The sequence below is a fragment of the Elgaria multicarinata genome, chromosome 5, assembly GCF_023053635.1.
Source record: "Elgaria multicarinata webbii isolate HBS135686 ecotype San Diego chromosome 5, rElgMul1.1.pri, whole genome shotgun sequence".
In the NCBI taxonomy this organism is placed as follows: Eukaryota; Metazoa; Chordata; class Lepidosauria; order Squamata; family Anguidae; genus Elgaria; species Elgaria multicarinata.
Window position 1 is genome coordinate 23,699,380 of NC_086175.1, and position 64,593 is coordinate 23,763,972.

The window sequence follows — 64,593 nt, forward strand, 5'->3', positions numbered from 1 at the left end:
GTATACTGGCACTGAAAGATAATTAGGGTTAAAAAAAATATCTGACATCAAACTTCACATTTTCAATATAATTTCTCTCTCTTTCTCTCTCAATGTAACTGGACCTCTAAGGATATGACAGTGTTTTCTTGAAACTAGAGATGGATCCATCTAGTTTACTATGTATCTATAGCCCTGTCTACATGGGATGTAATAATAATAATAATAATAATAATAATAATAATAATAATAATAACAATAATAATAATTTTACAGAGGCTCTTCAAACAGCATCAACATCATATCTTACTCCTGTGGTCATTATAATGTACAGTAGTGACTCTCTTCACATGATTCTTCCATGCCAAGATGGCCCAGTCTTGTGGTAGTTGTGGAGACTCTTCATAGTAGTTGAAGAATTACAGTGGAGATGGTACAACATGTTATGGTAGTGGCATGGGTAAGATACCACATGGAGGCTATTACTGTATGATAAAAGAAAGAAAGAAAGAAAGAAAGAAAGAAAGAAATTCAATGTGTAGATGAAGCCCAATGGAGAGGATAGGGAATATGGGTTAAACATGGCTATACAAACATTTTGGTTTTCATAATGCCTTGAAATTTGAAACACCAAATATTCTGCTATGAAATGTCAAAATAAAGCAATGTAACTGTGACATATGCATGCCATATACCCAGGTAAATCCTCACACACTCCAATAAATCCAGAAATACCAAGGCTCAAATGCAGAATAATCACCCATATGTACTCGCTTACCAACGTAAAATAAACTGCCTAGAGATTTTATTATATTAAGCAGTATACAAGTAGTGTGTATGTATGTATAAATACATTTGATAATCATGCATATAACTGTGTTTTTTCTCTCTTACACATCTTCAACTCTAGGTCCAGAGGTACTCATTTGTAAGCAAATACTTACACTCAAACAGGGACATTTATATAAACGACACCCATTCCATATTCAGACAGATCTCCTGACACACAAACACACATCCTGCACATGAAGAAATAAAAGTTGCACCCAATGTTGCACAAATAGTTGCACTTGTCCTCTTATCCTCTGAAAAATGCATAGAATCAGTTTCCTCATAAACAAGAGTATTCTCATGTAATGACTAATAATATATACCTGCATCAATAACTTGTTCTTCACATTTTTCTCCAACCATACTCATACACTAACTGCTTGATGCTTGGGGCAACTCAAATATAAATATTGATCTTCTTGCTTTTCTCAAAATATACATATTAATCTTATGGGGGAAATGTATGTACTTGTGCTATACCTACATACACCACAAATATGGTCTTGCCTCCTCCAGCTATATCCACACTTGTCCTTTACATAAACATGAACACAGTCAAGTCATACCTCTTCAGGTACATAAATGCTTTTACCTCTCATTTTCTGCAGGAGTACATGTAAACACAAATCCTTCACACAGGCACCTAGTATCCACCCACACAAGTACTCTCACCTTTCCAGGTCCCTCAAGATACACACATTTACATGCTTATCCCACACTCAAATTGGAGCACACTCATATCACCTCACACCTAACACACATGCCTTTCACACTTCTCAGAAAGACACCTACACAAATCTCCTCAGGAAGACACATACTCACTCTACACATTAAATATATCAATGCATTCATGCAGTGCCTAATATACACCCACATGAACACTGGCGTCTCACGTCTTCTGTTCCCTCAAGGGGCACACTTCCAACGTGAAATTGGCACTCGTTGGTGCCACATCACACATGATAAGGCACCCACACAAATATCCTCATCTTCACCCCACCATCTCCTGGCATTGACCCACACCCCAAAATATACACTTATCCAACAAAAGAAGAACAAGAATAACGGGCTCAAGTTAAAGGAAGCCAGATTCCAGCTGGACATCAGGAAAAACTTCCTGACTGTTAGAGCAGTGCGACAATGGAATCAGTTGCCTAGGGAGGTTGTGGGCTCTCCCACACTAGAGGCCTTCAAGAGGCAGCTGGACAAGCATCTGTCAGGGATGCTTTAGGGTGGATTCCTGCATTGAGCAGGGGGTTGGACTCGATGGCCTTGTAGGCCCCTTCCAACTCTGCTATTCTATGATTCTAATGTCAATAGGATGATACCCTATACCCTGACATCTCTCACATGCTCCTCTCTTCCCATTGCTAAGAATACACCCCCGCACAAAATACACACTTTCCCCTCACAGAAATACACAAGCACACAACCCAACTGGGTCAAAAAGAAAAAAAAAGAAGAGAGAACTAATCATAGTCAAGTAGGATTGTTGGTCCTCTCGCTAAAGTCAATGTGGTGTTGCCTGTCAGCTGAGGGGGCCCTTCAGTGGAAGGACCCCCAGAGCAGACTGGGACGAGTTGCCTCGCTTTTGCCAGGGGAGGCCAGGCGTCCCTCCTCACTTTTCCTCCCTTGCTCGCCCACATTCCCCTCACACCTAGGTACAAGCTAGCCCAGGTGTGTGTGTGTGTGTGTGTGTGTGTGTGAGAGAGAGAGAGAGAGAGATTCTTTCCTTACTCTGCTCTCCATCCCCCAAGAGCAGAGCTGATGGGAAAGGGGAGCAAATTGGGCAACATGGCGAGCGTTTCCCCCCCACATCTAACCCTGTTGCTCGTGGGGGGGGGGAGCTGCTGAGGTGCCTGGAGTACAACACACACAGCCAAAGAAAGATACATTGTTGGATAAACACCTTCTCCTGAGGTGTTTTTTTTTTTTTTTTTTTTTAAAGAAAACTGAACGCCCCCAATAGATGAACAAAGTCCCCACAATTGGGGAGGGGGGTAGGTAAAAAAAAAGAAAAAAAAATAGCAATGAGTGCAGGGCAGTGTGAAGGGGAGGGAGAAGGTAAAAGTGAACTGAGGAGGGAAGGGGGGGGAGAAGCAAATGGAAATGAGTGAGACAAAAAAAAAAACCAAGAGAAAAAGAAAGGAGAACAAGAGGGGGGAAAGAAGTAATATTTTCCTTGATAAAAATGCACAAAAGGGAAGATGAACTTTGTTCTTTTTCTCTTTCTACTCTCCTCTCTTTTTCTGCTTTTCGCCTCGCAGCACGCCAGCCTAAGCTGAGAGCTGTAATGTCATTAAATTGCAAATGCTTTTTCATTTCCGACACACACTGTTTACTTATCTGGCAAAAACATATGTTGGAAGGAATCCGTTAAATTCTGCCCATTGCCTTGGGTAAAAGTGCAATGGAAACGGACCCAGTGAGCGTCTTCTTTCTTCTTCTTTTAGCACTTCCCTTATCTACAAGACTGCTTCGCAGCAAACTGGCTAGTTCAATGAAAAATGAAGATACAGCAGGAGATTAGAGAAGAACAGTGAGCAAAAAATTCCTGGAGAGAGGGTCACTTCATTGCAAATGATTTCACTTCTCTAGATCTGCATAAATTACTATTTTTAAGGCATCTCCAAAGTCTGTATATTTTTCTCACTCTGTCAAACATTTAATTTCACGCCCCGTGTTCTGAATATGCTAAAATGCATATCTCTGATGCACCTTTAAGCCAGAAAAACGAATGCAAAATTGAAGATAAAATGATGTGATTTGCACTACAAGCCTATTACTTGAGGTATTTACATATAGTTTACCTCTGCAGTTCTGAGAATGATTTATTAAAAAAAAAAATCATCGGGATTAAGCTCATATAAATATGTATAAATCTTTGTTTAGAAAATAGATTTTGCAGCTGTTGTGTCAAAAAGTTCTTTAAGATTCTGTGAAGAATTTTCCTTTTAGCGTGCCTTTAAAAAAAGAAAGACAGAAAGAAAGAAAGAAAAGAATTTGACATCCCTCTTTGGCAGGAAAACACGCATGTTTTCCCTAATACCCAGGGGCTTCCCCCCCTCAAGATTCACTTGGGTTTCCCCCCCCCCCCGCCACCCTCACCTATCTTCCTAAAGCCACTTGGGTCCTTTCTATTCGTTGATCTTATTGCTTTGGATCCTGAAAATAATCGCTGTGGATTTCCTCGAATTCAAAGGGAATATTAGCGATTTATAAAACTAGATCAAACGACTGTGGATTTTTCTTGATGATTCCCACTGAACTATTGTCGTTGTGCAAACCCCCGCAATGGGAAAGAGAGCCCTTCAGATTTGTCTAAGGGATTCTTGAAACAGAAGCGGCTCATTTAAATGGGAAAGGGTTGCCCACATGTTCTCTCTTATTATTATTTTTTTTGAAAATGATGCTCCTTTAATTGCCTCTGTTAGAGGAACAATGCGTTCTAGATCTGAGGTTCTTTCTTCTGTTCTTTTAAAATAAATAAAAAATAAATGTTTTCATGACGTTTTCCTCCTCCCCATAATCAGTTCCCCCCCACCCCACCACTCTCCTCTCCAGCTATTGCCTAAAGGTATCAAAGCGATGGAAGATGGAAAAGGAAAACTGAGCCAACAACATGCTGCCTTCTCCAAACTGAAATCAGGGAGACGCTTCCAGGTTTCCTCGGCTCTGGTGTTGCAAACTCTGGAAAACAAGTACTGAAGGAAAAGCTGGCACTTCAAAGGTTACGTTAATGCAATTAAAAAAGACGAAAGGGCTTTGGCCACAGACAGATTTTACTGGAGAAAGTGAGAGATAGAGAGAGAGAGAGAAAGAGAGAGGAGTTTGCTTACAAAAGCTGCGTTTGAGGGCTCTTAGGATGCGCTTGCTTGGAGTTGGCTAATGACCGATGCGAAGAAGAGGGGTGGAAAAAACTTTAACAATCACTTCCAGAAATTCAATTCAATCCCCCCCCCCCATACACACACGCACAAAAACGGTTTCATAATCCCCCTAGTGGTATTTCCAGCGCTACTGTAGGTACAATACTTACATACCACAAATTTTCGAGCTGCATTGATAGCACCTTTGAAAGATGGAGACTATATAGTGTGTGAGAGAAAGTGAGAATCTCACATTTCATGTAAAATTTGTGTGCATATATGTGTGTGTGAAAAGAGCTATAAAATCTGATGTTTTAAATATCCTTTTGAACTGCACGTCTCGCATCAAATGTATTGATATAAACTCATTTGCTCAACAGAATTTTTGAAAAGGAGATGAAAATAAATTTTAGCATCCTTTGTATGATGTAATTAAATTGTTCACCTTTTGTGCCAGTCCTTATGCTGTTAATCACCCTGAGATAGACTGAATATACCACCCCCCCTATACACACAAAAGCAAATATTAGAGGTATGCACCACTGTAAGATTTGTCTCTGATGTGTTTCACAAGTGGCCTGATTTGTCCTAAACAAATTTAGAGTCCTTCCCCTTTGACTCCCCAAGTTAAAATTCAGAAATCTGAAGATTCATATCTGCCATTGACTATTATAGGAAGTTTTTTTTAAAACACACACACAAAACAATCAGCTATAGTGTAGGAATAGTAGACCCTTAGGATGGGATTACACCTGCCAAATTTCAGAAAAATAAATGCAGGAGTTCTGGCGCTGTGCTTATTTATTTATTTATTTATTTATATTTCTTGGCAGAATTGGGTAAAAAATGCAGGGAGAGTTGTCTCTTAGAGGATCAAGCCTTAGGATGATAGCTGCAGAGGATTTTTGTGCAAGAGCAGCTTAGAAATTTTGAGGGCATCCTAAAGAGGATGTGCATATCCCCTCATGTTCCTTGTGGACCATTGTCCTGAAAATGACAGACAGCTTAGAGTTTTCCATAAGTAAGAAATCTGCAAAGTTTCAGAAAGATCGGTGCAGCAGTTCATGTGGAAGGGAAGTCCCCACATTTTGGTAGTGGAGGGAAGTGATTTACTGCTCCACCCCTTCACTGTTTATTTGTTTGTTTGTTTTTGTTTTTTGTTTTTAGCAATTGTATGAAAATGACATATATCAATGATCATGGAGATGTCCCTAGGCAATAAACCTGCAATGGTTCAGAAGGGTAGATGCAGAGATTAGGGAGGTATGATGCCTGGAACCCAGTTTAAGGCTTCTTCATAAGTGTGGTAGCCTCAGAAGAATGGTCATCTCATGGTCCCATTCTTGTTTTGAGGGTACACTTCACAAGTTTTAATACTGTTAGGGGGACTGAAGGTGCAGCAAAGAAAAGGCATAGAGGCTCCAAAGTCATACTGGAGCTAAAAGCTGAGGAAAAGGCATGTAGGACCCCATGTTCATAATTTGAAACTAAACACTCTTTTTGAACTGGCAATGGCAGATCATATACTGTTATGGAATCAGAAATGGCTAGCTCATGAAGTCCATGGCTGGCCCTACTCACATCTCAGTGTCAGAAAAACTGTCAAACCATTTTTATTTGGGGGTGGGTGAGTTGAAGGTGCACAAAGGAAAAAGGTGTGCAGAACCCCACGATCATACTTTGAAAACCACTTTTGGAACTGTTTATGGCAAATGAATTAGGAAGGTATCAGAAATGGTTAGTTCATGAAATCCATGGCTACTGGCTGGTGCTAATGATATCCTACAATCGCTGAGGTGGCAACTGAAGGACCATCAGATGAACCTGGAAAACATAATCCAGAAACAAAATGAGTTCACCTGTAGCTCTAGAAGCATGTTTCCTAACTCTCTGGCATTGGCAGGAGAGTCCCTCAACAGAGAGCCAATGAAGTGCAAGGCTACGTGAAAGTTTACCACTTACTTACTTAACTTTTGTTTGTTTCATGAAGGTGCATCAAGGAAGATGTGGAGAACCCTACAGGCACACAGAAGCAGGACAGTTGAGTATGTTACCAAAGTAGTAATGTGCTGTGCATATCCAACATTTCTTGTGCAGGAACAGCTTGGGTAGGCCTTTGACTCTACAAAAAGAGTAGTCTTTGCAGTAGAACTGAGTGACGCAGCATAAGCTCACAAACTGAAATGGCACATTTGAAGGATTAAATACAGCCAGACAAGAAATGTTTCTACTTCCTTTACCTCTACAAAAAGGCAAAGGAAGGACAAAGGAGTCATCATGACAGGAATCTGTGAAAATCCGTGAGTGCCCAGTAACAAGCGTGAAATAAAATGCTCATCTGATGGAGCTCCAAGAATGGGGCATGCTTTCACTGAAAGGGCACACTGTCATATTTGTGCTTTGAGCCAGAAAGGGACATGCTGTCACTTTTTTTTTTTTTTGTAGCCAGAAAGGGGCATGCTGTCCTTTAAAAAAAAAAAAAACTAGAAAGGGGTACAATGTCACATTCACATTTTTTTTAGAGCCACAAAGAGGCATGCTGTCACAGTTTTGAGTGAAAAAATGCTTATGCTGTAACATTTCTTTTTTGAACCAGCAGGAGCATGCATTTGAGCAAGAATGAGGCATGCTGTCACAGTTTTTGACAGAAAAAGGTGCACATAGTCACTTTTTTTTTGAGCCAGAATGGGCCATGCTGTCACATTTTGTGAGCCAGAGAGAGGCACACATTGACATAGAGGTTTTAAGCAAGGAGCGGGCACGCTGGCACTGTTTTTGAGCCAGATAGGGGCATGCTGCCACTTTTTTTATTTGAGCCAGAAGGGTGCATGCCATTACATTTTTATTTCGAACCAGAAAGCGACACACTTGCTATAGCTAGACTGGGTGATATCCTGGGCTCGTCCCCATGCATCCACATGACGCATAGGGTTTCCCAGGAGCAAGGAGGGATGATCCCTCCCTTTCCCGGGGATCTCGCCCTACCCTTTGAGCCCACTTTTTCCACGGTCTCAGACTGATCCCAAGACCATGGAATGTGTGGGCAGGCATCATGGTTTGTCCCAGCTCCTCGTGGATACTCGCGAGGAGCTGGGACCTGCGCATGGGGCGCAGAGCTCTGTGCCCATCAGGGTGGGTGGGGAGAGCGGGGAAAATGGTTAAATATAAAAACCCTTACCTTTTGTGCATGAGCGCTCGTGCGCTCATCTCCTTTAAAAAACACACAACCCAAAATGGCGGGCATGATGTCCTCGCCCTCCGAGGTCGTCGTGCGCCACGTGTAAACAGAGGGGGAGATCTCGCAATAAAAACATTGCAAGATCCTCACTCCTCTGCCGTACTAGACCCAGTAGGTCTAGCTGAAGCCACTGTCACATTTCTTTTGTTAACTAAAACATTCTTTCAGACCAAAAGGGCCATGGTGTTACTTTTTTTTTTTTTTTGAGCCAGAAAAGGGCACACCATACCATTTTTGAGCCAGAAAGGGGCATACTTCACTTGTTGTTGTTCAATAGAAAGGGAGCACACTGTCACATATTTTGAGCCAGAAAGGGGCACACTCTTCAAGGCATGCCAACCATTCCGTGTCCTGTTGAATCAGGTGTGCCGGTGGTGGAATTTAACAAATACAGTACATGGAATAGCTGGGGTGCCTTGAGGAGAGGTTTGGGAAACAAACCTGTGTTCTTCTAGCCATCTCACGAGATATCAATAACTCTTTGGGAAACACAAGGAATTCTTGTTACTTTTTAATTGTATTAATATTCATTTGTATTTATTCTAATGTTATATAGTGTTTTTCCAAGCAAATAAATATTTAAATCCCAGGTAAATAACTTTAAGCATAATTTTCTTGGGTGGCCTAAGACTTTTGTGTGCACACAAATAAACAAAGAGATAGATAGATGGATAGATAGATAGAGATATAATGGGACACACAATAAAAAAGACTCTTTTTTATTTTGGGAACCAGAAAGGGGTGGGTAGGCAGGGTGTGGCCTCCTTCTCACCAACGTCATGGATCAGTCCATACAGTGACAGAAAAAAGAATATGAAAGCAGTGCAGGAGATTGAGTTTGTGCACATTTTCTGTATCACTTAGAAATGCCACTTCAGTGTGAGGACACTCTGGGTTTGTGAGGGAGAAAGAGCATTGCAACACAGTGTGCCACCATCTGCTACCTCATTGAGAACAATACATGTCAGAAGAAACTACTTGCACCATAAGCTGTGGGACAATAATTGGGCTCCCTCAACAGTGCACAGTATCTGCAAGGATGTGGGGAGAATACAGAATGTTGGCGGTACATGGCAGAGTAAGAGAGATGTGGTGCATGAGTTGGTGAAGCTGGATGTTTTTGTGTGCCAGGGCCACTGTTGAGGCATTGGTCAGATGCTGTATCACCACTGGTGATGGTCCTGAAGCCCTGTCTGGAGGCCACCAACATGCTCAGCTCCAGTACTCACCACCTCAATCAGGTGATCTCCGTAGTCAAGCATCTTGGATGTACATGTTCTGGGGATCTCAGGACAAGCTGCCTACTTCAAACCAGAAGTGTGTGCCATGATCCAGCAGTTGTGCACCTGGCATAATGGTTCAGTTTGTTTGTTTGTTTGTTTATCTGATTGGATTTATACCCTGCCTTTCTACCAAAATATGACATTCAATGTGGCTAGTTGGAGCTGTGGCATCATAAAAGGATGGTCATGGTGGGCACCATGTTGGGCACCACTGCATGGGACAAAATAGCAATGTATATTATTCAATATAATTTTAATTCTAAGGAGGAGAATACTGTGAAGCACGGAAGGAAAGATAGAGCAAGAATTGGGTTCCAAATAACCAGTTTTCCTAAGGGGAATGGTATATTAGATAGAACTGCTTGCCTCCCATAACTAGAGAAAGCAGGGCACAAGAACCCAAATTGGCAAATAAAGCCAATGCTGGGAGTTGTAGTCGGAAACATATTTTTGGCACCAGGTTGGGGAAGAATGACCTACGAAATGGTAAGAACAATTGGGCTATGGAATGTTGCCAGTTGGAAGGGGAGGGACATGCTGAAGCTCCTAACAGTTTAGAGTGAGTATCCTGGAAGTATGGATTAAGGTCTGTAATGTGCAAGAAAAGAGTGTGCAATTTCGCTTTATATGGATACAATGCATTTACCAGGTATAAATGTCTTTGTATCAATAGGAAGATGATATCATTAGGAAAATGACTACATCCAATTTGGACAATAACTGCGTAAAATATAGGGACGTGGTATTAGCCTATCTAGTCCAGCATTTTGTTCCTACAGTGACCAACCACGTGCCAATGGGAAGCCCACAAGCAGCACATGAGTGCAATAGCACCCTCCCACTCATGTTCCCCAGCAAGTGGGAGGCATACCTCTGGCACTGGAGGTTATATATACAGCCATCATGACTAGTACCCATTCATAGCCTTATCCTCCATGAATTTGTATGATCCCATTTTAAAACATTCCAAGTTCATGGCCTAAGTGGAAATATCACAAAATTAGGCTGGGCAAAAACAATCACTCATTATTCGTTCTATACTGCCTATGTCTGATTCTCTTACAGAATTACAGACTTCAGGAACAGAGCAACAGGTAAAGACCCGAGTGGTTACCAGATTCACATGCCACCCTCCCAGCCACATGTGATTAGGTCACGGGGGGGGGGGGGGAAATCAGCTATGACATGGCTGTCATGGTGTCTGAAAGGCATCTGTGTGAAGACATGGAAGGTGACAGGAGATGAAGGTTAGGAGGTATACTTTCCTAAGCTGCTGCAGGCAAATTGAAGAAAAACAATGGCATGCTTACTTCATAATGAGCATGTGCTACCGAAGCTGAATGACATGTTCTATCAGGAAAAAGTACACAAAGAGTGGGTGGGTGCGACAGTTAAATGTTCCTCAAATTTGAAGCTGTAGTGTGCCTTTCTACAGATTGATGGCTTCTGTGTTTCACACAGGACACAAGCCAGGTGTATAAGAAAGGGGTGACTGAGACTGTGGTTGGTTGAGGGGGGAGAGAGAAAGTGTGTGTGTGTGTGTGAGAGAGAGAGAGGGGGGGGAGAGAGGGAGGGAGGCAGGCAGGCAAGCAGGCATCCATCCAAAAATTCCCCTCCTTGCACTATTTGGGAAGGTTTCAGGAGGGAGGAAAATAAAGAAGTAGTAGGCAGCCTAAAAGAGACAGCCATAGGTACAATTAATTGGACAATTTACAATATAAAGTTTTTTAAATAAAAATGCCCACTGAGTAGAATAGGATTTGAGGATGTTTAATGTTCCTTAGATTCTACCCTTTTGGCCCAATCCTGAAATCTATGCAAGCTTGGATGTGCTTGTAAATATTTGCCATATGTGGGTTGCACCCATTCATTCCAATGGGTGGGTGGGTTCTGTGTGCACAAAGGAACGGGCATATAGATGGGCCTGCCACTTTGAAATTAACAGGAAAGCCATGGTAAACAGGAGGTCTCCATAAAAGTGTCTATTACGTGATGAAGAACCAGCACTGAAGCCTTCTACTGAAATATTTCTTGATGCAATAAGAAATGCTGATGATGCAATAAGAAATTTAGTGTGCTGGTATCTGTGGAGAAAGAGTTTGGGGAGTGCAGCCCTTAGTGACTTGGTAAATGCCATCAACTCAAATTAGTGTACCATAAAGCCTCAGAGCAGGCCTAGTGATTCTCTCTCTCTCTCTCTCTCTCTCTCTCTCTCTCTCTCTCTCTCTGTGTGTGTGTGTGTGTGTACATACACACATGGAAGAGATACACATAAAGTGTATTATATATCTAGATTTACCTAAAATTCTTGAGAAACTCACTAACTTAAGAGTTACAGCATTTCCTGTTCTCTAAGCCACACCAGACTTCCCATAGCTGCTCTCAATTCTCTACCATTTTATATTAAATCCGGTCTCTCTCATACCCTTATCTCACTGCCATTTTATCTGAATATGTTTATTTAAAAGTCACCCACTGACCTCCACTACTCTTGTGCAGCTCTTGCAGCCTATCACTCAAATACATATTTGAGCTTTGAGCAGCACCTTCAGTGTATGCTTGGTAGAAAGCCTTCTATGTTTCAGAAAAGTGGTTGCTGTGTGTGTGCAGAAGGCAGCATTCAAAGTGAAAGATATCTTTTCCATTTTTGTTAATTTCAAAATACCCAAAGCAGTAAAATCATGTAACTGACTAATCATTTGCCAATTTTTCTTTTTTAATCTAATCTATTTTAATTTATTACAGTGCCAAAATGCAAATGAAACTGGTAGGCTTCCAAGCAGCTTTCCCCCATCTCTTTTACAACACAATTTAAGGTATTCATAATTTGGGGAAAACATTCCCCCCCCGCCCCCCCCAAATAAAGCATTCCCTCTTGTATGCTTGAATGTCGTTTGCAAGTTCCAGCCTGAAGCAAAGGTTCATGCTGAAGGAACGGAACAGAGCCGTTTGTAAATATTGATCCATTTTTTACTCCAATGTATGTTTTCAGCTTATGGATTTAAATTCATCACTCAATTGTCTTAAAGAGGATCACATGCCAAAGAGGTGTTTGTCAAATGACTTACTAGCCTGATTGCCCTTTCAGCTCTACCTACCACATCAAACAAGCCCATGGCTGGCCTTCTGAGACTGCCTGTTTGCACAGTTTTCCCTGGTGAGCTTTTTAGTGTACCGTGAAATACTCATTAGCCAGCCTAAACATACTCTTCAGTGCTTTATCCTGAAGTGGGAAAGTACAATTGGAAGGAGGCTGTTAAGACTAAACTTGCCACCATTTTGTTTGCATTATGTAGTGTACGCTGTATATATTTCAGATCAGTTAGCTTAGTGCTTCAGAGTAGTCTTGTTCATAGATTTAAATACAAGTATCCTGTCAATTCCTGGAATATATGAGAGAGAGAGAGAGAGAGAGAGAGAGAGAGAGAGAGAGAGAGAGAGAGAGAGAGAGAGAGAGAGAGAGAGAGGTGTTATATGGCTTCCATTTTCTTTCATTACCAAAATGTTTCTTGTTTCCCACAAAGAGAAGGAAACCATGTTACTCTTGTACCTAAAAAGACAACTGAAAACTAGAGGTGGATTCTAGAGGTGGATAAAAAGACGAATACCTTATTAAGTAAATGAATTGTTCGTTATTTTCCTAGATATTTCCTGAGTGTCTGTTTTGTTAAATGGCTAGATCAAAATATTTGTAGACTGGAGATGACTCCATTTACCCACTTTCTAGGTCTGGCCCTCCAAGGTTTTTTTTGTCATTGCCACTACTGCCAATGCATGGATGGCAGCAGCAGGATGTCCAGCATTGTTAAGTTCAGGCCTGACGTTCCAATATAAGTAAATGATGTCATCGGAACACACTGGTGGAGGTGGTTCCATTGCAAGCCTAAGGAAGACCAATATGTCAGTAAGTAGGGGCTTACTGACCACTTTTCAAACTAGCAGATTCCAGGGAATCCCTTGTCCAAGGATGTCTGGGAGAAGCAAGGTGTTCTCCCCTTCATTAATCCAACCACCTGCTTAGTACGCCTATATGAAACCTGTTAAACAATACGTACACATACAGACACCACACCATGACCAGGAAATGGCATGTCCCAAATGAACACACTGTCACCATGAGACATTTGGAGTTGTTTTACTTTGTTCACAAGAGTAGCTTGTGAAAGAATAGCTACCTAATCAGTTAGGATGGAACCCCCCCCCTCCCCCAAGCATTCACTGCTGAAATAAGAGTACTCCTGCAATTCATCAGCAGTTCTACTCAGGACGGAACTGTATGCACAGAATGCGAGTAGGAAATATAGTCTATAGAGGTGAATGCAACATCATGCGTGGTTAATGAAGCATGTGTGCACACAGTGAGGGATAAAATCTGCATTCAAGTGGAACAGTAGCATAATTAGGTTTGGGTTGATACAGGTACCTGGTGCACAAACAATGTGAACAGTGATGCAAAATGGTTCTCGAGAGGTCATGTAATATACTTACATTATTAAAATAACATTAAATGATGTGATGTTTTGAGTTTGGAACAATTAGACAGCTTTTGCTAGTAGGCACAGCAAAGGCAGCAGGCCAGGGAGAGTGGCACTTTTGAGCCTGTCGTAAGGACCAAAGTAGTCATGATATTCACCATATGCTTTGCCCTTGCATAGCTGAGTTTTGAAAAATAGCCAATGCTTTGGAGGGCAGGGGTGGGATTCTGATCAGGGGCACAGGCACATGGCTAAAGCCAAGCCATTGGCCAGATATGGCTGCCCCCCCCCCCAGCTACTGTATATATGTACATTGTGCAACGAAGATCACATCTAGTTTGGCCCATACACTTTTTGTTTGCAGCTTAACATAGTAATTGAATAGTGCAGGATGGGAAAGCAGGGAATTGGAAACATAGGTGTTTGTACTAGGGTCCTGAATCCAGAATCAAATTGGACTGATCAGACAGATTCGGGCAATGTCTGAATTTAAGCTGGTGTCCTCAAAAGCATACCAAATCTGAATCTGAACCTCAAAACACTTCTGTAGAGTCATTAACAATATGGATTGAGAAAGACTCAAATGGTGTGTATCTAGAAATTTATATATTTCCTCCCTGAGCTCTCCTTATAAGGAATACACCAGGGTGGAAGGAAAGGAGGTTGTGTAGTAGCTCTACCTTCTAATCAGAGTGAATGGTTTTTCTAGGGCTCTGCAATCCCAATGCCTTTTTGTGGGTGGGGTGGGAAAGATGAAGCAATATGTTGCAGGACTGTTCAGTTCTCTTTGCTAGTTCTCTTTCCAGGAACAGGAATGTTCAAAGAGTTTTGCTGGTGTCTGTAGGGGCTAGGAGGTGTAGCACTGGGTGCTTGCTTGGAAAATGCTGAATGCCCAAGTCCTTTTGCCTCTGCTACTGTATGTTTCAGATCCATCATCCATCTATTGAACTTTCTGTGACATTGGTGCTAAATGATCAGAAAAGAAAGAAGTCTTAGCTGTTTTTTATTCATCATACTTCCCTAGCTCCAGCACCTATCCTTATGATATTTTGAAGGTTTCGTGCCGAGCAACACCTGTATGATGCATGTCATTTTCAGGGGTGGTGGAGTAAAGGGGGAAGCGAATCACTCCTCCCCACACATTTGAGCATTCCACTCCTACAATTTGTAATTGTTATTTGTAATTTTCATAACAACTGCCTTCAAAAACTGCCTCTGTTGCTGTTGAAGTTATTATATGGCTCTATCTGGATTCTTATTGCCACTTTTAGTTTAATTTTTTAAAAGTTTATACTAGCTTTTTATTGGATGTATATTGTTTATAACATATTGGTATGGTTTTTATATCTTGCAAGTTGCTTTGTAAAAGCCAAGACTTTGGTTTCCTCAAGACTTCCTCAACCAGTGGCCATGCTGGTGGTGGGTGATGGATGTTGTAATCCAATACATCTGGAGGGCACCTGGTTGGGAAAACCTGACCTAGATAAATAAAATGCACTTGTAAAAAGACAATTCCCAAGATTCTCCACATGGCATGCAAATATACAGGGGTATTCAGAGCTCCAATCTTGTCTTCTAGGTTGATCGTCATCTTGATGGTGCCAAAATACTATGGCAGAGTACATGAACACACACACACACACACACACACACACACACACACACACACACACACCTCAAGTGCTTTGATACTCAAAAAATGCTGGCACTACACAACTACTTCAAGCCTGCTGTCTTCTTGTGCACCATATGAATTGGGTTACATGTGGAAATTCGTCTTAAGTTAATATGCAGATCGGGGCAGTCAACAGGGGTACCTACTATACAAGTGATGCAAAATAGGCATTCAGGGTTCATATTTACAGCTATTCAATTTTTCCTGAAGGCAACATGGTGAATTTCTTCTTTCTATATTTTAAAAAGAAATGTTTTGTAGTTTTTGCACAAGCTTAACCAAATTGAATCAAGGAAAACGAGCAAATATGCATATATTTATTTGCTTTATATACTTTATTCCTCCCCTCTTAGTCCAGGGAAGAGCTAAGGAGCTGTGCAGAGTCCTTCAGCTGTACCTCGGTTGACTACAAATCCTACAGAATCTTACTTTGGATTTGAACTTCCTATTCAACTTTTAAACTTGACTTTGAAGCCTTAAGTACTAGGAACTTTGAAAAACAAGCATGAAAGCTGGGACTCTGTTCTTATGCAGAATCATGGAGTACATATTGTTCTGGCCCCTTCCTGGCCTATGATTTTACAAATACTGAAAGCACACAAATCATAGCTAAAGGTAGGATGTATGTGTGGCTGAGAGTAGATCAGAGGCTGGAAGAGACCAGACAGAGCATCAGTGATGTAAAAAGGCTATTGAAAGTGCCCGACATCTTTGTGGATTTGGAGAACTGTGAAGAGCACCAAATGATGCCCTGTAATAGCCATTTAATTGGAGGGAGATGTGTGACCTAGTAACTGCAAAAACATAGAAAAGAAGGAAACGCTAAAGATATAAGGCGAATGAAAATAAAGTTAAGCTCAGCCAAAAAATATCACAAATCAAGACAAGAAACTGCTCTCAATGCTGCTTCTGCTGCTATCGTGGTCTCTGGAAGCTAAGACGGAAGGCAGGAACGAGTTGCCTCTATGAGTGCCCTCAATAGAGTGGGGCAGGTTTCCTGCCTAAATTGCTCAACTTTAGAAGATTCCTAACTAAACTTCTACCCCAGCACATAACCCATATGTATGATGCAGAGACCGCAAAGAAGAACGGTTTAGTCTGAAGAAGTATGACCTAGTAATAGCAAAATATAGGAAAAGAATCAGAGAAGCTGGCTGCAATTTCAAGTCTACTTCTAATGCTATAATAGTTAGCCTGTTCAGTTAGAAAAGCAGAGTTTCTATTATATCAACATCACTGGGAAGTACGTGTATACCAGTAGGAGTTTGGATTCCCCCTTTCATTGCATTTATAAGGCTATAAAAACAAAAACTAAAAGAATCCCCACTCCGCTAGCATAATATATAGCAAGGATATTTATTACTCTTGAATCAAAATGTGTGAACTATAATTCAGTTTGTTGACGGCCTGTGTGGCTGTATCCTCTCCCTATCCTGTGCCCCAAAACCTTTTTGATTATTCACTATATTGGCTAAATATTTGCACAGGGTTCTATGACTCCACAAACACAGATTGGATGCAGTTCGAAGGAAACAGGTTTACATATACCCATTTCCCAGCACAATTGGGTCATACAGAGAGAACTCATGCAGAAGGATGGTGCTGGGTTCTTTAGGTTGTGCTTTTGTACTGCTACTGTAAGGCCATAGCTAGACTAAGGTTTATCCCTGGATCATCCAGGGGTCAAACCTGTTCATCTAGGTGACACACATGGGATCCAGTGCTCAGGCAGGGGCAAACCCTGGATGATCCCAGGATAAACCTTAGGTATAGCTGTGGCCTAAGACTCAGTGGATGGTGTTCAGTGCTGAATCAATACGTGAAAAGCCTTAGAACTTGGTGGGGCATACTTATTTTAAGGATCATACTACCAAGAACCAAACTTCTGCAGAGTAAAACTGGGCTAGGTAGCTAACTAAGGTAAGTAGCTGAAGCAACTAACTAGAATTAATAACTGGCAAGATCTTCTTAATTAGAAGTCGGGTTGTTCAAGCAAAAACCCTCTCAGGTGGATATGCTCCCCCTATCGAACACATGCAGGGCTTTATTCCTCAATAATCCCGCTCTTTCCCCTCACTAAGAAGGAAAGGGCTGTCTGTCCATATAAGGGAAGGAAGGAGGAGCCAATGAACCCAGCAGCCTAATTGTAGGTTTGACATTGGGTTGTTGAACCCAAAATTAATCCCTAGTGTCTGGGTTCAGATGTCAAAGAGCAACCTCTGATTGGGCCGATCGAAAGTTGCATATTTAAAGAGGCAGCAGCATGCACCCATTCTAGTGCCATGGCAAATCGACTTGCCCCCATTATATACAAACTGGTGATAGCCTGACTTGTTTAATTAATATACCTTCTATATTCTTATGACCAAAGACAAGGTCCCTTCATGAGGTTATTCACTGGCGCTAGAATGGGACCTCTATGCTCATTCTTATTAGACATGTCTCACTGCAGTGACTCAGGACCATCAAAAGAAGTTGCACTTTATTCTTTTAACAAATAGAAGCATAACCCATATAAAACTATCTGGTAAAGAGAACATTAAAGGCAGATATACCTGTGGAACATGGTTGCTGTGTTTGAATAGTAAGGTATGTCAGTGGTAACATTTCAAAAGGCCACACAAAAGAGACAGGTAACAGTTTACTTCCCATGGCAGCATCACAAGCCACTAGGGAGGTACGGTGCTCATGTAGGAATTGTTATCTGCACATCTCTCATGACAACCCTGTTATAAGTTAATGATGCAGTGTGGAATTCAACCACACGAAAGCAGAAACCACACTACACAGGTAACATAAGAACTGGTTCCATGTGTCAGTTTTATATAACTTTTCTGAATAAACACAACTTTTATCATACAAGATCATAACTGGCACAATTCCCAAATCTCTGTACAACCTTCGTACGCAAGTGTTTTGCACGAGAGGAAACCTAGATTTATGTCTGCTCTAGTATTAAAAGTTTGAGCCAAAAAGCACCTTTTCTCTTCTTGAATGAGCACAGAGATAAACACATTAGCAAACATTTTGATGTGGTTAATGGAGAAATGCAAAAATTAATTTTGCAATCAATCTGCTGATGGCATGAAATTATGTCAGTCTTTCCAGCCCCAACCTGCTATTCTTGTCCTGAGTTACAAAGTATAACCAGTGAGCTTATTTAATGAACGACTCTTGTCATGCTGCCATTTTTCTTAGTCAGAGGCAAGTACCTGTAGTACCTATAAACTGAAGTGAAATACTGGGGCAATTTGCAAACACTCCATAACTGCAAGAACTATTAGGTTTAGTAGGGCTTGTGCTGAAGTAGTGCTTTTGAAGCCTAGACTGTCTGTGATTTTCAAGGCTGCATTCCTAAAATTATGTTCAAGCTTGTACAGTTTCAGGACTGAAGCCTCCGGCTCCCTCGGCAATTCTTTTTTCTAGAGCAAGTTCTTTGAGGGTATATCTACAATACTTGTTTTCCCACTGGTGATTGTCCTGGTGTGAAAGTGGGGAGGGAGGAAGAATGTGAAGGTAGGATAAATGGGTAGCATTAGTTCTTGTATGCCCTCTTTCTCTGCTTTCTTCTGGCAATTGGATCAACACAGTGTGAGTGACTACTGCCTTGGGGCAAGCAGGAAGAGCAAATAAGCATGAATCAATCAGCTTTCATGCCTGCTTCTGATGATGGTACAAACACAGCAGAAGCACAATATTGGGTCTGTAACAGAGCAAACGTGAACAAACTGAAGTATATCGTAAAACTAAAACCATCTTCACATTTCCTCTAAGGCAACTATAATTTAAAAAAGTATATGTGAAAGCACTGAAATAAATAAAAGCCAGTTACTTCAGAGGGATATTTATTTATATACCAATTTCTTCCTCCGTATGATTTCAATCCTGGACAATAAATAGGCACTTGAATACAAGCATTTGTTTACAATGGCAGTCTGAATGCTAGTCATCATTTAAAAGTGTGGTTCTACTACAATGGGAGATGGCAACTACTTAGAACCCAATGCCAACATGGATTATAACAAATCCAGTGAGTATTTTGTTTTTCAATTATTCAGAGAAAATTTAATCCTGATTAAGTATCCTTGGGCAGGAATTCATGGGTAGTTGATGACTGAAACTAACAATTATTTGAAATGCTTCTGTTAATTTAATCTGTGAATATGGCTTAATTATGATTGAATCCTCAATGTTAGAGTAATGAATATCAGGATTAAAATTCTAGTACTCACACATTCCATTTCACCCCCTTGGTTTAGGAGACACAAAACTGTGGTTTTTATAATTTTAATATTGCTGTGTTTGGGTTTTAAACTCTGCAGTTATGCTCTTGTAACACTTGCCACAAATATAGAATGTAAAAAGAAACTGGCGATCAAGCTAAAATTTAAACTCCATCCAAAAATCAAGGCAAGAAAGTGCTCTTTTATTTAAAAACAACAACAAATAAATGAGAACTACAGTTTACTGTAAACATTTTACACTGGTTTTCTTGGATCTATTACAGTTTTCAAGCCCTTTTAACTTTATGCACAAACATTTTGTTTCAAATTTTAAACCATTATTTTAACTGCAGACCTGTTCAATGCAATCAGTTTAAGCTTCTTGTTATTGAAATGTGGCTCTCGCTCTAATATCAAATGAGGCAGTGTTGGAGTGAAAGTACTGTGGGTCAGAATTTGCTTTGTCTTTGTCCCAAATAGTACAATCATATTTGCTTGTCACTATTTTAAATCCAATTCACCTCATTTCTATACTTGTTGTGGTCCAGTGACAGTGAAATGCTGCATTTTAATTATTTAGCTCTTTCAGGAAAACCTCTGTAGATTTACTTCTGAAAATAGCTGCACAGTTTCCAAGTCTTTATTATTGCACCTTTATCAATGAATCTCCCAAACACATCTCAAAAATGATGCCGACTTTTATGGCCAGATGCTACGGTTAGTGGCAATGTAACCGAGGAGAAGGAGGACACTTCCCAATAAAGACTGTGGGAAACAAAGAGTCGATACAGAAGGACCATGGAGAACAACTGGCAGAGGATGACGCCTATGGTAATAATCTAAAAGACACAAATAAGGAAAGAAAGAGAAAAAAGGTGCTTTATATAAAGAACAAAATTTTAATGTAGCATATATGAAAAAATTACAGGACATAGTCAGGAATGAAAGTTTAGAAGTTCGCCATGGATTACCAGGTCTCTTAACCCACAGCTTCAGTGCTCCATGTAGTTTAAAAGGTATTTTTATCACATAGTACCCCACAGAAAAGACACAATGGTTTAGATACCAACTAGTCATGTTTTAGCCAATTATCCCTGTAACAAACCCCTACTTCTGATGTAGCTCAACAGTGCCCCCTAGAGCATCTTGAAAATTGGCACCAAGCCAGGACACCTGAACTGGATAAATCTTGCTTTTTGTTCTGGAATACGCATCTAAAACTTAAGCTCTTCCACACAATAGTTTGTCCAGTTAAAGCTGGTTTATAATTCAAGAAAGACCGAGGGGACAGGAGCAGGCAGAAGTAACATCGGGGCCTGCTCCTGCTGGACTCTTCCCCCACCCCCACAGGGCAAACTGCCATCTTGGCCCTGTGGGGAAGAAGAAAGACCGAGGGGACAGGAGCAGGCAGAAGTAACATCGGGGCCTGCTCCTCTTGGACTCTTCCCCCACCCCCACAGGGCAAACTGCCATCTTGGCCCTGTGGGGAAGAAGAAAGACCGAGGGGACAGGAGCAGGCAGAAGTAACATCGGGGCCTGCTCCTGCTGGACTCTTCCCCCACCCCCACAGGGCAAACTGCCATCTTGGCCCTGTGAGGAAGAAGAAAGACCGAGGGGACAGGAGCAGGCAGAAGTAACATCAGGGCCTGCTCCTCTTGGACTCTCTCTCTCTCTCTCTCTTTCTTTCTCTCTCCTCCCTCCCTCCCTCCTGGACTCCTTTTCCTTGTGTGTCATGTCTTTATTAGACTGTAAGCTTGAGGGCAGGGACTGTCTTTTTTGCTAAGTGTAAGCCGCTCCGAGAGCCTTTTTTGGCTGAGGAGCGGGGTATAAGTATGATAAATAAAATAAATAATAATAAATAAGTGTACAATTGCTATGAAGAGAAGTCCAGCCACCAAATAATGTTCTGATTTACTGGCTATCACTAATGTAAAAAAGAAGAAGAGAGTATCACACCATTGGATGAAGTAAGAATTTGATAACTCTGATTCCTAATACCACCTAACCGTAGGTCATGAAATTCTCTCTCTGATCACCCACTCTGCAATGAACTCTGCACTTGCTCTGTAAGTGAAGACACTACTCAAATAAGTAACATTTAACACACCAAGTTAGACTGAACTCTTATGAAATTTATTTGTAATTCTCTGTGTGTGATTGTTGACTTCCCTTGGGGTTTTTTGGCCCCTTTTTTACTCCCTTCCCCAATAACAAATAAATTCCTGTTTTGTATGTGGACATTTGGCTGTGTTTTATGAAGGAATTTCCATTTATAAACTTCCTAAATAAAGAAATGCATGGCTGCAGAACTACCGCTTGTATTCATAGGATTTTCACAAGGTTTCTGTTATATTTTGTGTTTCTGGGCTTTGGGCAAGAAAATCCAAAGTGTTCTTTTATTTTTCCCCCTAAAGTTGGGCTGAAGGGAGGGGTCCTTGGCATAAGAGCTTGGAACTCTCCAGCTGGACAAACTAGGCTATACCAGGAGGATCATCCTGACTGAGGACAACCTATCAGTAATACATTTTAGGGGGAACCCTTGAAAAAACAGGGGGGATCTACCAGTAGGGAAAGTCATTCCCCTTTCCATATCCATAACAGTTCCATTGATTTCAATGGGGATAAAGTATGACTAAGTCTGGTTCCAGCCCAATGGCTTCAGAAATTTACTTTAGAAAGTTGGATTTCCTAATCTTGCTTTGGTCACCTTCATTCTAGAGACTGTTAGCATTATGCTTTTAACTCTACGAGGGTGCATCGCTTCTGCAATTGTAAGAACTCTCAGAGGGATATTTATATTCATTTGTTGAGGCAACAACATCAAGACAGAGTTTTGTAGCACCTTAAAAGACAAGGCTGGGTTTGGATGACACAGTAGTCAACAGTTGATTAAACTGTCCACTGTTGACTATAGGGTTATCTGTGGGGCAAAACGGTGTGCAGAGTTGATTATATACACAACCATTGATAACTGTGCCATCTGTCGGGCTCCGTGCATGATTTTCTCTGCCTAGAGTCGAGAGGCAAGAGTGGCAGAAACACCTACTGCTCTTGCCCAGCAGGGCTCTATAGGCAGAGGAAACAATCCCGTCCTGTGAAATGCTTGGAGAGCCGCTGATCATGCTGTCCCTTGGCGGGGTGCTGCAATCCATGGTTCCCCATGTGTTTCCCAGGACAGGAACATGCTGTCCCTGAGTGGGGCACCGCCAATTGTGCCACACCGCATGTTCCCAGGGACGTACACGTCCCTTTCCCCTGCCCCCTCCACAGAGAGAAAGTACTGGCAATGGGGGATACTTGGAAGGATGGCAGAGGTTTATATCTGTGCCTGCTGGGTGGGTGGAGCTCCAAGTGCCTTTGGGAAATGGTGTCCAACAGTCCTCTTCATCCAGTTTTTCATTTATACACACACACGAGATGGATATAGATACATGCATGCACACAGTCCTAGCATGACTCCTACAAACTGCAGATCCGAATAGCCTCCTCCTAAGTGTTAATTCAAATACTGCGTCGGCTTTGGGAATGGTGCTTTTCCACCAAGCCTTTCCTGGGGGAAAAAGCCAGGTATAGCGGAGTATGCACTGTTAGCCACCACTTCTTAAAGGTACATGGATAGCAGCACCCAATGTTCCTGCCCCACCCAATCTCTTCTAAGTGAGATGGGAGCATGCAGTGGAAGTCATGGACCACATCATAGCCTGAAGGGTGTGTTTGTAAAAATGCTTTAAATAAGGAAACAAACCAATACTACATGTGTAGAAATCCTTCTGTAAATGAGACTCAATTCTGAGGAGCATTTTTATTAAGTTGCATATGCCTACCTTCTCTTGCTGGTAATCTCTAAACATTAGAGATATAAATACAAGACATGGATGACACAAAAACCAAAGTATACAGCCCTGAAAGAAAGAAAAAACACACACACTGGCCATTAGTTATTCCCAACCGTCACACACCAAAGGTTAATCTGACTATTAGAGAGATTTTATTTACAGATTTCTATTTTTATTGCACCTACCTTTGTGAAGGTGATATAGAATTCTCTTTTCAGTGTACTTCTCTCAATTCGGATGATCTGGTAAAGTCCACAACCTAGTGACAGAGCGAGGCAAATTCTCAAACCAATGAGAAGTCCACCTGCTAAACTTTGGTGTGAGTGGTAGCTGTGGTGATTAGTATCTTCAAACTGCTCCCAAATTAGTAAAATACTCTGCAAAAGAAAAAGCAACACATTTAGAACAAAGGTGATGCCCTGATGGAACACAGAAATCTAATGGGCCCACAAGGTTAGCGTAGAAAAAGAGGCAAGAAAGCGAGTTCATGGCTAAGGAGAGATTTAAGCCAGTGATTTCCCATTTCAGACTTGTAGCTACTACACTGTACAAGCGTAGCGAAAGGGAAGAATCTTACTGATGGATTACTATGAAAAAAAACCTAGCCATCAAGAAGAATTTTCAAAATGTACATCAGGTTATTCAGGACTAGTACTTCTTCAGGAGATAGATATTACACTTAATCCTCGGTCAGCCTGCAATAGGCCTTCTGAAGGTTTCTTCAGTCATCTGGTTGACTGGTTGAGCTTTTATATTGTATTTTATATTATGGTTTTATACTTTGAATAATCAGGATGATCAGGGGTCTGGAAACAAAGCCCTATGAAGAGAAACTGAAAGAACTGGGCATGTTTAGCCTGGAGAAGAGAAGATTGAGGGGAGATATGATAGCACTCTTCAAATACTTAAAAGGTTGTCACACAGAGGAGGGCTAGGATCTCTTCTCGATCCTCCCAGAGTGCAGGACATGGAATAATGGGCTCAAGTTAAAGGAAGCCAGATGCCAGCTGGACATCACGAAAAATTTCCTCACTGTTACAGCAGTACGACAATGGAATCAGTTACCTAGGGAGGTTGTGGGCTCTCCCATGCTAGAATCATTCAAGAGGCAGCTGGACAACCATCTGTCAGGGATGCTTTAGGGTGGATTCCTGCATTGAGCAGGGGTTTGGACTCGATGGTCTTGTAGGCCCCTTCCAACTCTGCTATTGTATGATTCTATGAATGGTTTTAATTTTTGTGAACTGCCCAGAGCTCTGGCTATTGGGCGGTATAGAAATCTAATAAATAAATAAATCTATAGCACTGCCGTCAATTGCAAAAACTGCCGTCTTTCAACTTGCATCGCTTTAAAAATATTCTCAAAGGAGCATCAGGATAGGACGGCTCTTCTCTTCAGGTAAGATCATCATGGGCATGATTTGATATGAACATTTCTTAATTACCCAGTAAACACTTCTTCAGTGAACACAACATGCAATGCAAGAACAGACCTGTGTCACAACAACAATTAAAGCAATAGAAGTGGATGTTGGAGTAGAATCCCACTGGAGAGGTTTGCTCTGAGATTTCTTCATTCTGCCTATCGTCCATCCCATACACAAACTCAGCAGCAGGTACAGCATCTGCATCTGGGAGATTATGTCGCACACTAAGGAGAAGGAGAAGAATGTGAACATAATTAAATCATACTAATTACAGCATTAAGAATAACTGATATATAGAATGGCCTTGTGTAGGGCTTTAACTGTGCAAAGTCTATGCAAGTGAAGTCGGTATCATTGTTGTAAATCCTTCAATATAACAAGCTGGAGGATCTAACCAAGGTAAATAGGAAGCTAAATGAACACTTAGGGTGCATCCTGACCAGCACATGTACCATATTCAAATTTAACATCAGCTTTGTCCCTTTGGGGCCCAAAACTGGACAAATGGCTTCTCCCCCCACCCCACCCCAGTTGCAGGTCAATATTTAGAGCCTTTGCTGTAAAGAGGATCCTTTGCGGAGGAATATCACTTTCATCATCCAAAGCTTAATTGGTGCTGTCATTTTACCTACCAAATGGAAGGGAACAGGGCTATCCTTGTTGATGGGGAATAGCAACAGACTGAAGCAGCACACAAAGAAGTCAAAAACAGGAAAGCCGTTTTTGAAACGAGGAGGAACAAAATGGTTCAGGTAGGCAGGGGAGGGTCATTATTTCATCCTCCCCACCCCTTTTGCTTTCTCTTAGAAGTTATACACTCCATCTATCCAGTGCTGTTGTGTACATTTCCAATTTTTTTTTTAAAAGGCTGTACACTACGCAAGACCTTTCCTCCAATGTCAGAGGTATATCCAATATTTGTTCACAACACTAGTATATAAAAGAACCCATCTTGGTCTATAAGAAAAAAACGTTTCCAGGTTTAGTTTTTGCTAAAAGAAACACAGTGAAAGAGTGTATGAGTCTAAATGAACTTATGTCCATAACAATTGGGGAAAGCTTATTCCTCTTTTGTGAAGAACAAGTGTTTCTGGAGATGAAAGTGGAAGTGAGGCACTGAACAGTGACAGATCACAGAATGGGATCCAACCTGTGCCACTTCCTTGCATGAATATTTGCTCAAGAAACTGTCTGCCATGGGCAGAAAATAGATCAGGATTACTGGTAGACTTGCAGTATCAAACAAATGAGAAGGGAAGGCACCAAAACACTGTGCAGACGAGGAGAGGGAACCCTCCAAGTACTTAAACACAAAAGCACTGCATGTTGGAAGATCGTGATGACTTTTATTCCAAGCATGTCACATTTTGCAATGCATCAGCAAGTGTTTCTTACTTCCGATGGTTTAACAAAAGCAACAAAAAGGGTTCCCCCCCTTTCTAAATTAGCAAGATCAGTTCTTGTTTGGGATTGTCGGAAAAATCTGCAAAAGAATCAAATGACTTCAGATTTCTATGAATTTCACCCATAGATGCCACAGCAGACTGGCTTCACCTGGTTCGCAAGGATTCTGCAGACTTTTGGACCATTTTTTTTTTTTTTTTACTTTCTGGAATTTTACGTAAATTTAGTGAGCAAAAAATACATTAAAAAAACCTGACCAAAAACATGCGGTTCCCCCATATATTAGTGTGAAAATGTGCACGGGGGTGGGGATTTGCAGATCTGTGGAAGCACATACAAATGCAAGTTAGGGAAATTGAAAAACAACAATTCTGTCAATGAGAGGATGATGGAACGAAAGGGGCCTGGCAATCCACAAAATGCAGACGGAACAGATTTTACAAAATCCATACATCCCTCGTTCTTGAGCTAAGCATGTGCTCCAAGGCCCCACGGTCCTTAATTCTAAGAATATAGAATCTCCTCTGTGCCACCATTTTGCATCCATCACTGGTAGGTAGATCTTGAGGTTCCAGTGAAAAACAAAGTGTATCTGACATAAGAACAGAAGAAGAGCCATCCTGGAATCAGACCAAAGGTCTACTTAGTGCAGCATTCTTTTCGCATGGTGGCCAACCAGATGCCCATGGGATCCCTACAAGCAGGACATGAGTACAACAAACCCCTTCTGCTCATGTGACCAACAATGGGCATACAGAAGTACACTGCACATGCTACTGAAGGTATTATATGTAGCCATCATGACTAGTAGCCATTGATAGCTTTATCCTCCATGAATTTGTCTAATCCCCCTTTAAGCCATCCACGTAGGTGGCCATGACTATATCTGGTGGCAGCAGATACTTTAGTGTAACAATGCGTTTTGTGAAGAATCCCAGGGTTTGCCCACCTCTTCCTAGAAGGAAGATGAATTTTGTTAAGTGAAGTGTTTTAATGTCATGCTGTTTGTCGTATAGGCTGCAATCCTATACTTGCTTATCTAGAAGTCCCACAGAACTCAATGGTACTTAGTTCTGAAGGATCACACTGCACTGTTAATGCCATTTTAAATAAGCATATGTGTTGGTGGAGCTACATCTGCCACAGGCAGCCATATGCAAGGCCAGGGTTCTGAGTGTGACTTAAATATTGTATTCAATAATTTAAACAGCTGGTTTTGCAACAGATTTCACCTTTCATGCTATACAAAACATATTAACAATCAGATAATGTACTTCTCCAAGCCAATGTCTATATTTATTATCAGTTTAAAGTAAGTAATCTACTTACACTCTGCAAGGCTTCCCATAAAAGGTGCTCCTACTCCATTTTTAGAGTAACTAATAAAAAATGAACAAAAAGCCCTGATGAATTAGTACACAGTTTAAACTGCTCATTGAAAAGAATGTTCATTAGTTTATGTTAGCACAACATCGTTAACACTAGCACCGCGATATCATTGAATACTGCCATGGGCAAATCTCGCTGTATTTACTTATGTAATATATAGAGGATACAGAATTATGAATTTCTTGTACAAAAACGGAACTTCATTGGAGCAGAATTTTAACTTTGTAAAAAGCAGAGTGTGCACAGCACTGTTCATAGTGGAGCACAAACTTAACAGGAGCTGTTGTAAAACAAACAAATGTCACCGAGGGGATTTTATATTCAATTTTCCCCTTCTTTCCCTTTTCCCTATGTTGTCTCCCTTTCTTTTCCCCCTCCTTTCTAATCGTAAGATTAAAAGATGAACTATTAAACTGTTTAGTTTAAGTTTGCATTGTTTGGGGGTGGGCATAGCGATGTATAAAAAGATAAAATAAAACATGAAGATAAAAAAGAAATCTGAAATGTACTTTCTAGCAATCTTGTTTGAATTTATGTATTTTTTATATATAAATAATGCGGGGACTGTGGCCCAAAAAGGGTTTGAAGACATTCATGTGTTTATTTGTCTTCCACATTGCTGTGCAAAACCGCAGTGCAACATCAGAGTACATGTAGCAAACACATTTACTCTGTAAAGTGTGGAGTTGCCCTTAGTCACAGAGAATCCGCCTCTGTACACTAGTTTAGTCATGGTAATTGTACCAGTGGGGCTGTGCATTCAAAGCCTGTTTTCTCCTATGTTGGGAGAAGCAGCACCCTGTACCTTGGAGAGAGGGTTCATGGCTCAGTGGTGGAGCACATGATTTGCAGAAAGATTTCAGGTTCAGCCACTTGCATCAAAGGAAATTGATATTAGGGCTAGGAAAGACCTCTGCTTGAGTTGTACAAGAGTCACAGTCAGTCACAGTAGACAGCACTAGGACCAATGGTGTGACTCAGTAGGGCACCTTCAGATTTATTTATTACATTTCTATACCGCTCAATAGCTGAAGCTCTCTGGGTGGTTCAGATGTGCACAGGCTGATGTTCCTTGAGCAGGATTTTAAAATTACCTGGAAAAGTGCAGATAGTTCGCAAGAGCAGAAGCAGCTTGCAACAGCAAAACAGTGGACAGCACTTTTAATACTGTGTGCATAGGTCCTCCTTTCTTAATAGTTTGCCACAATGACTGAGCATATATGCAAGCAGCGACAAAGTACGCCAAGACAAGCAGGAAGAAGAACTCATGTAGGCCTGCAAAGAGAGGAACAACTTTATTTCGTATTTATTTATTTAGGTACCCTACTGTTCAATTCAAAGAATAAATACAACAATTTCTAGAGTGATTTTCAATATAAATAAAAGCAAGGACAAATTCAACAACAACAAAATAAACAACAACAACCTGTCCAGATAAAATCCAAATTAAGAGCAGATATCTAATGGTTTCACCTAGTACTGAAAGGACAACAAACTCAGTGGCAGGTGAAACACTTTGGGGAGTGATTTTTGAAGCAGGGTGCTACTACTGAAAAAGCCCTACTTCTGGTCACTGCCCATGTTGGAAGGGTTTCCGAAATTGCTCTTAACACACAGCCAGTTCATTCTGAGGAGGTGGTTCCTAAGTTACCCAGGTCCAGATATTGTTAAAATATGAATACTTTCAAAAGAGGTACTTCCTTGGTTAGTAAAATATAGGCTGGAAATTCTCTATTATTAGAACAAGAAAGAAAAACCACTTCTTCCCCAATTGTAAGCACTGTGCAGGTATATATGCTCACATAATAAGCATAACAGCATTGACATGCTAGTATAACATGATGCTGGTATGCCTCAACCTAAACTTTAGTGTCCAGAACAATGAGGAACATTGTATCTCAAGAACATTGGAGCTAACTAATTTCAGAGAACCAATTAAGATTTGACCAAAGAATACGTTTTCTTTGAACTACGTTTTTTTTAAAAAAATATGCATCATTTCAGAAATTTCTTAAACAGAATGTCTCTATAGTGACAAGTATTTGGCTATTGTGTCAATGTAGCCATGGAATGCTTAGCATCAATGCTTAGAAGGTGATTTTGCAATTAAAACATACGTTTGCCTTGAGGATGTGGTTGTTGTGAATACTGTGCTTACCTCAATGGTTATGTTTATATAAATGCCTCTTTATCAATTGCTTTAGTACAGCGGTTCTCAAACTTCCCCCCCTCATGGACCACTTGAAAATTGCTGGGGTTTCAGCAGATCACTGAATAAACTTTTTTTTGTTTAAAAATCAAAGCATATACATAACTCATATTTTAATAACCATATTCTTGTCTTTCTAATGTGATGATACACCTATTTTTCTGACCACACACCTTTGAATCTATTTTCTGTCCTAACAGATGGTGGGTCTCAAAGCCTGATGACCTTCAAAACTGGATATAGTGTTTGTCAGCTTCAGCCTTAGCTCAGGTCCAGATTTCATCCTGCTTCTAGGTTATATCCAATGTTGGTCTAACCTAAAGTCACATTCATTTCAATGAATCTACTTTAAATAGGCCTAACATTGGATACAACCCTCTGTATTTGGACTTGAGGGCAGCAAATGGTGAAAATCCTATCTTGTGCAGGTATATGCCCTGGTCCAAATGGCCTCAACCTCTGTTTTTGGAAAAATAAATCGAGTGCAGAACCAAGTACAGATATTCTCCACTGTCCTGCAATCTACTCATGCACCACCACTGGTCCCATGGACCACACTCAGAAAATATACCGATTGACTGAAATGTCAAACATACACAAGTACAATAAATAGCAGAATAGTATAAATGTGAGTCCTAGGATATTTGTAATAGTTTTGAACTCTTATCAGTGGTTCCAGAACTTGTTAACACACCTTTGAATTTCTTTTCTGTGCTAACGGACGGTGGATCTCAAAGCCTAATGACCTTCCTAAAGAGGTGCAGACAGATGCTAAAGAAAGAACAGCATTCCTCCTGATGCCTCCCACTATGTGTTTGCGTTTGGACAAGGAGACAGAGTGCAATATCTATCCCAAGAAGAGCAACATAAAGTAACGTGCCTGACCCCCCATAAAACAGCATCAAAGCCAAGATTCATTGGCAAACCATACCCGCTTCTTTAGGTTGCAATTCTGAGTATCCTGTAGACAATGGTACTTACTTCTGAATAAACATGCATTAGATTGCACTATAAGAGTCTTTCCCATATGCTCTTATGCCTGTTTTTCCTCATGATACAAACAAGGGATGTTTGCAACTCTTCTTGGCAATCACAGTATTTGAAAAAAGCTCCCAGGTGTGAGTATTCTGGCAGGCACATTTGTTTTTCTGTTGAAATTATTATGATGGACATGCTACAAACATCTATTTTCCACATTGCGTGAAAGGGCTCCCACTTTTGTCTAAGACTCGTGGGAACTTGAGCCCTTGTCTTATGAAGATTTTACTATGACAGAATGTGAGAGGCCCTGCAACTGATACATGTGATATGTCTATCTAACCACTAGATGTCACTGCTGCAATACCTAATGCAGGATACAATTTTCGGTTTTGAAGAAGCTACGTTCATGTTCTATGCATATTAGCCAATGCTGTTTCATTGGAAGGTGAATTTTGTTCTTGTGTTTCACCATCTAGGTATTTCCTTTTTATATCTATATCTATAAATAATTGTCTAGAATTTGTTACTATTGATTGTAATCATTTACACGTTTAGTTCTTAATTCATTCAATAAAGCCAGACTAGTCAAAACAGTTTTCTTTAAAGTTGTATTAGCAAGTGAAACAAGGGTGCCATAATATTATCAACTGATGTTAACTGTCCAATTACAAAACTGAATCGGTTAGAATTATTGAGTAACTTTGACCATGGCTAGACCAGGCCTATATCCTGGGATTGTCCCAGGATCATCCCTGTGCATCCAAATGACACACAGGGGATCCTGAGAGCAGGCAGGGACGACTCCTCCATTTGCCTGGGATAATCCTTAGGTCTAGCTAAGGCCTAAGTCTAAGGCACCATAACTGAAACAAATTACGTTAGTTCTGAATAATGCTAACTGCATATATAAATGGAAATTTATTTCTCTAAACTAATCAGTGGTAAAATGAAACAGATATTTCAGATAATTGTTGATAATTTTAAAAGTGTGTGTGTGTGTGTGTGTGTGTGTGTGTGTGTGTACACCCTGACCTATATAAAGTAATCAGACGCTCGAATATCATCATTATATAAAACTTTTACCTTTCCAAAGCAAGTCAGATTCCCCCACTCCTCCCATCAATGATGGGATATTAAAAACAATGCATTCAATTAAACGTTGCTTTCTTTCTGAAAAAAAAACCACTTTCTAAAACTGAAATACTTCGTATGTCATTACAATTGTCACTTTTACAACTTCAAACTCCCCCCCGCAATGTCAAGAAAAAGCTCTTACCCGATTCCCCTGCACTAAAGTGATCTAATGGATTCCCTTCTGCGTCTGGGTTTAGTAACATCATTTCAAATTGAATGTCCTCGGATTCAGATTTCTCATAATTCTCCACACAGGTAAACTTGTCGACATAAAACACATACCATGTGTCTGGATAGGGAACTTGGGACACCGTCAGATTTTGTTCTGTGGCGTTCATGTTCACTTCAAAAAGAAACAGACTAAAATTGGTAAATTCAAAAAGCTTTTTGTTGCAGGAAAGAAAAAGAAAGACGGTAGCAAGGAAGAAACTTTTCAGCTTTGGGAATGGCTAGGGAATGCACACGTTATTTATTTTTGCAATGTGTACATGCACAACGTGTACAGGCACTGAGCCCAACCCTATTTCCCTGGAATGCATCCATGTCAAACATACACCTTACAAAGTGTGTTTATGATGGATGCATGTTACATTTTAAGTGTGTGGGTACCCCTTGAAATCCATCTCAAGTTAAGGACTTTTATAGTGCAATCTTATACATGTCTACTCAGGAGTAAGTACCATTGCCTTCAATGGGGTTTACTTCCAGGTAAGTGGGTATAGGATTACAGCTTTAATTAATTTTGATTTCAATGGGACAGGCATAAGAGTGTGATTAACTAACCACAATCAATTGTATTTAAAAGTGCTAAATTGTGGTTGGATTGTGACCATAATGCATGGTCAAAGTCAAATGTTACCTCAATGGCATAGTTACCACCAAAATCCACTTCTAGATCTCGGTTGTAGAGCATCTGCTTTGGACGCTGAAAGTTCTAAATTCAATCTGTGGCATCTCTAAGTAAGGCTGGTAAAGACTCAGGTCTGAAAACCTGAAATGCCACTATCAGATATTTGGCCTGTTCAGACAACACGCTAAGACATGATTAGGCCGCTAACCCGTTTGCAGCAAATGGTTAGCGAGCATGTTTAAACAGTGGTTATGTAGCCACCATGGTTAAGAATGATTCCTACGACTATTATGATTCCTATGACTATTATGCTAAGCCATAATGTTTAGCTCAAAATACTTAACCACGGTGGCTTAGTTTGTCATTTGAAGAGTGTCATTATGACAATTCTGAGGTAGATGAACAATGGTCTTCTTATGCATGGTCAAGTCGCCACATGGGTATGATAAAGTCTGGACAGGCTGGTTTATGGACTATAATTTTAGAAGTCATTTGAGAAGATTCCCCCTCCCCGCTTTGTAGATGGAATTATATAATGGCTAGCATATGATATTAAAGGAATGCTTTTGGAATCTGTTTGATTCAGTTACATAATTAATTATGGATATTAATGATATATAGCCCTTCCTTAACATAATTTGCCCTTCTGAAACTTTGATCAACATACAAATTAAGGAAGATCTTGATTAGGGCTTCTTTGAAAATAACTAGAAGAGGCTCTTCAATATTTTTGTACATCAAATATTTGTGCTCACAAGTGTTATTAGGATCTAGAACCTGAATTCCTGACTTAATTTTCAATAAGTCTGTAATTGCATTTGGGGGGGGTAAGAAGATGAGGGAGCCTTTTAATACAACCAACTTGTTTCACCAAACTAGACAACATCGCATGCTTCTTCTATGGTAGCATAATTATCAACTCAAAAATGAACACTCAAGATATTCAAAGATAAACAGCTAATTGCACTATTAAGTGATGAAAAGAAATGTTTTTTTAAATCAGCTACAAGGAAAGTGGTTCAGTTTTTAATTAATTTGAAGAGAGAGAAATTTAGCAGAGACGATGAGAAGCAAATACGATCACTTCAGAAAAAGCGAATGTGCACAACACGCAGTGCCATCTGTGTCTACTCAGAAGCAAGCCCCACTGTGTGGGTTGAAGGCTGCAATCCTATATCCACTTACCCAGGAATAAACACTGTTGAATTCAATGGGGCTTAGTTGTGAGTAGACATATCTAGGATTGTACTGAAAGTGCATATAGGATTGCAACTTTATTCCTTTAAGTAAAAAAATTGGTAATTTATATACTTTGAAATTCTCAATATTTTGAGAGTGAGAGGGTGAGGCGGGGAGGGGCAATGGAGAGGCTTCTGGATCCAGTGGATCCACAGCTCTCCTCTTCCTTCACCCTCTTTTTTCCCTCGTCAATGTCCTGTGGCATTTCTCGCAGCACCTGGGAGAGGATTGGGGGCAGGGAGGAGACAGATATCCCCACTTTGATTTCCCTGTATAGCAGTGGGAATCCTCACCATCCTATAGTTCCTGGGATGCCATCCCAGGGACAATCCTTGTGAAGTTCACAGAAGGAAGGGTTCCTGTTCTCTCCCCATAGCAGTACCCCGAGACTAATCTCACCTCTTTCAGGATCTCCCAATGAAGCTTTTTTTTGGGGGGGGGGGGTGTTTCTAAATGAGCGCCGGGGGAGGGGGAACTTGCTTTTCATTAACTTTTTAAAGTCAACTTCTGTTTTTAACAAGTAGATAACAGGTAACCTGATGGACATTCATGCAAGTATTGATGCTTCCCAAAAGAAAAATGGCCATGACTAGAGTGAGCAGGCAGCAGTAGATATTTCTAGATGGGGAAAGCTGGCTAGTGTGTTTGTGTATGACTAGGGTGACCATATGAAAAGGAGGATAGTGCTCCTGTATCTTTAACAGTTGCATAGAAAAGGGAATTTCAGCAGGTGCCATTTGAATATATGGAGACCCTGGTGGAATTCCCTCTTCATCTCAACAGTTAAAGTGCAGGAGCTATATTAGAGTGACCAGATTTAAAAGAGGGAAGGGTTCCTGCAGCTTTAACTGCTGTGATGAAGAGGAAATTTCACCAGGTGCTGCATGCATATAAATGACAGCTGCTGAAATTCTCTTTTCAATACAGCTGTTAAAGATACAGGAGCCCTGTCCTCCTTTTCATATGGTCACCCTATGTATGACGCACTGCTATATCTGTTTGCACTTGTGTTGCTGTGCCTGCCTGTGAGATGAACTGCCAAATGTAGGTGTGTGTGTCTGCTGCAGCATGCTGCTGTGTGTACATTCCCCCAACTTACAGTGGAAGAAGACTGGGGCTGAAAGACTAAGGGAAAATGTGGGTGCATGGTTGTTAGCATGTGCAACATGTGAGACTTTGGAACGTATTTACCACTTGATGGCCAATAAGTTAACTTGCAATTGCCATGCTTTCGGTGGATGAGGAAACTTATAAGCACTTTCCTTAGGTGTTTTTTTTAAACAACAACAACACACACATCCTAAATCTATCGGTATACAATCAATTGATGGATTTAATGAAGTGATGAGCTCTCAGTTTCCCCCCATGAAACTCACTTATCAGCTGAGCTTTAGACAATTTTTCTTTACAGCTGTATTCCTGGTAGCTTTCCTGTAGTTTCAGCCATTCCTTAGCTTGAAACAGGTGAAACTTGGCTTCTTTTCCAACAGCTGTTGCTACGTTGTTGATTCTGACATACAGAAGAGCACAATCACCTTGATATTTAAAAAGAAGTCAAATTCTGTTACACAGATCAACACAGAAATAAAAGAGAAATATTAAGGAGAAAGCTCTTAATGCTGGCATTAGTGGCCCTTAATGCAAACTGCTGCCAAATATTCACTGTCCCACCAATATTTTTAATGATTGCACTATAAGACACCAGCATTATTTACCAACTGACATCCACACAGAACATTCAGGAGTGGGAAACTGCTCTGCAGGGGATTGCCACATGTTCTTATCTTATAGGAGTATCTATTTCAATGTAAATTCTATCTCAAATGCATGTTTCTGTTTTTATAGGGATTGGGGTATTCTTCTCAAGATTGTCTGCTCCCAGATGCAAAAATAGGCCACTATGGAACAGTAGAGTTCTAAAATTTGTGACATTTCTGCTAGGGCATCTATTTTAAAGAACGCTTTTAAAGAGACCCTTAGAGGTAAGATCCTCAAATCAAGGATCTCTCTGATATTCTTTGATCTGGAATACAGTTGCCAAACATGTTTCATCAAAAGAACACCTACTCCACCAGAAGTAAATCTCTTCAGAGAACAATTCTAGTTCTGTTCCTTACTGTAGTAATTTTCCTAGAGAAATTATCTTTCGCTTCGAACAGCCTCACATCCTCTGAACCAGGTAGGGAAGAGAATGGGGGCTAGAATCAGCCTGAATATGACCAGTTGCTCATCCCTTGGCTAATGGAATGATCAGCTGAAATGGTGTCCCCTTCCCCCAATTAGTTGGGAAGCACATTTTAAAAATACTGCTGAGTATTTTTAATATACTTTTATGTAAACCATTAGTGACAGGTAAAATTCATCCTTCTCTCTTTCTCAGCTCAGGATGCCCCATAGAAAACACTGATGTAGCCACCAATTCCCCTGTAATCAGTCACTCACATGAATGGCCTATTCGCTCAAGTACTATAATATCTGAAGCAGTATACATGGGAGATGGTAGCAACTGCTTTTGGAAGCAGGAAATTACACCTTTTAGTAATTATGAATGTAGCCACTGTGATTTTCCATACATCCCAATACAGATGTAAATTTATATACTAAAAAACAAACGGCAAATCTTTTGAAATCTAATACAGGTCTAAGATGACCGCTGCCGTGACATGCGTGTGCATTATTGAAAAACTAGGAAATAATGCACTTTCCCTGCTTCAAAACTATTGTTTCATTAATAAGCATCTTTAATAAGTGAACTTATTAAATAAAACCCATGAATTATACAACCCATCTTTACACAGAGTGAACTTATTAAATAAAACCCATTAATTAAGATTTGTTTAATTGAGTGACAGCGAAATTGCTAGATCTCTTGAGAGATCTGAGTGAGATAGGGCAGGTCTTAGAGGCACCTGGGAGAGGCAGACGATGGCATCAGAGTTAGAGCCTGATGGACGGGGCGTGCATGGGATGAATATCAACGTTTCTTAAGCCAAGCAGAAAATACCAGGGTCCCTGTATTCTGGCCCCTCACCTTGAGATTTCAGCCTTTCCCCTGAAGATTGTGTGAGTGCTCCACCGGTGAGTGCTACTTCTGAGTAAGCATGCAGAGCATGGCGTGCTTGAAGGCTGCCCTCCTCTCCATACTTACATGGGAAGAAGCCGCATTGAAACCAGAAGGCGTTACTTCCGAGTAAACACGGATAGGATTGCGCTGTGGGCAGCCCCCACCCCGGACCCTCATTCGGATCAGCCCCGGAGGAGGCTCTTACCGTGGAACTGGAACTGCGCCACCACTTGACCGGCCCGGGCTCTGGCCGCAGCGCTGGACAAGCCCCCTTGGATCGTCTTCGCCTGGGCGCAGGTCCCGCTCCACAGAGCCACCCAGGTGAGCCACACAAGCCGCTCCCGCCCCATCGCACCTCCCGAACTGCCTCGATCTCGGTCACCTCCTTCCCATCCCTACCACGTCTGCAGCTTTGCCGAGGGAGCAGGAACTGAGAGGAGCCAATGGAAACCGACGGACGCGGGGTTGATGGGAAGCCTAGCCAATAGGCGCCTCCACAGCGGAGGGTGGGCGGAGACCTACGTCGCTCTGGTCCACCTCCTCCCGAAGGCCATTTTCCCAACCGGCGTAAGGCGACGGTTGCTAGGAGAGCAACTCTCCAACCGCCTGCGTCAGTCCAGGTTGGCGAGAGGGTGGGCGGGGCGATTTGGGAGGCGGGGCTGAGGTCCACGCTGGCTGTTTCTTTTCTTTTCACACTTCCCCCTCCAGGCCACGTGTGTGAAAATGGTATTAGAAAGGCAGGATGACCACATGAGATCTACACTACTGCTTTAAAACGGTTTATAAGGATAGTGTGTCTCCTCTGAATGAATGCTTGGAGGCAGTAATGGGCCGGATGAGGAAAAACAAACTGAAGCTGAATCCAGATAAGACGGAGGTGCTCACTGTCAAAGGCCACAACCTGGGTTTGGAGGTGTGTCAATCTGTTCTGGGTGGGCTTACACTCCCCCTGAAAGACTGTGTTCGCAGCTTGGGGGTGCTTCTGGATCCGTCGCTCCAAATGACAGCCCAGATAGATGCGACTGCCAGGAGTGCCTACTGTCAGCTTTGGCTGATACGCCAGCTGCACCCCTTCCTAGAGTTGGAAGACCTAAAGACGGTAGTGCACGCACTGGTAACTTCGAGGTTCGATTTCTGCAATGCGCTCTACATGGGGCTACCTCTGTGCCTAGTCTGGAAATTTCAATTAGTCCAAAATATCGCAGCCAGGCTGGTCACTCACTGGTACACCTAGGGGTGACCACATTACACCAGTTTTAAAATCTCTTCACTGGCTGCCGATTAGTTTCCAGGCAAAGTACAAAGTGTTGGTTATTATTTTTAAAGCCCTACATGGTTTGGGTCCAGGCTACCTGCGGATCGCCTTCTCCTGTACAATCCGCCCCGCACACTCAGGTCCTCTGGGAAGAATCCACTTCAGCTAGCAAAAACTAGATTAACAACTGTTACCCAGAGGACCTTTTCTTCCGCTGCTCCCAGACTGTGGAATGGCCTGCCAAAGGAGATTTGTCAACTTGACAGTCTTTTAGAATTTAAAAAAGCAATAAAGACCGATCTATTCTGGCAGGCCTATCCAGTGAAATTTTAGAATGCTTTCAGGATGTTTTAATCATGTATGGTATGTTTTAATTAGTTTTAATGTGTATTTTATATCATGTTTTTATACTGTTTGTTTTATACTTTGAATTGTTTTAGTTTTTGTGAACCGCCCAGGGAGCTTCAGCTATTGGGCGGTATAAAAATGCAAATAATAATAATAATAATAATAATAATAATAATAATATAACAGTAGTGACAACTGTTTATATTTTGCCCAATGCTGGACTTCAAGGCGGCCTTACAAAGTTTAAAATACACATTTGGGCAGGGGGGAAACATACTTTAAAATACACAACAAAATTATAAGACATTAACATAGATGGAGGGACAGATTATTCTCCAAAGACCTGCTGGAACAAAAAAGTTTTAGCCTGCTTCTGAAAGCCGATCAAGGAGGGAGTCAGCCTAGCTTCCCTGGGAAGAGAGTTCCAGAGCAGCCACCGAGAAGGCCCTCTCCCATGTTCCCACCAAGCGCACCTGTGAAGATGGTGGGACTGAAAGAAGGGCTTCTCCAGAAGATCTCAAAGCACGGGCAGGCTCATAACTGAGAATACGTTCTTTCAAATAACCTGGACTTGAGCCATATAGGGCTTTATAGGTCATAACCAGCACTGTTGGGGCCCAGGACACACTCCATATACAGTTTTCAAACCGTTTTCAACATGTCATATCCTGCTTGGTGTAGATCTGGACAAACTGTAATTTCAGGTTCCGATTCGGGGAAAGTGGGGTCGAAGTACAGTACACAGGACTCACCGTAAAAACACCACCACCAAATAATTTTTTAAAAAGACAACAAAACAGGCACGGTGAGCACCTCCTTCTTGTGGCAGTGCTTTTAAGCGATCGTGTCAGCTATTCGGAAAAGTTTATATAACTCACAGGAGGATCATGTTTCCTTGCTGTCAGTTGGAAGAGAATTATAGCTGTTGGGGGGGGAGGTTGCTATGGAAACTAAGAAGAGGGGGGAGGGAAAAGTTAAATGCTGGCATTTAGTGCAAGGGCTTCTTCACACGAGCAAAATAAAGCATGCTTGTGGCTGACCGCTTCTGGAAGTTTGCGGGTCCTTTTGGCGACCTTGGCATCAGCCAGGATGTCTCCTGCAGCTCCCTCCGCCCACTCCCGCCTTATTCTGTAATGAAATAGATCAGCTGGAATAAAACCTAATGGTGTGAAATCAGCACTGTGTAAAGCTGGGGTTGCACTATGAACTTGCCAAGGAAGGAGTTTCCAGTGTCTGTCCCTGGTAGTTCTTTCCTCCTAATTGCCATCAGAACATAATCTTTTATTTATTGATTGATTGCATTTTTATACCGCCCAATAGCCGAAGCTCCCTGGGTGGTTCACAAAAGTTAAAACCATTCAAAGTATAAAACAAACAGTATAAAAACACGATATAAAATACAATATTAAAGCACAACCGGGATAAAACCAGCAGCAGTGCGGAAATACAAATTTAAAACAGTAAAGTTAAAATTACGTAGCAAGACTGTTAAAGTTCTGAGAAAATAAAAAAAGTCTTTACCTGTCATTGAGAAGAGTATAGTGTGGGTGCCAGGTGAATCTCCTTATGGAGCTCATTCCACAGCCGGGGTGCCACAGCAGAGAAGGCCCTGCTCCTGGTAGCCACCTGCCTCACTTCCTTTGGCAGGGGCTCATGGAGAAGGACCCTTGAGGATGGCCTTAGGGTCCGGGCAGGTACATACCAGAGGAGGCTTTCCTTCAGATAGCCTGGCTCCTTTGTAAGCAGAGGAGCGCAACACATGCACACGCAAGCCATGACAGCGGGTGTTGGGGGCTGAGATACCGGTGGGGCAGTGAATCCATTCTGGGTTTCAGTCAGAACAGGCCAGAACGCTAAAGGAACTATCTAAGGTGCTGAACTCCATGCCCTCTGGTGAGCCCTGCTGGGGAAGGGGAATCCTCTCCTTGCCTAGCTTCTGCCGACACTCTCCCGACTTTTGTGTTTCACCATATAAACAGCTGGCTTTGCAAGTCTTTAACTCGGCAGTCCTAGAGTTTACTCGGAAGCAAGTTCCACACTGCGTTCCACGGGGCTCACTATAGCAAACGCGCCCAGGATCACCGCTTCAAGGCGTCAGGAAGGCTCTTCGTAATTTGGGCTGCCGCCACAAGCAGGCTATGCCGTACCCTCCTCCATTGGACTACAACTTCCACCACCCGCAGCGAGGCTGGGGATGGTGGGAGGCGTAGCCCCAACCCCTCTGGAGGGCACCAGGTAGAGGAAGGCGTGTGCGTCGTTCGTTCCTTTGCCCCGCGCGTGGGGGGCTTCCTCGAGCTGCAATGGGGCAGCGGGCGCCGCGCCGCAGAGTCGTGCGTACTCGTAGCCCCCTCGGCGCGGGAGCGGCTTCCCCGGCCGCTCCGCGTCTCCGGGGCAGGTGGGGGAGAAGTTTCGGAGCGGCCCACGTCGGCTGCCAGCCGCCGACGGAAATGAAGTAGTAAAGCTGTGGCAGCGGAAGTGATGCGCTGAGTGCGAGGGAGGGGGTGGGTGGGGGGAGAAAGCGCGGCTCGCGGTGGGAGAATGTCCGGGGGGCTCTTGGGGGCTGAAGCGGCTCCGCGCCCTTCGGGCTTCCTCAAGCGGATTCTGGTGACCGGCGGCGCAGGGTTCATGTGAGTCCCCGGGTGGGAAGGCAGTTAGGCTTCGCCTGCGCTTATCAACACGCCCGCCTACTCGGCAGTGGACCTCATTGGACACAGCGGGGCTTACTTCTGAGTAAACACGCCTAGGAGGGCGCTGTTGGTTTACTTCTGCAGTTTTACTCCGCCAACGCAGCTTTCAAGGACCCTCGCACATTTGGGCCGCAGAAGTCCATAACTTAAAAATAACAACGATCCCAAACCTGGTTGCTCAAATGATGTTAGTAATTTGCCACTTAAACTAAGGCAGGAGCCACACTACTGCTTTATAGCAGTACAGAAGTGCACTGAAAACTGTTGGGGCCCATTGACACGTACCTTATACCGCTTTCATACCGCTATGTCCTGCTTGGTGAGGCTCCTGCCTAAGAGGGGGGAAAACACAACTTTCCTATTGCTTCTGAGCCTGGTTTCCTGGAAGTGCCTGAATGTACTTCTTATCCATCATAAGTGACCAGGGCCGTAGCTAGACCTAAGGTTTATCCCTGGATCGTCCAGGGTCAAACCTGTTCATCTAGGTGACACACAGGGGATCCAGTGCTCAGGCAGGGGCGAACCCTGGATGATCCCAGGATAAACCTTAGGTCTAGCTGTGGCCCAGGTGTGTGTCTGCTTTCAAGGTTGGCTTAGTTTTTAGTTGAGGACAAAGAATTAAGTCAAAGCTTTCACAGAAAAGGTGGGTTTTGAGGCAGGATTTGAAAAAGAGGAGGAGAGTTGCATCTTGTGTTTCTTTTCTATTAAAGTTCCTTCTGAGGGTTCTGATTACAAATTTCTTGTCTGTAAAACGAAAATAAATCTTAATACCTTGCAATTAGGAAAAGGCAGGCTTGAACCAGCAGCTATTTTTGAAGCCACCAATGTATGCACAGGGACAGGAAGTTCAGGTGGTTGGAATTGGCAGAATTAGATTGCTCAGCTTTCATAAGGAGCTTCTGTGTTTTGTTTCCTAAGAAAATCCTTGGTGTTACTTTTTTTTTAAAAAAAGAAAATGCATATTTCTTTAATTGGAGAGAATATTCCTTTCATATGAAGCCACTGAGTGACCCTCCTCTCCCATTTTTGCATTTGGTAGCAATTCTAGATTTCTTTACTTGAATGTGTTGTGCCTTTGTTGCTTTTATAATGCATTTAATTTGGAGGTCTACGGTTTTGTTCCCCAGAAAATGAGAGCTGTGAAACATATGTACATAAACAAATAGCCCGATTCAAAATTCTTGTTGCTGTAGGTGGAAACTTTTGCCAGGTTTGCCATCATGTGATGTGTTGTGTCAATTCTCATGACAGAAAAAATGTAATTAGTTCTACCAGATCAAAACTGCAAAAACTAGGAAAGCAGCAAGGTCTTGGTCCATGTGTTTTAGCAATGCTGCTGAAATCTGCCATGTAATTTACATTTGATATATGTTGATTTTGTATTTTCTTTTCAAAACCTGCAGTGCATCTCATGTGGTGGTTTCTCTTGTAGAAAAGTATCCTAACTATATGATTATTAATCTGGATAAGGTAAGACTTTTTGTTTAAATCACTATGTATTTGGTAGGCAACCAGCAAATGCATATTAGGCTTCAAGTTTGATTTGGAGGAAAGTATTGATATGAAACTTATAAATATGTTGTATTGCTACAGTAGTTTTTTAAAGTTTTTTTGTTTTATTTACTATATATAGCCATCCCCTAATATAAGTTTTCTGGGCAGCTCACAAAACAAACACAATATTAAAATGCAATATAAAACAATGAAAGCTATTAAAAACTAAAATATAATTAAAACATAGATTTTAAAACTGAGAGGCCTAGAGCAACACAATTCCGTAACAAAATGTTTAATTTGCTTAGCACTAAAGATATAAAACAATAAAGGACATCTGAATAATCACTACTGTGCTACTCTAACCCAAATTTTCACTTTCTTCCAAAAAGCATTCCTGGCTACTGCCAAAACATGATATCCAGTTCTAGGAACGGATCTAGGAGTACACCCAAACTGCAAATCCGAGTTTTCAAGAGGAGTGCAATCCCATCCAAAGCAGGCTGAACTCCCAATTCCCTGATCTCCCTTTCTACTGATTGGGAGAAACTCTGCTTTGCCTGGATTAAGCTTCAGTTTGTTTGCCCTCTATTACCATTCTATTACCAACAACAGACATTGATTCAGAACATCACAGCTCCTTTAGTTTGTGATGGAATGGAGTGAAAGAGTTGTGTGTCAAGTGCATCTTGGTAACACCAAACTCGAAACTCCTTAATAACCTCCCTCAATGATTTCATGTAGGTGTGAAATAACATGGGAGACAGAATTGAACCCTGTAGGGCACTGTATGGCAATGGCTAAGGTGTCTAATAGGAGTTTCTCAGCACCACCTTGTAGAACCTCTCCCTGTCCCCTTTCAGGAAGGACTCGGAACGCTGATAAAAGTGCCAGCCAAGATCGCAAAGTAGGTTGGTGGTACTGCAGCCTTTAAACAACTACTGGAAAATTATAGCCTTAGTAAATAATTGAGAGAAAATCATTTTGGAGAAAATGATTCTGGCCAAGCTCCAAAGAACTGCCTAGGCTCACTGAAGGAGCCTGTGTTGACACAGTGGAATTCTTGATGGACTTTCTTTGAACATCTGATCTCAGATCACTCCCCTCAGTTTCAAAATCATATCATGTGGCATGGGGTGGGGGCTACTGTCTGAGTTTATGAAACTAGTTTTACAGTTCTTTGGGTCTTTTTTTTACAATTTTTAAAGAACAGATTGTAGTTTAATGTAATTAAAATGTGAGCTTTATTGTTCTCATATAAGTAACTGAAGTAACAGCTAGAAGGTGGATTAGGAGTATGCCATTATGGTTTCTTTGTATGTTACATATTATACTCACTAACAGATTCTAAAGGACATTGTTCCGTGTATTATCATTGATGAATAGTGCCCATAGGTATGTATCCATTGTGAGATTTGCCTGCAAAATGCATTAGTGGATGCCTTATCTTTGACAGCTAACAGCTCATGTATTTTTCAGAAGAAGCTTTGCTGAGTATGTGTGGGCACTGATTATACATGATGCTGCGAAGGGTTTTTTTTTGTACTGGACTTAGTTCTTAAGTACATAACATAACTATGAAAATATAGTCCAGTCCAGTCCTAAAACTTAGTGTGCCAACGGTGTTTAAGATGGGTGTATCTGCTGCTGTATTACCACGTTATCACAGACCATGATGTTGCACTTGACTGTGTGGTACAGACCATCATGGGTACACAGTTGTTTGGGAGACTCCTAGGCCAATTGTATGTGTGTTTTCTCACATGGCTGCATATGTGTGTTTCCTATACTGAAGCGGTAGGAAAACATTTACGAAGTAGCCTTGAGAATTAAGCAGGCTAAAACTTCTTTGTTCCAGCAGGCCTTTGGAGAATAATCTGGCCCTCCATCTATGTTAATGTCTTATAATTTTGTTGTGTATTTTAAATGTTTATGGTTTTGTTCCCCCTCCCCCAATGTATATTTTCACCTTTGTAAGGCCGCCTTGAGGCCCAGCATTTGGCAAAAGGCGGGATACAAATAAATATAATAATAATAATAATAATAATAATAGTATAATTCTCAATCAGAGATGCAATTCATGACAACTTATCTTGTACTAATGAAGAGTCTTTTATACTGCAATCTTATACACAATTTCCTGAGAGTAAATCCCATTGAATTCAATGGGGCCTACTTCTGAATAGATATGCATAGAATTGTACTGTATTTTTTTTTTACATAGGCTGTTATTAATAGCTTACATTTGTGGTTAAAGTGTTTTGTCCTGATCCAGCTTAGTCACACAGGCAAGTAGCTATACCTAAAAACTTGTGTATGTGGATGCATATCTTCGATGGGGCATCAGGATTCCAATGCTGATTCAGGACACAAGTAGATGCACATCTGCATCCATGATGACTATGCATGTGGAGGGTTGCTTCTGCATGCAGATCTTCCATGCTGGATTGGACATTTATTTTGTAAACAAGCAGGCTCTTTGCACCCTCTAGTAATAAAACAATAATTTTCTTTTCTTTTTTTCTTTTGTTAAGCTGGACTATTGTGCAAGCTTAAAAAATCTTGAGATAGTTTCTGAGAAACAGAACTACAAGTTTGTTCAGGTAAGCTAGACTAAAACCATCTGCAAGACTTCATACCAATACACCTTACCTAGAGTAAGTTCTATAGACGCATTGGGGCTTATTTTTATGTCGACATGTTGCACTTCAAACACTGATTATGTTAAAACCATGAAGAGCTCATTGAGCTAATGCTCCAGAAAGTTATAAACCAAATTTATATCGAACTTTCTGCCATTACTTTTAAAAGCAAGAAATAAAATTGTATACAATTGATGCTACTAATTTTGTGTTTTCCTTTTTTTCTTTTCTAGGGGGACATCTGTGAAACCAGTTTCATAAAAGAATTATTTGAAACTGAGAAAATTGATATAGTGTTACATTTTGCTGCTCAAACACATGTGGGTGAGCATTGTATGTCACTGTAATACTCTTCAGCATCTTGTACTACTAATACAATGTCCTTGAAAATCTTCGTTTTTGTGGGAGGGGCAGAAGTGATGTTTGTGTTGATGCTCATGCTGGCACTCTTGAAATAGCTGGGCAAATACTTTGATGTGCCTCTTGGGAGAATGTGCATCTATGTACACAAATTATTACTTATTGCTCTTTGCCATTTTGCCACTTGATTAGTGGTTGTTGTTGTGTTATTGGATTAACACTATTACTATATACGTTAGACCATTTATATGCTGTCTGCCATCCCCAAGACACTTAGCCATGTGGTGAACAAGTCTTTCTTGGAACATTTAAGACTCCCTGCTTTTAAAATGTCTCTTTAGGGTTGCAGTGAGGTATTTGAATACATAGCAAACACTTTGGCCACACACCTAAGACAGACATCCCAATTGCAGTTAGGGATGGTCATCACAGAGAATCTGGCCCTCTTTGGGCGTGCTGGATTTTCCTGGAGCTTGCAAGTGCTGTTTTCTGAAATCTGGTAAATTTGCAGATTTTCATGGCAAAAAAGGCGGCTCCTGTCAAGTTTTCTAGGGGCAGCTCTTCGAAGCTACAATAAAAATATTTTATAAATAAAAGTAGGTGAGGTGACCCTCTGCTCGTCGCAACCCATTCCCCACCTGGCGCACCCTTTGAATCTTTCCCTTCTACCTTGTGCCCTTGCCTCTTTTACCTGGGCAGTGGCCCCTTGTACCACTGCTGTGACTTCCCTGAAGAGAGTTCTGGAGGCCAGCATGGTCTTTCTGTGTGTAGGCTCCGGGAGCTGATGGACAAAGTGGTAGTAGTACTGGCAGTAACAACCAGTATGCTGTAGCTGTGCTGAAGGCCACTGAAAGGCATTTCCTAGTATGGCTGCTTATCTTCCTATCTGCTTCCAACATCTGTGGGGGAAGACTGGGAAAGGTGAAATGAAGCTAGGCTTCACCTGTGTGTGTGTGTGTGTATGTTTTGGTGTATTTTTCAACCTTAAGTTAACCAGATTTTTACATAAATTGCACATGCAATTTGCCCATTTTGCGCATATTCCAGGCATCATTTGCACATATTGTGGCCATAATATACTTAATTTGCAATGTGTGCAAATTAAGTACATTATGGCCAAGATATGCGCAAAATAGGCGAATTGTGGGCACAATTTATGTAAATGCCTAGCTAAGGGAAAAAACCAAAGAACCGGAACTCCGCGAATTGGCCCAACTCAGTGCAGTTTGAGTCGGGCAAGCTCGTGGTGGGGAGTTGGAGTCTGGGAATGGGGGTGCTGAGCCACCAAAAACTAGGTGGACTTCACTCTCCCAATGAAATCCTCCGACATTCCTAACTGCAGACATGTGTCCTGGACATACTTGTCGTCGTCGTCCCCTCCCCCATTCACACAAACACACATACAGACTTCCACACTGGCTTTGTCTGGCATTTGCTATTCTGATTAGTGTGGAAGAGGGAAGGTCAGGGAGGGTCAAAGCAGATTTAACTGAGGCCTCAATATGTGGCATCTGAGTCTCGAATTGGCTTCACTGCCTCCTCCCTTTCCACAATTGAGTAAAGAGAGGGAGAAGCGAAGCCAACCAATCTCCTGTCCCCCTCTCCTGATTTTGGGAAGTGGGAGTGGCCTTGCCCGTGAGCCAGCAGTTACCCACCCCTGATCTTAATGCTTTAGCAATTATATTTATAAATGCTTTAACATTTATATTTAATTCCTAAAGGATCAAGGCAGCTATACCCCCTAAAAAAGAAATATTAAAACATAATTAAAATAAAACAACTAACTTTTTGTAGTTTTGCTACAGTGCAGAAATACAGTTGGCCAATTTTTATCTATCCACTGTGATAGGTGATTTGTGTTTTTGTTCCTGTTCTGCATGACATGCAACCGTTTAACTTTACAGAGCAATCCTAATAGGGTAGGAGAGGCAGAACCCAGGGCAAAAGATGAGGCAGGGCGGCCAGTTTCCTTTGCGCTTACCTTTTATGCTACTGGTTTGTCATTTCTTTTCATTGGTCCCTTTTTGTCACACCTGCAGTGAAGAGTCTATTGAGGGCAAATGTCCCTCTCTGCCCACAGAGAGGGAATCTGCTCTTTCTTTTGGTTTCAGACATAATTTGTGCAGCATTTGGGAGCTAAAGAACAGCTTCTTAATTAAAAACAAGTCAATCAGCAGGTCTCTTAAAAGACTCTGGCCATGGACATTAATTTCTTTCTGTTTCCAAGCTGGACATTCATTTCCCTTTATTCTTTTTCTCTTAAATTTTAGATCTTTCATTTTGGCGCAAACTTGAATTCAACTATGTTAATGTTTATGGAACTTACATTCTCGTTGGTGCTGCTTATGCGGCTAATGTGGAGAAGTTCATATATGTCAGTACTGATGAAGTTTATGGAGGAAGCTGTGATAAGGTAAGTTTGAATCAAATGGTTTTTTTTCATGTCTCTTAGCTGTCTTTATGCTTGCCTTTGGACAAGATCGTATGATAACCTCATGTGAATGGAGTCTGGTTTTGATTGTACTGTTTAATTCCCATGACCAACCTATAAAACTGGACAAATAATAGGAACTGAACGTCTCTTGCCTGCAGCATGGTAAGCATTTTGTCTTAGGTTTATAGCACTGATTAAGCACTTATATTGGAAATATTGGAACGACAAAGATGAAACATGGAAGGAATGCGCTGGTACAAATTTCACCTAAAGCATTTTTTATCTTGCCTTAAATGCCTTTTTGTTTTAGTACTTAGATATTCTTTCATTAAATTTGTTGATCTAATATAGTATATTTGCCTTGCTAAGGTTACTGAAATCTTCAGCAGTGCATAGAACAAATGTGTACTGTCTGATTTTTTGAGTGAAGGATAAAAATAACCAAATTGATAACCTATCAGATTGTACTAGTAGAATTGAAAGACACCCTTCAATGCTGGTAGGCCAGTATAATTAAGAAGACTCTCCACTTAATACTTGAATTTACTAGTATAGTTAAAATTTGTTTGCTTAAAATAGAGAAATAGTTTTAATGCTGAAATATACTCATCTTTCAATAGTATGTTAATCATATGATCTCCTGCCTTTATGCTTAACAACCCAATGTTAGAAAAATGGAGGGAGGGAGGGTGCTGTTGCACCTGTGTCATGCTTGTGGGTTCCTGGTCGACAGCTGTTTGGCTGTGTGAACTAGATGGACCCACGGTCTGATCCAGCATGGCTCTTCTTACGTTCTTATGTAACAAGCAAAAACATGTACCCATGTTATAGTTTTTTCAAGAACAAAATAAGCTCTTTTATTGTAGGGAATGTAAATACTGATTTTTCCCTGCAGTATTTCTTACCACCAGTTTAAAAAGTGGCTAACCTTTTGGCAGTTGGAATTGTTGTGCTAAATACTAAGCAAAACTCAAGTGTTGTGTAGAGGTCTCGGTGGCATGTGCCTGTCCCCCATTTAGGCTGCTTTTGAAGATGTACAACCTTAGAGGTTCTTCTCAATGGGTAGTGGACCTGACACACTGCTGTAGTGTCTAAGAGGCATCTGAGAGCATAAGGGGAATGAGAATAATTGTCACATTAAGTTTAGGAAAGCCCCATTCCAAGACTTAATGTTTGTCCTTGCCTTGCGTTCCTGACTTATTAAGATTTCTCTTTTTGATTAGAGAGTGGAATATGAAGACTTCGCGTGGAGCAGCAGAAAAGGATAATTCCTAGTAAAGTGATCATTGTGGCATTTAGGAGAACACTGTTTTGCTAGTGTTTTGCTAGTGCTTTCCCTATACTGTGGGTGGAGAGAATCTTTCTCCCCCTTCCATTATGTCAGCTGTCTTTGTCAGGAGAAAGATTGGACCCTCTGGGTATTTTAGATGCTTTGCTGCGGGTAGATTTTTACTAGCATATCTCAGATATGTACTGGTAATTAGTGAATAGAACTGTTATTTTGATATAATATCATAACATTATCAATTAGAAAAATGCTACTTACATTGGTTCATTCTACATATAGCGTTTTTGTTCATTCTCTATATAAAGTTTTCCTATTATTATGTATTGGCAAGCTTGTATGCTTGTTTTAACTCAAGGCAAAAAAAAAAGCATCAATGATACTGATTTCTGTATAATAGTTCCAGAATTTCCCCAAACAATACTGCTAAGAGGACATAATCCAGCAATTTAGTTATTGTACAACCAAAATGATACAATATTTGTATTAATTATTGCTGCATTTGTGACAATATTTTTTAACTGGATGCTTGATTACAGCTTCTAGTTTTGGGGTTTCTCTTACTCATTAATTGGAGTCATTTTTAAACTGGTTAGTAAATCTATGAAACATTTTTAAAGACTTTGAATATCTGGAGTGTAAAAACATTGTTGTTCTAGGAATTTGATGAATCCTCACCTAAGCAACCAACAAATCCTTATGCAACATCTAAGGCAGCTGCTGAATGCTTTGTCCAATCTTATTGGGAAAGATACCAGGTAAGCAGCAATAAGACTTCAGGTTCCCAGTGCTGTTATGAATTATTACGATTTCTGAACATGATCCATATGTCCAGGTGCAACTACTCAGGGGGAAAAATGCACAAGAACACACACACGCACACATACTAAAGTAAATGCAGTTAAATCCAATGATCCATCCTGTAGAGATCAGCTTACTCCTGCTTTCTTTTGCTTGCATTTTAAAGCTTTAGGTGCGATAAGTAATGATGATTGATGATTGCTTTAACATACTGTTAGTACCACTTTTTACAATAAGTTGTGGATTTCCTGGGTGTAAAATATGGTAGTAACGTTTTGATTTTGGCGTAAACATCCTATTTTCAACACAAACAGAATTTAAAATTTTGGGAAGTAACTCCCATTGAAATGTAATATTGGTAAATTTGCATTCTGTTGATTTGTGTGAGCTGCTTCACCACAATTAGCATCTTTCTGGGAAGAAAGTTTGTAGCATCTGGCATTGCCCTCTTCCAGGAATGTCTGCGTAACTTCTAGCTGCAAGGGCTCCAAAGCCCAGGCTTTAAGAGAGGTGTCCCATTGCTTCCTTGCTGCTTCTCCATATTGGAAGCATGGAATTCTTGCTGACAGAACAGCACTGATTACTGTTGCTGGACCTGCACCCAGTGGCTACTTCACATTTTATTCCCCTTAGATCAGCCTGCCTCAACCAGGTGTCCTCCAGATGTTTCAGCCAACAACTCCCAGCATTACTGACCATTGGCCATGCTGGCTAGGGCTGATGGGAGTTGAAGTCTAAAACATCTGGATACCAGGTTAGTGAAGGCTGCCTTAGGTGTACATTCAAGTTGTTTTATAAGCTATCTAAAATTGCAAAGTAGGAACATACCTATTATTCAGGTAAATGTGCCAGGAAGCAAGAATGATTTAGTTTGTAAGCTTGGTGGTAAGTTCAGGCTTAGCATTGTATATAAGGTGAAACTTTAAAGTTTAGATCCTTCTGCTGTGTATTATTTTGATGTTAGCTGCTGTGAATAGTACACCAATTACTGTTTATTGTATTGTAAAAGAAGGTATTTTAAGCTTTTTATGACTACTCTGATTGGATTCATGCTAGTACGCTTACCATGCATACTTTAAAGTTTCCAGTGGTTATCACACGGAGCAGCAATGTTTATGGACCACATCAATTTCCAGAAAAAGTAAGTTTGATGAATTTGTCTTTTCTAAAACAAATTCTTTGTGGAAGTGTTTGTTATATGATAACCTTTAGTAAATAAGACATAATATGGCATAGCTATATTAGGCTAGAATAGGGATAGGCAATCTATTTCTATAAAATGGTCCAGAGGCTGGAAGTGTATTTTGCTTCACAAATTAATTCTGCCACAAGTAAGACTCCATAATAAAGTTGCCGTCATCTATCATTAAGGGCTTTAGAATTATGGAGTACATGTGCTCAGGCAAAGCGTTACAATTCACTGCTTGCATAATCGTTATATACAAATTTAAATGAGATACAACGTTAATAGTGCAAATATGTGCAGGTTTACTTGGAGCTAAATCCTACTTTGTTCAATGGGGTTTATTCCCAAATTACTGTGTTTAGGATTACAGCCTAAATAGTGAATTCTCTCTTATTACTTGAGTAATTCCCCCCCCCCCCCACCCTTACAATGGCCATGCTGGCTGGGAATTATGAGACTGGCATGAGGTTGGGCAAAACTTCCAGAACTCATTTATTGGGCCAACCATGAGCCAGATAAAAAAAAAATTGGGAGCAGAGTATACCCTAGAGATCGTTAGTTGGCCAATTCCTGGCTAGAAAGTAACCAATAATTATTTGTCTTGACTACCCTTCTGATGCTGGTAACTGCCCTCAGGAGGATAAACATTAACATGAACATAACCCCAGCTATAGACTAATGGTTGTGAGATCACACATAACAAATAACATTATTGTTCTATGTGTTTATTAAGTGTTGATTCTGTGGAATTATAGCTTATTGAAGAAGTGTGTGATTTCTAGTATGATGAGTGAGTGGTATGAATGCCCCATCTAGGCAGGGGTTCTAGTATGTGAAAACAGGCTTCCATGCATGCAGTAATTCCAGCTGGATGGTGAACTAAGTGTACAGCTAGCTGCTAAACATGTAGCTCTCCACCCCCATGCAGCAGTCAGAATTTAAGTATACAGAACCTGATTTGCCAGTGTTTTAGGTTTTAATCAGCTGTCTGGAAGCAGAGCGCGGATTTTTTTTGTGAACCACCCCGAGAGCTTCGGCTATTGGGAAGTATAAAAACGTAATAAATAAATAAATAAATTCAGCCCTCCGCATGCTTTCCTACACAATGCTGATCATGATTTTAACTTTTTAGAAAGAAAGTTCTGCACATTTTCCATTTGATTGGGGTAGGTGAGGGTGGAAGAGGTTTTTCTTTCAGTTATCTTCATTGTTAAAAATAAATACCTTCTCATAAAAGCATTTCAAAAATTTAAAACCATATAATATTCCTTTCATTCTAAAGTAGTGTAAATCTTGTCCATCTTATTATTATTATTATTTTAGGTTATTCCGAAGTTTATTGCCCTCTTACAGCAGAACAGGAAATGGTATGTTTCATGGTAACATCCATTCTTTTCTCTGTTTTCAAACCATGTTTGACAAGATAGGGCAGTACGCAGTGTCATGCACTTGAAATTGAATGCTGGTGTTGAAAATCAGTCAGGCCAAGAAAATGCATAATGGTAGGGAAAAAGTGGCTAGTTTTCTGTTGTATTTACCTCTTCTCACTGACATGGGCCTGATCTACACCAAGCAGGATATAACACTTTCAAAATGGTATGAAAACGGTATATGTAATGTGTCCTGGGCCTAAACAGTTGTCATAACCCTTATAAACCGTTATAAGCAGTGGTGTAGATCCTGCCATGGATTTGAGCCCATTATACATATTCTGTATGTTGCTAGTCTGCTGCCATCTGGTGAACTCTTATGACCACATTTTCCCATATGTTATTTAAATTTTGTTTTTGTGCCAACAGCGTTTCATGTGTGTGTGTGTGGGGGTGTCACTGTAACAAATATTATGTATTGAGGATGTATTTGTTATCACTTGGACCTTGCCCTTCCTGTCACACAGTTTACAGCATGTAATATAAAAAAATCATCTTGAATCATAAAATAAAAGTTCTAGGGTAAAATCCAATTTAAGTCCTGCTCAGAGTAGACTCATTGAAATGAATGGGATTTGTTAGTCATTACTAACTTAAATCCCTTTATTTCAATTGGTCTTCTCTGGGATTTATGTTAGATTTTACCTCTAGAAGCTTCCTCCGCCTAGCTTTTGGTGAGTTCTGTTTGGCAGTTTTATATTCTTGCAAACCTGACTAGAATGTTTAGGGGAACAGTGGTTGCCTTGTTTTTTGGGGCTTTTTTTTTTAAATCATGATAAAGGTATTCACAGTCTTCTCTCTCTTTAGTTGCATTCATGGCTCAGGACTTCAGAGAAGAAATTTTCTTTATGCCAGTGATGTAGCAGAAGCATTTCTTACTATTATGAAGAAGGGACAGCCTGGTGAAATCTATAATATTGGGAGCAATTTTGAGATGTCAATTGTACAGCTTGCAAAGGAATTAATCCATCTAGTGAGTAATAAATATAATTGAAAATGGGTGGCTGAGCAACTGGAACACTAAATATAGACTGGTGATTTGAACTGATGCATTTCAGTGAATGAATGAATGAACAAATGAATGAATGGCTCTGACAGGTGTCTGGAAACAGGAACCGGATTGGCCATTTTTGTTTGTTTTTGCTTCTTAGTAGGGCTCTTGTTTTTGCTCCTCTACTCACCAAGATTATTTCCCTCCATTTTTAACACTTGGAAAGCATCTTCAGTGATGGGTGGTGGTGGCTTCATTACTGACACAAGGCCAATCAATTGTTGTTGTGCCCCCCGCTTCCCTAATGGCAGACAAATGATGCTTTGTAATTGGCACAAGAGTCGTCCAATCAGTCTTATGAAAATATGGCTTCAGCTCAAACCAGGAAAACAGGTTCTCTCAAGTTCAACCCAAGGGAGAATATGGCTTGCCTGTCACAACTACAATGACTGCAGTTCCACAATGGGCTCACCGCTGAAATTATGTGGGTTTTGATGTATTCAGTGTTATGTTACATTATCATTTAAGGACACTTTCATGCATCTTTAGGCAGAGGTATGATACCCAAGAGTACAGTAGTTTATTTTTTTAAAAGGGGGATATAAATCGGCTTTGAGTTCCAAATAGACTACTTGTGCAAATCCACATTACTTGTATACATAGCTTCAAGATTTAGTATATTGTTAATAGTGCTTGGCTAAGAACTTAAAGCCTTAGCAACTGTTAGCAGATACTGCTTGGTGACAGAGCAGGAACTGCAGACTCCCATAATATTTGGCAACTGTAGATGTAGTCACTTTTAAAAACTCTGCCCAGGTGAAGCTAGGCAAACTCACTGATTTCAACAAATAATTATTGTACATTTTAAATTCTTTTGTGTTTAATAAACTCCCTCTGTTTTGAAGAAACCTGTTTGTCTGTGTATGTGTGTATCATTGGGCCCCTTCTGCCAAGATGCACCATTGCCAAGGTTACAAAGTCTCTTAATGGATGCAAATCTTGGAACGTGAGCAAAATTGTATACGTGTCTAGAGAGAGTACATTCAGTAACAGCCATGTTGATTCCACAGAGTAAGTGAGTCAGACATCTCTGATGTGGATCAACTAGTGCTTAAAATTCAGGATGCAGCTTTTACATTTACACTTATTTTCAAGATGAAGAAGGGATATGTTCCTGTGGTATTTTTGCTTGTCATTAGGCCTAATAAGATACAGTAATTAATCTTCTAGTGCTGAAAGTAGTAATCAACTACTTTCAATGGACCTAGACATCTATAGAAGTTTTACTATACTTCTGGACATAGTAAAGTAAATCCATTGAAATCAGTGGCACTTAAGTAACCCCTGATTTGAGTGGTTGTACTCTGGCTAAATCTGGACGGTACACTCCTGTTATGCATTGCTTAATTTGGCAGTTTTTTAATCTGTGGAAAAACTCTGGCTAAAACTGTCTTAACCTTTATATTTCTGGCCATTTTAGTGTCTCTTACAACTCTTTTAGATGTATGCTACCTAACTACACATGTCTTCTGGGGTGACTATTTCAAGCTGGAGTGTGTGTGTTTGTGTGTGTGTGTGTGTGCGTGTGTGTGTGTGCGTGTGTGTAGTATTAGTGGCAGCACTCTGAGAAATTTTTAAACTTCAAACAAATAGCAGGTGCTCTTTGTGGGAATGTTCTAAGAAAAATATTACATTAAACACTTAATTAAATTGAGAATCTGCCATGTATTAATAACTTAATCGAAGTAAAAGCTGTCTGTGTCTTTTCATCAGAAGTGGCTGTACACAGAATGCGATAAAATTGACACATTTTGTTAAACCTTTCATTGTTAATATGGATCTCTTCCTCATTGACAGATAAAAAATACCAGTTCAGAAGCTGAGACAGAATATTGGATGGATTATGTTAAAGACAGGTAAGATATAGGAGTAATTTGCATTTCAAATTATCATTGTTTTGCCTTGCTCTTTACTGTAATCATGTAAAATATTATTTTTTGCCGCTAGATTAGGGAGATAATCTTGGCTAATATAATGTGGCCTCTTATTCAAGGTTTTACCATTCCTGGCTTGCATTAGTAGACAAGTGAAACACAGTGGTTGCCTGCACCTCCCTTTGCTGGTTTGGCAACTGTATGGAAAGGGCTGTTGTCTGTACCACCTTTCCTTGCTTCAGAGCAGAAAGGGACTGGCTAAAATACATCATGACCTTTCAGCCTTGGAGGTGGGGAGGGGTTGGGGATCACTCCGCAACTGCTTGGATGATCCCATCCACCTCTTCAGTTAAAAGGTGGGGAGGAAAGTGTGCTGCAGCACGCAAAAATATGCAAGCCTATATATTTTCACCTTCTGTCCACAGCCTAATGTTCACTAGCACCAACGGTAGACTTGTGTTTATAATTTCAAGTATTGAAGTGGGAAATGAACAACTTGAAATGCGTTATTGGGAGATGAATGGGACAGGGAAGGATACACCACCTTTAGAACCACTGCTTAGCAGCTGCAGTATTTCTTTTTCATTAGCTGCTTTTTCTCCTCGGCATGTTTTCTTTAGCTATAACTCCCAATATTTCCATTACCTTCAGTCCTTTGTTTATGAATCCCATACTCTCTGTGTTTAAAAGGTTCAGTAGAATTATTATCTGTGTTATGGCTCTAAAATGAATGATCCACTGTCAAAACAAGAGACAATGAGGCATTGCCTGTTGACACTATATATTATTATTATTATTATAGAAATATTTATGAAGAACAATCCCTCTTTAGTGAAGCTAAGAGTCAGAAGATGGCAGAATTAAATTGTATGCAAAAGATGCAAAAAATGTAAGGATTGGGTAGAATTAGGTATATGAAAACTTGGAAATATCAATGAGATGGAAGTACTGCTGGGCTTGTAAAGTTGATCAAATACTGGGTGTTGATCTTGGAGAAAATAGCCTTGAAAAGTTCAGGCACAATGTAGCTATTTACGTGGCTACTTAATTATACAAACATGCTATATAGTTCATATAAGTATAGAAACAGTTCTTTTCCCCCCCTTTTTTCGTCCTTCCCGATCCCTTTTCCTTTTGTGTTGTATCTTTTAGATTGTAAGTCTTAGGGCAAGAACTATCTTATTATTGATCTTTGTAAACATCTCCTCCTCCTCCTCCTCCTCCTCCTCCTCCTCCTCCTCCTCCTCCTCCTCCTCCTCCTTTTTCTTGTCTGAAGAGCAGGATAAAATGCTTTATATATTAATATGAAGTGATTTGCTTGAGAATAACTGCTTAAGGCATTTCTACAGCTAAGCAATCATTTTCTTTCAGTAGGATAAGACCCGTTGTGTTTCTATTTGAATTTTTAAATGAGTCAGGATGCTCAATATTTTTATTAGAATATAGTTTTATAGTCCCTTGAAGCAATTCAGTTAAATATAGCGATACAATAAGGCTCCTTTTTACTGAAATGTTCCTGAAGGTGGTTTGTTGTTTTCTGTCTCCTTTTTCTTTCCATTTATATCTGTTTCCATGCTTTGAAGCCTGAAATTAAACATTTAGGGTTGTAGTAAGTGAGCTTTGCTTTTATGATAGGTTAGATGTCATCAGTGTGGTGCTGTAGATAAAATACTAGACTTAGATCATGAGTACCTGTGCTTGAATCATTTATCAGACATGAAACTTACTAGTGACTTCAGGACAATTACTCTTTCAGCTTAACCTTACTCATAGATTTTCAGGATTCAATGAGAACTCCTTGAAATCCTTAGAGGAAGAATGGGATTTAAATGTAATAAACTTTGAAGTGGAATTTTGTAGTCTTTTGCATATTCACCAGCCTTTAAAGCTCCATTTCAGTATTCATTATATTTCTTGCAAAATGTTGCTAGGGTCCTAAGGCTTAAGCATACCAGTGATGTAATTTTCGGGGGCAGGGGGAATGTGATGCTCTAAATTGCTTGGATCCAGATTTGGCATGTTTAGATTATGTGTACCTTTTGGTTCTAGGTTCTACCCACCTACCTACGTTCTTGCTCCCTGCCCTCGCCTCATTTTATTCTGTAACTGGGGATAAGGTGTAAACTAAAAGCAAAAGTACACATCATAAAAAAGCGTTCTACTATATTATTTGCAAGATTTGCGTTTGGACTTCCTAGGAATAGCCACTTGGAACTGTCCAAATTGACAGATATTATAACCATTCATTTTGTTAATATAATTTCATGAAACTATGTTTAGAGATTTATTTCTGCAAAAAAATAAATAGAGTTGTGGTAAAACTTTACACCCCACATAATTTTTGCTTCACGCGTAGTGGTTGTCATCCAGTTGGAAGTAAGAAATGATTGGGTGGCTTGGATGTGTAAATCACTTTGTGAGTGTAAACACTATTCTGCATAAGTCGTACATATTTGGTGATAGGAGGAAGGGACAGCATCAACATAAGAATTGCTCCAAGGGAAGAAAATGCTGAACCTCTAATTGTCTTTTGACAATAATTGATTCACATGTTACTGGAAATGAATTGTTTCCGCTGAAATACTCTCTTCATTTTTTTTACAGACCTACAAATGACTTTGGATATCCAATGAACTATGGAAAAATGTACAGTTTGGGCTGGAGGCCTAAAGTACCTTGGAAAGAAGGAATTAAAAAAACAAGTATGTTTTCTCAATACATCTGGAATGGGGGTGGAAGGAAACACAACAGCACTGTTTTTAAAGGAGATGGTTGTATAAATTATTTTGAAAAATAAACTTGCTGTTGTTCAAGCATTAACTATTCACAGAATTAGAGCTGAAGCTATAGGTTTTAAAGCAAGGTACTTAAGCCTGCCTTTGTATTTTATTCGCGTATAACGGTAAGGGGGAAAATAACATTGCTTTTTATGCCTGTTGGGGCTGAGGGGTAAGCAATAGGAAATATGAGGATACAAATGATCTTCAACAAGGTAACAGCTATACTTGACAATATAACCACTTAATGCCATATTTAATTCGATCCGCTCTTGTAGTTTAGCTTGAAGGACTAAATTGGCAATTGTCATTGCAGCAGAAGGTAGACAGCTTAAATTTTTATACATAATATTTTTGTTTGAGGATGGTAGATACTGGGTTGCCACTGGCATGAGCCCACTTATGCAGTTTCTATTATTAGTTTAACCGCTCCTTTAAGTTCATTGGTTGTTCTGCAAAGTCAATATAGGATTGCAGTTTTCAACAAACCTAAATTCAATAAGACAAATATTTGTTCATAAGTATATGCACTGCATTAAGAAGTTAATAGCTGGGATCCAGAGAGTATCTATGTGAGTGAAAAGAACATGCTGTGTGATGCAATTGCCCTCCGTCCCCTTTGGGACACTCTATTTTTCTGGAGCGATGAATGGTCCTGGTGTTGCTGATCCTAAATGGCTGACATGGTTACCCTTCAAGCAACATGTATATTTAATTAAACTATCACAATCTGAACCTTTTAAATCCATGCCTTTTGGTCTGGATCCTCAGGAAATGCTATCAGTGTAGCTTGATACTTTCTTCCCATAATCATGAGATAGAATTTTTTTAACAAAATGAAAAATAAATAAATTCATGAATGTAATTCGATAGTGAGTACCCCCAGCAAGTGTAATCCTTGTAGTCAATTCCATTTATTTTTGTGTGTGAAATCTTCATGGAATTTCACTGTATGTGCATATATTATACTATATTTTTTAAACAATATTTTTATTTTAGTTGAATGGTATCAAGATAATTTCCACAACTGGAAGAATGCAGAGAAAGCTTTGGAGCCTTTTCCTATTGCTGAAGAAACTGTATGATTTGGTCTGCAGCCAGAAAGACAAAATGAAGGAAATAATTCTACCTCAAGACCACGTTATGAAAACACTGTACTCAAGCAACTAAAGTGTGAAAGGTGGCTTGTGTCCAGGAGATGTCAATTTCAAGAAAGCAAGCAGAATGGAATTTCAAACTCTTATCTTGATCACATTTGGGACCCAACTTAATTTAATCAACATTTCAGTGCAATATTTTATCAAATGAATCTTTTATAAAATGAAATTAAAGCATTTTTAATTAACGTGCACTTTTAATACAGCTATTTTGTATTATTTTAATATATTGTATGAACAGTGTTATAAAATAGTCTAGACAGCATTTTTTTTTTTAGTTAAGGGGTATTTTCTGCTTTTGATGGATTTATAGCGAAAAAGAGTAGGAACCTCATCCTCACTTCACAGAAGTCATTGCTGGATCATCTGTTTTTTTTTAAAACACTGTCACATAGTGTTGGTAACCTTAATCCTAATTTTAATAATCAAAAAAGAAGAGAGAATGGTCTCCCACAGCTCTACTGAAATGATTAGTATACAACCAAAGACTTCATTGTAACTCAAGAATATAGGCTGGAACTCAAGAATATAGGCTGTAAACCTGAGACAGTGCTCATGCCAAATACTTGTCTTTTCTAATAGTTAGAATAACAATGGTTGTTTCGACTATATTTGTTTTGCTTTTATTTGTTGCATATTGACATTCTAACTTTATAAATGTGTGAAATTAAACAAACAAATTAAAGAGTAGATTTCAAGAGTTATAGGTCACATATCTCGTGGTGCTTTTCAGAAATGCATATGAAGCTGTGCTTCCTGTTGCTTCCGAGCTAGAATTGAAGCATTGAATTCAAAGATCAGAGTATTGCAATAGTTGACAACTGCTTTGGTGCGGAGCAGTGTTACTCTGGATTACTCCCACGCTACATCACTTTTCCTCTTTAAGTGCATGTATCACACGGTCTCTTCCACTTCTTGCTGTGCCAAGGTAGCATCAACAAAATCCAAAGATACATGTAAAAAGATATCAAATCAACTTAGCTTGCAAATTGCTTAATTTTGATAAAGACATTGACATTTTGACAGTATGCTTCATTGCAATCTGAATTTGCACAAACACAGTATGACAACCACTTCAGCATCAATTCTAAGAGTCTAAAAGCACTTTTTCTGCAATCTGCCATGCCGAAAGGGTCATATTTATTCATCGTATTTCTGTATTGCCTTTCTGAAACCAACCAAAGTGGTTTACAAAAATTTCAGAACACAAACTATAATCAAAACCAAACCAAAAACATAGTAAAACATATAAAACAACTTTAAAACACCATAATAACCTTAACAATTTAAAAAGTCAAGTTAAAAGGATAGTTATTATGGTGGCCATTAGTTTGTTTCTACATGCCCACTATGAGAGGGTCCTTATAGATTGGGTGTCTCTATGTATCATGGCATTATTAGGCCCAGTCTAAATGCTACCCTGGCCATTGGTGAAGCAGTCACCCATGTAAGCATTCCATAATCATCATCTCATTTAAATGCTCTTATCACCTGTGCTAGCCTATATGCCTGCAGTGTTGGCATGCCAGCAGCATCCCTGCAGGGCCCAGAAGTCACTAGCCTGCTAATACTGCATGTGATAAGAGAATTTAAACAAGATGCTGGCTGCGTGGACTGCTTATATGAGTAAATAGTTTGCCCAAGGTCAGTGTAACTTTGAAAATCTAGTGAAATCCTCTTTGAAAATGCTTACCAAATAAAAATCTATTCCTATCTACTCTGTTGCGAAAAGTAAGTATTTTTCGAATATAAAGATAATTGTGGGGGAATACTAGCCCATGTCACTTCAACACAGGAAACTACTACGGGCTATCAACCTTATCACCTCAGTCAGATTCCTGAAATGAAAGATGTGAGAACAGAATTATTCTTAGTCTTTCTAATTTTAAGGTTAAACTGTGAAGACTACCGTAATCAGCTGATTCCTGAAAGGCATGCTTGCTTACTATTTGCATGTATGCTTGCATGTATTCACTGGCAGGTTTCAGAACTGCAGTTTGGAAGCACTTCATTACAATGAATTATCTCCCTTACTGAGTATGACATAGTTATTTAAAACATTTCTTTGCTGCCTTTCAGGACAGAAACCCTCATAAGGCGTCTTACAACAATAAAATACATAAAAATATTTAAAATATTAAAAGCAATAAAAGGATAAACAATAAAATAGCAATTAAAAACAATAAAAGCCAACAATAAAACCAACAAGAACAACAATGGCAATAGCAACAACAACAACAACGGTGTGTGGTGGGCCTCTGATGGGAGTTTGTTCCGAAGGTGTGGGGCCATTGCAGAGAAGGCCCTCTTCTGTGTGTTCATCTACCTAATTGGTCTCATAGGTGGGCAAATGAGAAAGATCTCCCTTTTTTATCTTAAAAGTGCGGGCAGGCTGATATAGGTGAAGGCGGTCCTTCAAGTAACTTGGTTCCATACCATTAAAGGTAAAAAACAGCACTTTGAATTGGGCTTGGAAACACACTGATGCAGTATAAGCATTATGTGATCAAATTGCCTTGCCCCCACCGATACTCAGGCGGCTGCATTCTGCACCAGCTGAAGTTTCTGAACTGTCTTCAAAGGCAGCCCCACATACATCACTTTACAGTAGTCCAGCCTGGACGTGACTAGTGTGTGTAAACTGAGGCAAGGTCCGTCCTCTCCAGATAGGGCCGTAGCTGGTGTACCAGCCGAAGCTGGTAGAATGCACTCCTGGACACTGCAGACACCTGAGCTTCCCCAGTTAGCTCACAGTCCAAGAGGACTTCCAGACTGTGTACTTGGACTTTTAGGGGGAGTGCAACCCCATCTAAGACAAGTTGTAAACCTCCATTGCTTACACTAACTTTCATTTGTGTGTGTGTGTGTCTTATGTGTACTGTTTTGAAGTCATGACTTTTGAAAAAGATATATTGGGTCATTTCTTTGGGTGCTAGTACTATTCAGGGCAGGGCAGACCTCAAGTTTACTTGTTTATTTTTACTAGAAACCAGAGATCGACCACCCACATCCAGATGCAAAACAGATATATGTTTAGAATTAAAGAACTTGAGCCCAGGAATTGGTTTTGAGTACCAGAACTTAAAGAAGTTACCAGCCCTTTATCTGCTCCTGGTCACTCCAAGCTCTCTTCATTTCAACAGTATAATTGGGCAGCGATAGAGCAAGAGATGTTGTTTCTGCTGTTGTTAAACAACTGAGGATCAGAAATTCTTGCCAATCTACTTCAGATGTACCAGTAGATCCCAACCTACTTGCTGCCCACCCTTGGATTGCCACCTGAAAGTCATCACATCCAGGGGTAGAGAAAGGGAACGCATGACCTATATCTAAAGCGAGGGTTCATGAAATAACGGGAAACTTCTTTGAGCTTTTCGGTGGGATGCAGGGCAGGGTGCGGGTGGGGAGAGTAGCATTGCTCCTGTTTATTAGCTTGTTTTTCATATTTTTAGAGGTTTGTGTCAGAGCATGGGAGAGCAAGGAGCTTACCTCCTTAAACAAAGAAACATAACTTTAAACATCAAAATGGCAAGGAAATGAAGGGGAAGAAATAGTGAAACTGGGTTCTAGCAAAAACAAAGTACCCCTTAGTATTCCAAGCTGTAGTAGTTATGTTAAAAGAGGCAGACTCTAGGACTGCCCACAAATCCACACAACCCCACCCACAAATGCACCTAATGCAGGAAGATCACATTTCTCTAATACCTGTAGTATTTTCTTGGCAAACAGAATTTCCCCACCCTATCCCCACTAGTCACCATTCAACTGGCTGTAAACAAATTCTGGCTATTAAATGTCAGGCATGCTAATATGGAAGAACAAGAATGCGTTCCACCTACTTGAATAAGGAGATGGGGGAAAATAATATAGGTTACGATTTAGGGCAGGCAGCTTCTGGTGACCTGCTGGGAAGTATATTGCTAAGCATCTGTTTCTCAGGAGCTGTAGTAGCGGGCGACATACATGAGGTAGGAGGTAGTTAGAGATCATCCAGCTTAATCTCTTTCCCTATCAACAAGCCTCTCTCTTATCTGAAGCTGTTGGATGGTGTTTGTAACCCGCCTTGGAAACTTGGCTGAAGGGGGTAGAGCTATCATTTAAATAAATGAAACCCCAAACACCGCTGCCCTTTCTCCCTTGCCAATCACACGTGGATGGAGCTGCCTCCCAGAATACCCTTGTGATCACAGCCAGCCCAAGACATTTTACTGCCTGAGGTACAACAGCAAATGGCGGTCCTCTGCCCTCCGAAGTCCAAGTTCATTGTACACAAGGCTGGCTAGGGTTGTTTTTTAGCACCTGGGGCAAGAAATCCCACAAGCACCTTTCCCTTTCCCCAGCAACAAAATAAAACAATCATAAATTAAATAAATACCCATTTGCTGTCCTTTCATGACACCCCAAATCAGCTGCCTAATGGATTAGCTGGCCCTGCCTGTGTGATACCTTCCTTCAAATTGCTTCTTAAAACTCATCTTTCACAAAGCCTTTAGCTCAGTCCCTACTTCCAGTGCCCCACTGCAACCCAGGGTATGTAACTGAAATTAAGGCACATCGTTTCCTTGTTTATCCCACCTCCGTTTTCCTCTTCTATGTTCAGGTTGTAAACCCCTCAGGGCACAGACCTATCCTCCTCTACTTGGGATGCTTGCAGGCAAAAAGGTCCTAGTGGTAGTAATCACAGTTTTCCTTCACAGTTTTTCCAC

At 40.6% G+C, this 64,593-nt stretch overlaps 2 protein-coding genes across 6 annotated transcripts; one reads left to right on the forward strand and one right to left on the reverse strand.

Annotated features, from left to right (window-relative positions):
- Positions 1 to 19,755: 19,755 nt before the first annotated feature.
- Positions 19,756 to 37,456, reverse strand: GPR180 (G protein-coupled receptor 180). 2 transcript variants are annotated; one of them, XM_063126062.1, is made up of 9 exons: positions 37,312 to 37,456; positions 35,419 to 35,577; positions 32,096 to 32,296; positions 28,724 to 28,904; positions 27,570 to 27,619; positions 24,903 to 25,060; positions 23,595 to 23,786; positions 23,398 to 23,475; positions 19,756 to 20,412 (listed from the first exon to the last, which is right to left on the reverse strand). In XM_063126062.1, the coding sequence occupies exons 1-9, from the start codon at positions 37,454 to 37,456 to the stop codon at positions 20,254 to 20,256; spliced, it is 1,323 nt and encodes a 440-aa protein (XP_062982132.1). In that variant the 3' UTR covers positions 19,756 to 20,253. The 2 variants fall into 2 exon arrangements, with proteins under 2 accessions (XP_062982132.1, XP_062982133.1); XM_063126063.1 differs by having other exon boundaries at positions 35,419 to 35,552; positions 37,312 to 37,361.
- A 3,781-nt stretch (positions 37,457 to 41,237) lies between these two features.
- TGDS (TDP-glucose 4,6-dehydratase) lies at positions 41,238 to 60,572 on the forward strand. Of its 4 annotated transcripts, none has more exons than XM_063126058.1 (12): positions 41,238 to 41,336; positions 42,800 to 42,866; positions 45,425 to 45,493; positions 45,766 to 45,865; positions 48,163 to 48,305; positions 50,271 to 50,369; positions 51,494 to 51,553; positions 52,922 to 52,965; positions 53,836 to 54,001; positions 55,877 to 55,935; positions 58,558 to 58,655; positions 59,730 to 60,572. In XM_063126058.1, exons 1-12 carry the CDS (start codon positions 41,248 to 41,250, stop codon positions 59,813 to 59,815), a joined length of 1,080 nt encoding a protein of 359 aa, XP_062982128.1. In that variant the 5' UTR covers positions 41,238 to 41,247; the 3' UTR covers positions 59,816 to 60,572. The 4 variants fall into 4 exon arrangements, with proteins under 4 accessions (XP_062982128.1, XP_062982129.1, XP_062982131.1 ...); XM_063126059.1 differs by having other exon boundaries at positions 45,766 to 45,856; XM_063126060.1 differs by lacking the exon at positions 41,238 to 41,336 and adding an exon at positions 41,546 to 41,583.
- Positions 60,573 to 64,593: the final 4,021 nt, after the last annotated feature.

What these genes read in the sequence shown, in the direction of transcription:
- GPR180 (XM_063126062.1), bottom strand. Translation starts at nt 37,456, where the DNA reads ATGGGGCGGGAGCGGCTTGTGTGGCTCACCTGGGTGGCTCTGTGGAGC. An exon ending in CTTTAGTGCAGGGGAATCGG is followed by an intron (nt 28,905 to 32,095) that starts GTAAGAGCTTTT and finishes CTCTCTTTGCAG; the next exon opens with GCCTACATGAGTTCTTCTTC. An exon ending in TAATTGTTGTTGTGACACAG is followed by an intron (nt 23,787 to 24,902) that starts GTCTGTTCTTGC and finishes TTTCTTTTGCAG; the next exon opens with AGTATTTTACTAATTTGGGA.
- TGDS (XM_063126058.1), top strand. Translation starts at nt 41,248, where the DNA reads ATGTCCGGGGGGCTCTTGGGGGCTGAAGCGGCTCCGCGCCCTTCGGGC. An exon ending in CAAAGGAATTAATCCATCTA is followed by an intron (nt 54,002 to 55,876) that starts GTGAGTAATAAA and finishes CCTCATTGACAG; the next exon opens with ATAAAAAATACCAGTTCAGA. An exon ending in ATGGATTATGTTAAAGACAG is followed by an intron (nt 55,936 to 58,557) that starts GTAAGATATAGG and finishes TTTTTTTTACAG; the next exon opens with ACCTACAAATGACTTTGGAT.